Source organism: Sorex fumeus, unplaced genomic scaffold, assembly GCF_029834395.1.
Source record: "Sorex fumeus unplaced genomic scaffold, SorFum_2.1 ptg000033l, whole genome shotgun sequence".
Classification (NCBI taxonomy): domain Eukaryota; kingdom Metazoa; phylum Chordata; class Mammalia; order Eulipotyphla; family Soricidae; genus Sorex; species Sorex fumeus.
Window position 1 is genome coordinate 570,176 of NW_026606090.1, and position 71,002 is coordinate 641,177.

The 71,002-nt window shown below is 49.1% G+C and overlaps 1 protein-coding gene across 1 annotated transcript; it reads left to right on the forward strand.

The window, feature by feature from the left end:
• The first annotated feature begins 2,234 nt into the window (after window positions 1-2,234).
• On the forward strand, window positions 2,235-36,181 carry TRIM36 (tripartite motif containing 36). The gene is made up of 10 exons (XM_056116863.1): window positions 2,235-2,502; window positions 5,356-5,590; window positions 14,851-15,176; window positions 18,483-18,629; window positions 20,561-20,656; window positions 23,672-23,925; window positions 24,420-24,544; window positions 28,676-28,966; window positions 33,254-33,551; window positions 35,778-36,181. The coding sequence occupies exons 1-10, from the start codon at window positions 2,476-2,478 to the stop codon at window positions 36,130-36,132; spliced, it is 2,154 nt and encodes a 717-aa protein (XP_055972838.1). The 5' UTR covers window positions 2,235-2,475; the 3' UTR covers window positions 36,133-36,181.
• Window positions 36,182-71,002: the final 34,821 nt, after the last annotated feature.

Genomic DNA, 71,002 nt, shown 5'->3' on the forward strand with positions numbered 1-71,002 from the left:
GTGTGTGTGTGTGTGTGTGTGTGTGTGTGTGTGTGAGAGAGAGAGAGAGAGAGAGAGAGAGAGAGAGAGAGAGAGAGAGAGAACAGGCTTCCTTGTGTTGTGTTTTGACGGCACTTGAAACAAAACTATTGAAAAAGGAGGAGGTGTTTGGGTACCCCAAAGTGGGGGAGAGAAGGGACGGCACTGTGCAGTTTCAATGGGGTAAAGAACCGTTAAAGAACTAAAGCAGGGACTGGAGTGATAGCACAGCGGGTAGGGCATTTGCCTTGCACGAAGCTGACCTGGGTTCGATTCCTAGCATCCCATATGGTCCCCTGAGCACTGCCAGGAGTAATTCCTGAGTGCAAAGCCAGGAGTAACCCCTGTGCATCACCGGGTGTGACCCAAAAAGAAAAGAAAAATTAAATTAAAGCATTGATTAGGTCTCTCTAATCATTCCCACGTGACCGTCCTTATGGATGCCAGTCTCTGCAGACGAAGGTTTGCTATTCCAGGCCCTCCAAACTAGTGTGATTCAGCAGCCTCAGGTCACACCGGCAAATGCTGGAGGACTTTCTCAGGCACATACAGACACCCCAGTTATATCCCATGCTATGCTCAGTGCTGCCCTGTTGTGCAAATGGAGCCACAGGATAAGGTGGGAAAGTGGTGGGTTGGGTTGAGGAGGCTCCTGTGGGCAGGGGATCAGCCTTGGGGGCAAGAGGGCAGCAGCAGCAAGTGGACTGGACCTTTGAGCAGCAGTCTAGGGGGGAAGGGAGAGGATGTAAACAGGATTCAGGATCCCCAAGGACTTGAAGTGGAGGAGCTGCGGAGGTACTGGGTATCTTTGGTAACTGATAGTTCTGGGAGTAGTGGGCTGGAGAGAGACTGGAGTTAGGAGATCAGGCAGCAGAGGGGTTTAGGAAAGGCGAGAGGGGGGTTTAGAAAAGAGATTTTCATGTCTGCCATCTTCTTTTTTAATGTTCTTGAAACTTGAGCCGCTTCTCCCAGATAGCAAAGAAAAGTATAGACGTGGATACCACTGGGGGTGGGGGGTGGGGGCCGTGCCAGCTTCCCGCATGGCAATGCCCGCCACAGCCTGCGTGCCCATCTGCCTTTGGGGAATGGGATATCGGGGATGGAACCGGGGTTAGCCCCGTGCCAGGCGATAGCCCTTCCCGCTGTCCTCCCTCTCCGGCCCCGCCTTTGGCAGCTCGCTCCTCGCTGTCTGTCCGGAAGGATGGAATTATTTCCAGGCCCGGAAGGCAGCGGCGCGCTCTCACCATCCACCCATCAATCTCAGGCTAATTCGTTTTCCGTTTGCTAGGAAATAAGTCGAGAAAAACTCGTCCGAGCGTGGAGGGGCAAGTTCCCGTGGCGGCGGGTGCGCGCGCTTGGACCTGGGGGGCGCCTGCAGCCAGGATGCGCGGGGGCCCCTAGCCGCTGCGGACCGAGAGGGTTTGCGGGGCGCGCCCTTGCCACCGGGTCCCCGCGCCACTTGGCTGCGGGGCTCCCTGGTGGGTCAAAAGGCAAAAAAAAAAAAAAAAAAAAAGAAAGAAAGAAAAAGATGATGCGGGGTCGGGTGGTGAGGGGGACCAGTCGGGGGCGATGTGAAGTGCTGAATCGCGCCGAAAGGAGGCCGGGCGGGGATGGGGGTGAAAACCCGGCGGGGACTTGAACCCTCTCGGGGGACCCTCCCCAGCTCAGCCCGTCGGTACGCGCTCTGTCACCAGCTCTGCGGGTCTGTTGAGCGCAGAGTTGTGCAGAGCGGGGTGCGCGGGCCCGGGGAGGGCGGCGCCTGGTCGGGAGGAGGGAGGCGGGCTGTGCGCTGGGGCCCCCCCGCAGAGCGAACAAAGCTTGGAGTCGGGTCGCTGGGGGTCGGCGGGGGCTGCGGCACAGCGGACCCACCGCGGGACTCCACCCCGGGCCCGCCCCGGCGCCGCCCGCGCTCACTTCCGCCACGCGCGACTCGCCAGGTCCGAGCCGGGGAGCGCCCCGCTCCGGCTCCGCCCCACCATGGCAAGGCCACGCCCCAAGCACGCCCCCTTAGTGCGCTTTATGCGGTTGTCTGGGCGCCCGCCCCGCCCCTGTTACGCCCCTCCCCGGATAGGCCCCGCCCCTTCCCGCCCCCTTTGTGCGGTAGGCGCGGTTGCCCGGGCGACGGCCCCGCCCCGCGCCGCCGCGCCCAGGTCTCCGCGCGGCGGCCCCGCCCCGCCGCAGTCTGTCGGAGCCGCCGCCGCAGCCGGCCGCGGGGCGGGATTCCCGGGACCGTCGCAGGGAGCAGAGCTCGGCGCGCTCGGTGCGCGATCTCGCCTGCCCCGGCGGTGCTCCTGGCCGCCGCGTCGGTCCGCTCGCTGGCCGGGTTCGGCTCCCCAGCCCGCCGTCCGGCTCCGAACCCAGACTCCACGGCCGCCGCGGGGAGCCGCCCACCCGCCCCTGCCCGGGGCCGCTCGCCGGCCCGACCCCGCCGTGGATGTCACCTGGCAGGCGGCCGTCATGGAGGGGGACGGTTCAGACTCGATGGTGAGTGGCGGCACGGGGGTCCGTCCCTCCGAGGGGCCGCCGGAGGGGCGCGTGCCCTGCGCGCCTGTCCCGCGTGGCGTTGGCGTGCGGGTCCCCAGCTCCCGGAGCGACCCCCTGGCAGGCAGGTGCCCGCCGTGGTCGCTGCGTGGCAGGATGCGCCCTGGGCGTGCGTCTGCTCCCGCCGCTGTCGGGGTTGGACGGCGTCGGAGAAGCAAAGGACCCGCACTTGTCAGTTGCCTGCCAAACCTCTTTTTTCTTTTTCTTTCTTTTTTAATCTCGAAACAGTTTGGGGGAGCCAATTGCTCTCCCCTCCCGAGTGTGAAATGAACACCGCTGTTTCCTCGTGCAATTAGCTCCTATCAATTGTGACTATGGAGCGTGCGCTTTATTTCAAGTGAGACACGAAAGGTTTTTGTTTTTGCACCTGCCGCCTGGGAGGTACACAGGGAATTAAATGTGCCTTTGAATTAATCAGGCGTGATATCCCGGTTGAAATGAGATAGGATGGGGTTTTCTATGATCCTTTTTGATGTGGACTTGTAAGGTGTGGCTGGCAGATTCCCGAGTTAGAAAAAGAAACAGCCAAAAATGTTCCATGCGGTGGGCTTCTATGGAACGTTTGTTGAAAACTGTTAAGAGGCTCTGCTTTGTAAAGGACCCTTGGATGGCGGTGCAGCCAAATTGGCTGTGCTGCTGTGTTTTGTTGGACATCATCAAAGCGCTTTGTGTTACGGTAGGCGAGGTGGGGATAGAGCATGGCAGGCATTTTTAGTGAAAAGAAGTGACTTAATGCATCCAAACATTTCTGTGTGTTTCTAGATTTGAAATGGTTGTCCAAGGCTTATGAGTCCTTTGCAGTTGGATTTTCAGGTTCAAATAGTGCACAGAGTAAGGAGCTTACCTTTCACAAGGCGTGCCGTGGCTCACTGGACCCCCAAGCACCCCATATGGTCCCTCTCTAGCTGCACCAGGAGTGATCCCTGAGTGCAAAGCCAGGGGAAAGCTGAGTGTGGCTGGGTGTGGCTTAGCTCTCCTCACGCACCCACCCCCCTTCCCTCACCAAAAGAAAATGAGATTCATGAAAATTCCAGAGATACTGAATATAGTCTTCACACCTGAAGTTTGGAACACCTGGAGCTTGGAAAGCAAATCTACATGGGGAAAGATGGGAAAACTGGTCCTCCGGGCATCCATGCTTTCTCATTGTGATGAGTCTATGCCTTCTGTGACAGCAGAGGTCTGCAGTGGCTTGGAGGCAGTGCTCTGCAGGCCAGAGCCCCAGCTTTGGGTGTGGAGAGTTAGGGCCCCAGCACCAAACCTAAAGGAGCCCCTTGAGTGCTACTGGGTGTGGCCCCCAAACAAAATGTCTCTTATTAAAAATAATGTCAGGCTTGTAGGCCAGAGAGCTTTTTTTGTTTTTTTTTTTATGGTGCCTGCTAATACCTTGTAGTCGTTCAATATTCATGAAATGCTTTTAGGTTTACGGCTTTTCCATGTGGCATGAAAACCTCCAGCACTTTACCTGCATGAAGACTGCAGCATATGAAAAATGGTCACATTTAATGCTGCAGAACTGTTAATAATTCAGCTTGTGGCCGGAGGTATGAATCGGTGGAAAAGTGCAGGCCCCTGCTTGCCAGAGATGTGGGCTAGATCCCTGCATGGCACGCGATAATTCCGTTTGTGAAGATTTCAGCTGGGCTCCTGTGCTGGGTGTGGCCCCCAAACAAAAGCAGCAACAATGAAAACCAAAAAAAAAAAAAAAACCCAACTAGGTGTTTCCATCAGAGGTACATGCTATCTCAGGTTTCCCTGCTCTCTCATCTGCTATCAGAGTCACTTCTTAGTACATCACAATTAAAGCCTTGTTTTTGGCGTTGCAGTCTTCATTTTATTGAAGTGATTTAGTGTGAGGCTCTCACTAGTAGGTTTCTTTTTTGTTGGGGTGTGGTGGGGGCCTACACCTGGTGGTGCTCAGGGCTTACTCCTGGTTATCTGCTCAGGGATCACGCCTCACTCCTGACTAGGGGAAAGATATGGGACACCAGAGATTAAACCCGAGTCAGCCATGTGCACGGCAATTACTTAACTGTCTGGATTCCTTCCTTCCTTCCTTCCTTCCTTCCTGTAATTTGTATAACTTATGATTGATGGCTTATTATGATTCCCTAGTATTTTATTTATTTATTTTTTGCTTTTTGGGTCATACCCGGTGATGCACAGGAGTTACTCCTGGTTAATGCACTCAGGAGTTACTCCTGGCGGTGCTCAGGGGACCATATGGGATGCTGGAAATCGAACCTAGGTCGGCTGCGTGCAAGGCAAATGCCCTACCCACTGTGCTATTGCTCCAGCCCCTCCCTAGTATTTTATACAAAATTTTTTTCATCTATTTCCTTTTACCTTTGACTTCTGGAGGTTGAGGTGTGGTATAAATAACATAGAATTTGGTTGTGAAAAAGGAACTTCCATTTAAAGATGTGTGTGTGTGTATGTATGTATGTATATATGTATGTATTTTGGTGCTACACCTGGCAGTGCACACGGTTTATTATAACCTGGCCCTGTGCTCGGGTTACTCCTGGTGGGGCCCAGGAGACTACAGTGTGGTGCTGGGGATTGAGCCAGATTGGCTGTGGACCTTGTCCTCTGTCTTCTAAAGATCTTTCTTCCCTTCCTCCTTCCCTCCCTCCCACCCGCTGGGAGGAATCAACCCCAGTTGAGCTGTGTTCCCAGCTTTCCGTATTCTCTGTGGACAGATCGACGTGACTGTTTATACCCAGCACGCTGCCATACTTGCCCACCACGAAACCTTTCACCCTGATTATTTTTTTTTTTTTGTCTCTGTTTTAGGTTACCATGAAGAATATCGAAAGGGAGCTTGTGTGCCCTGCCTGTAAGGAGCTGTTTACCCATCCATTGATTCTCCCTTGTCAACACAGTATCTGTCACAAATGTGTGAAAGAGCTCTTACTGACGTTAGATGATTCCTTCAATGACGTGGGGTCCGACAATTCCAACCAGAGCAGCCCAAGGATCCGGCTGGCTTCTCCCAGCATGGATAAAATGGACAGGATCAACAGACCAGGTGTGTGGTCGGAACTTGGCGGGGTGAGGGTGAGCCCCCATCCACCGTAGGGGGGGGCTTACACAAACGGTCAGTAACAAATGGGGAAGGGAAATCATTTGTGTTACCTTTTATTTTTAGACTTAATTTTTCCAGGTGAAGACATTTAAAACTAGTTAGAGGGGGTCCACCCCCATCTCAGCTTCAGCTGTCACAATAAATACCTCTTGTCTTTTGTTCTGTATTTAAAGTGGATACTGAGCACGGGTTTTGTGCTAAAACCCTTAACTCTCTCTGGTTTCAGTGACCAAAGGTCACTGAAATATGTGGGAGAGTCATGAGCAAATACACATGCAGTTAAAGGAGAAGGCTAGGGCATGGCTGGGCCTCCTCACTGAGCAAGATTTTATCCCACCTGGCAGGTTTATTTTCGCCATTTTACTGTTTTCAGTTCTCACCTGGTGGGGCTTGGAGGACCAGGCAGTGCCTGAGATTGAACTCTGGGCTCCAGCCCTCCGAACCATCTCCCAACTTCTCTTTGGCTGTTTTGAATCTATCATTTAAAATAGCTCTTGTGACTGCTAGCTAAGTTCCGCCCGAGTTCTGTCTTTCTGTCCAGCTCCCGCTGTGCTAAGTTACTCCCTGCTGGAGGGTATGTCTTTCTCATGAACATCTGTCATGGGACTGATGAGCTTCATGTTCATTTGAAGGCCCTTGGGAATTGCAGGCCAGGATGGTCCTGGAGGCCAAGGGGTGGGGGTCTTGGAGAAGGGGCCACACGTGGGCCAGGGGGGCACGTGGAGGAGAGGGCCAGAGAGGTCCTGCGCCTGGCATTCTGCACTTACTGGCCTGCCCCCATGCCTGCCGGTCCGCGGGCAGTGAAGCCCTGGGCTGTCCAGAGGTGCGCCGGCTGCCCCCTGCTCTGAGCACTGGGCTTTAGGGCCGTGGCTCTCTGAAATGGGGCTCGGAGGCTTTAGGGTTAACTGAGCCCCCCAGCTTTGTTCCCTCCTCTTACAGTGAAGGAGTAACTTTTCAATCCTGTTTTCTCTTTAAAAGAACTGTAGAAAGACTCTTTCCCCTTACTTACCTCTTATGTGTTTTTTGTTTGTTTTTATAGGTCACATCCAAGTGGTGCTCAGGACTTACTCCTGGCTCTGCGTTCAGGCATCACTCCTGAGAGGGCTCAAGGGGCATATGGGGGGGGGGGGGGGCTGGGGATTGAACCTGGGTCAGCCATGTGCAAAGCAAGCGGCCTCCCTGCTGTACTGTCTCTCTGGCCCCTTTCTTTGCCTTTCGGAGAATACCGCTGTTCTCCTCTGAGATGGTGCCTGGCATGCATTCATATCCGTGAACTGCATCCGAGAGGTTGAGTCCCTGGGTTGAGGGGGCAGGGAGACTACGTAGAGCACCAGTGTGCACGCTTTGTATGCTGGAGACCTATATTTCATCTGCATCCCTCATGCATCACGATGGCGGTGTCTCCAGGTGTGACCCCAAACCAAAGAAAAATTGTTTTTAATTTATTGAAAAGTAAAAGGAGATTGGTTCTAAAGAGATACTCTTGCTTCACAGAGATTTCTTTCTTTTGGTTTTGGGGTTCACCTGACTTTGCTCAGGGCTTATTCCCCCAGGTGCTTGAGGGGACCTTATGGGGTACCAAGGACTGAATCCAGCTCAGCCGCACGCAAGGCAACCACCTCGCCTGCGGTCCTTTCTCTCTGGCCCCTGAAACTGTGTTTTTTTCCGATGTACTCCCTATTTAGTTGAATCATGTTCTGAGGGAGGAGGGACTTAGAAACTTTTCAGTGACGACCAGGGACTGGAAATAGAGTGTTTAGTTTGGCGCAGGGCAGTGGGGGCCGTTTTGTGGCACAGTCTTCAGCGCCAAGGGTTCCCAAGCACAAGCCGAGGGACTCAGGAGGCAGTTGAACGGAGCACTAGAGAAAACAACATCCAAGGCAGTTTCTTTGGATCAGAATCCTAGCCACAAGATGTTGTTTCAGTTAGGGATCAAATTTAGACGCAACAGGGGCCAAATCAGGTACATTTGTAAAGTTGGCTGGACCCAGGTGTCATGAATACTGATGGGGGAGGGGTGGTCAGAGGGAGAGAGCCTGGAGAAGGATTCATTTAGCTGCCCAACCCCCTGGCCTGGATTTCAGTGACACCCAGCAATGCTCTGATTCACAGCGCACACAGGGCTGGAACTCAGACCTCCCTGCATGCAAGCCTGAGTGCTCACCCTTTGTGCTCGCTCTCAGCCTCATTTACCCATTCCCTCAGCTACGGGGAGGAAACCAGATGACTCCGGGCTGTGCGTTGGAGGCTGTGGAGCCCTGCAGTGACTAAGCACCTGGACCCGGCAGCTGGTAGGAAGGGCTACAGCAGGCAGGCCAGGGGCACGGGGCAGCAGGAGCACTCCATGAATATTTCTCCCCCTTCAAAACCCGATGCTGGTGTTGGTGTGAGAGCTGGAGTAGTGTGAAAAGTTGGCAGTCCTGGTTACTTCAGAGCACCTGGCCAGTTGAGCTAGGCAACACCGCCTACCCGCATCTTAAACAGCGCCAGGCCTTCCCAGATGGCGTCTCCGTGTTTGGCACCTTCATTTTCAGCAACGCATAGATAAGCAGATTACAAATGCTCGTGGGGAGAGCTCTGCTTCGGGGAGCGGGACCCCAGTTCTTCTGACCAGCCCGTATCTTCTCCAGCCCTGAAGGGTGCTCTCCTTTTCTGAGTGCCACTTGTATTAATTCACTCAGTAGATACTTCTGTGATCGCCTGGTGCCGGACATGGCTAAATGCTAAACAATCTCAAATGAACAAGATCCTCATTAGCTTTTTTTTTTTTTTTGAGTGGTCAGGGCTTATTCCTGGCTGGGCACATGGGCATTACTCCTGTCAGGCTAGGGTGTCCTCATGGGCTGCCAGTGATTGAACCCAGGTTGGTCTCATGCAAGGCAAATGCCCTACCTCACTGTATTATCACTCAGAACTTACTATTTTTGTTTTTTAATTATTAATTGAGATTCTGTGGTTTATAGTACTATTCACAATGGCTTCTCATGCAGATAATTCCACACCCATCACCGCTGTGCCCACTTTCCTCCCTCCCAGCACCCCAACTCCCCTCATCAGCTCAATTGTGTGGGTCAATTTCTTCCCGTTATTTTGCCCTTGGCTCTGTGTTACTTACTACCTTGCCGTGTATTTCAGGGCCCTCAGATGAGAGAGCTCATTCTGTTTTTATCTCTTTCTGACTGACTTCCAGACTTCTCCTTTTTCAAAAAAGAAACTGGTTAGACGTATTTGAGAAGGAAGCCAGGCAATTGGTGTGGGAGGAATAAGACTCTAATAATTACTTTGGCCATGGTTTTAGTAGAGGGATTGACTAAGGGCCAGAGAGATAGCTCAGTGGCTAGCACAGCAGGAGGCCCGTGTTTGGTCCCTATACGACATGGTCACCTTCTCCCCTCCTTCCCCCAGCCCCCAGGAGCACCAGGACTGTCCCCAGACTCAGAACTGAGAGTAGCCCCTGAGCGCTGAGGATGTGACTCAAAAACCTCAAAATTAAAAAGTGGGAGGCAGGATTAAGTAGACCTGGACCTTGCAGAGTAGCGCACGCTCTCTTTGTAAAGCGGTTGCTTGCTCGAAACATACCTTGTCTGTATTGAGATATGTTTTCAGTGTCAAGTACACACTTGGAAAAGAGAACCTATTTTTCATACAAATCACATTTTGAAATGATAGCATTTGGGGCAGGCTGGTTCAGGAACCTACAATACCAAAACCGATTTTACTCATTTTTTTTTTCTTTTTGGGTCACACCTGGCAGTGCACAGGGGTTACTCCTGGCTCTGCACTCAGGGATTACTCCTGGCAGTGCTGGGGGACCATGTGGGGTGCTAGGAATTGAACCCGGGTTGGCCGTGTGCAAGGCAAATGCCCTACCCGCTGTGCTATCGATCCAGTCCCTACTCATTTCTTTTTACTTTCTAACAGAGCTGCTGCTGGAAGAGAGCATAGTGACAGATGTGGCCATCACCGCTGTCCCTGTGTTCCTTCAGACAGCATTGCTTTGGTCACTTGATAGATCGTAAAAACTAGACGGATGCCTGGGTTTGGTAGGAAACACGGTCGAGCAGGGAGACCAGCTTCTTTCTCATTCGTATGTTGAAAGATGTGGTCTATTGAAGTCTGCAGACGCACGAAGCACAAGACACTGCAGTGCTGTCTGTCTTTTCCTGAGTTATCAGAAGCGCTTAGTAAAATAGTTTATTAAACGTGATTCAAAAAAATCAATCTGTATAAGAACTCCGTGTCATTCTCCTAAGTGCTGCCCCCACAGTGATGCATTTGGAACTCGAATTGCTTTGCTGAGTGTCTTCGGGCACCGGTGGCTCTGTCAGTGCCCTGTGTACCAGGAAAACCTGGCTCCCCGTCCCCCACCCCAAACTGTTATTTCAATAATTGTATTTTGTGCAGGACACAGTCACACAGTTACTGCTTTCTCTTTTGTTAACAAGCCGTGACTACTTCTCTGTGAAATCCAATTCTAAATCTAGCTTTCTGTTCATTGTTCCCAGCTTCCCAGTGGAGACCTCTGGGGTGGAGAGGTAGAAAATACTTTCTTGCTCATGTGGCTGCAGCAAGGACAGTCTTGTGTCCCCGGGGTTTCACAACATCAGTGGTCAAGTCTTCAAACTGATCTGAGAGAGGGAACACAATTGGCTGAAATGACTTAAAGGTCCCTGGGACTCAGTTCACGAGGAAGTTTTTCCCCTTGAGACTCTGGACAGGAGCACTGCTGATCAGTGCTCCCATTTCTCAGTGGGCCTGGCAAGATATCTCTGAAGAAAAGGCATGCTCCTGTTTATTCAGTATTACGCCCCAAAGCTTCCCATTGGCTTTGTGGAACTAAGCTTCCCTGAACAGCTGCATTTCTTTCTTTTTTTTTTTTGGGGTCACACCCAGCAAAGCACAGAATTACTCCTAGCTCTGCACTCAGAAACTACTACTGGCGGTGCTCAGGGGGCCATATGGGATGCTGGGAATCGAACCTAGGTCGGTTGCACACAGGGCAAATGCCCTACATGCTGTGCTATCACTCCGGCCCCAACAGCTGCGTTTCTGGGAGAGGTTAAATAAGCCAGTACTTTCTAGTGACTTCAAACATTTACTTCAGGTTTTTTTTTTTGGGGGGGGGGGTGCTTGTTTTTGGTGGGGGATGGGGGGTTACAGGGGTGGGAGGAATTGGGGCTTGGTCCACACCCTGGGGTGTTCAGGAGTGACCCTGGATGGTCACTTAGGGGTCCATATGTGGTACCAGAGCTTTGAGGGGCTTTGAAGTGGGGTTGGCAGGATGCCAGGCAACTGCCTTTCCCTCTGTTATCTTCTCCAGCACAGTTTTTTTTTTTAAATATAGCCCCGTCTTGGCTAGTTGCGTGCATATGGCATCTTCACGTTTGAAAATCTTTGGCATCAGAGTTTTACCATTTAGGCTTTGCCCCTTTGTGGCTAAATAATGCGCAGTGCATGTTTATCGGGAGGACTACCTGCCTCCCTACAGTGCTCAGGAGTACCCCGGCCGAGGGGCCCAGGGGCCCGTCTGCAGTGTCAGGGATCCAACCAGACACCTTACCCGCCTGCACTCACTCTTCTGCCCTGGCCCTGGCTTGTCAGGGTTTCTCAAGGCTGTGAGGGATTCTCCATGAGGGAGGGGTCAGTGGATTCCATGTTTCTTTTTCTCCACTTCACCTTCCAAGTAAAATTGGCCACTTTTGGGTGGCTTGCTGTGGACACCTCCCCCTTTGGTAAAATCTTGCCCTGAATCATCATCCCTTTTCTGTATTTCTGACCCTCCACCACAGGCCTGGAATGGAAATGACCACAGTTCCAGGAGTTGTAGAATTCCACCTTTAAAAGTGGAGGTTTTTGTCATTGGAAAGGTCAGAGCAGTTGACTTATGAAAAAGTCAGTGTTTGGCTTCAAGGCTAGTTGAGGATAAAGTTTGGTGTGGCTCTAAATTCTCGCACCAGGGGCTCACTAACTCAAAGGCACAGCTGAGTGGCAGACTGTGGAAGAGAAAGGTGGGGGTTGGCCCTGGCCAGGCCATAGGGACCCAGGCCAGGTGGCTACCAGGAGTGGGGGAATTGGTAGCCAGACCCACTGAGCCAGCTTTGGGTCTAATATAAACTGTCTTTTTTTTTTTTTTTTTTTTGGCGTCACACCCGGTGATGCTCAGGGATTACTCCTGGCTCATGCACTCAGAAATTACTCCTGGCAGTGCTCGGGGAACCATATGGGATGCTGGGACTCGAACCTGGGTCAGCCGTGTGCAAGACAAATGACCTACCTGCTGTGCTATCACTCCAGCCCCATGAACTGACTTGACTTAGAAATCAAGTCAGTATCATAAAGGCCTAATTCTCCTTTATGACCTAAGTGGTGAAGCATAATGAGGAAGGTTGGTTGCCCAGGAATCGCTTACCAGCCCGTTTGAACATTCTTGGGAGTCTGTGTTTCCAGGTTATCATGACTCATGTTCCAGCTGTCTCTGGTGTTAAAGGTGTCTGGGGAAGAGAGTCAGTTCTGCCAGATTAGTCTTCAAATAATTTGCAAAGACGACGCGCCCTCCCCCCCCACCCCCCCACGCTGCCCTTGTCTCCTTTCTCACTGGGTCACGTTCTGGAGCTGTGGTCTTGGTAGAACATCCTAAGACCAGGGCATGTTTGCCCCTACACCAGGCAGGCTGGTGGCCATTTAGCTGTGTATGTCTCTGGAGAATTTTAGCCAAGCTTTTGCCTGGACTTAAATGGTTTGACATTTGGCCGGTGGTTACTATATTAGATAGTCTTGTTATAGGAATGGAAAACATTTGTATTTTTAGTTCCCCTGTCTTGATATTTTTCTCTTTTTAAGCTTGCATCTCAGATTATCCTTAGGTTTGTCTGATTTTCTTTGTTGCCCTGAGCAAATATTGTTTGTTTTTGTGAAAACAGTGGTAGGCACATAGGGACAGATGAAGTAGATTTTAGAAAATCTCAAGAACTTTTAGTCTAATTAGGAAAATAGTGGGGGTTGATTGGTTTAATAGTTTGATTTAAGCGCAGGGTAATATTTTTGTCTGAAATTTTACTTTTTATTAAAAGGGTTACAGAAAAGGGATGCAGCATATTTCTTTCTTTTTTTTTGAGATTTCTGAGTCTACCTGCCAAAGTCTTGGTCTCCTCATGATCCAAAGCATGATTTTGTTGTGATACTTGAATTTTGTTTTAGCCCATTACTGAATTGATCACTGTTGTCAGTTCATAAGACCAGTAACAAGCAATTTTTTTTTTAAATACTGGCTGTTGAGATTAGTTATCTATTTTCAGTTCCATCACCTCGTTCCTGTGTGGAGCATGCGTTGAATATGAATTTCCATTCGTTTGAACTTGACCACTGCACACTCTCACTCTCTGGGAATGGTTTGGTTTGTGTTTTCACTCAAAATTGCCCTTTGCATGTGTTTTCAAAGTAGACGTGCCGCTCACCTCACCGCATGCCCGCTGTGCTGGGAAGTGTCTTGGCCTGTATTGCATGTTTTAAAAAAGTCATTTCAAGAATATATTATATGTAGGCTTTTCCATTTTTTATTTTAATGAAGCCACTTTGTTCTGTAGGCATTTTGAGGTCTGTTTAGAACAATGAAGAATAAAATATCTTCATGTTAGTTGTGTGTTAGTTGCATAAATAGCATTAGTTGCATAAATTTTCCATGACATTTTGCATGCCATTAAGCCACTTTAATGCGTAATGTGGTAATTGTTAATGTACATGTGTGATATAATGCCCTAGATAACCTTTTCAAACTCCTTTTCCATGACGGTAATGTGCCAGGGCAATGTTAATGTAACTGTTTAAAGACCTTCTCTACAGGAGTGGGAAACCAAGTTTAATCATTTCTTTTCCCTGACTAGAAAGCAGTCTGCCAGAAGGCTGTAGGATAAGAAATTTTTGTTTGTTTGTGGAGTTATCCTATGGCCACCAAGACTGCATGCTCAAGAGCAGGTCTGTAAGTTGAGGGCCTGTGATTTTCATCAGGCGTAGCTCCTCTGACCTCTTGTGAACCAGGTGTCAGACAGAGCTGTTCTGCGCTGGCATCTTGATTTGTTATAAATCAAGATAAAACTGGGTGAATGTAGTATCCAAGATTATTCATTGTTATGTATAAAATATACAAATATAACATTATTTGTAATCAAGCTTTGGGGGCAACTTGTGACTTATTGAATTAAGTAATTGTAGTGGTTCTTTTTTTTCTTTTCAGGTCAGAAGAAGATTTTAAATGGTTGGTCCCTCTTAAAGTGATTAGATTCTAGGCCTTTGAATGAGCTTTTTCAACTTTTGTAGATCATACTCAATTAGCTCATGATTTTGCTTACTGAATTTTCCCAGATAAAACAATACTACAGTGGGAAACGGTTTCTGTTACAGTTGTTCTTAACAATTTGCAGTCACATAGTCTTTTGAGAATATGCTAAAAAGCCATGGAAAGGTTTCACCAGAAAATATAGATAAGTGTATAGATGCAAGCTTTGTTTAAATACAATTTCAAGTAGTTTACGAAACTGTTTGCATCTCCCCAGGGCCTCTCCATGGACCTCTGGTTAGGGGGTCCAGTACTTTAATGCATCTTACTCCCCAAGACAGTCAGCCAAGACTACTGTGCTTGTGGAAATGGAAGCCAGAGTTTTAGAGCAAAATATGTAGAAATGATGCCAACAGTTCATTTTACAATTTCAGTCGATTCTAACCCTTGTAGTATTGTCTTATGATTTGTTGTTTGATTTGCCTGACTTCACATGGCTTTTGTATGGAATTTCTGTAGAATAATATAGAACAGTATACTTTGGGGCACTCTGGTGGTGGATCTGGGGAGGACACTTGCACAGATAAACAATATCAATTCAGTGTAAAATATTTTGAAAAAGAAAATGTGGGGTGCGGGGGCCAACGGCTATCTAATAACTCAGGATTGTCTTTAGTCCACCAAAGAAACAGCTTACAAAAAAGAGAAAAATATGTCAAAATACGAATTGATTCAAATGACACCACTAGAGTGTTCATTTTGGGGAGATATTTTTGATTCCACTCTTCCCAAACATACGTACGTACGTACGTACGTACGTATGTCCTTCCTTCCTTCCTTCCTTCCTTCCTTCCTTCCTTCCTTCCTTCCTTCCTTCCTTCCATACATTTCCACGCTGACCTAATTGAGCATGGATTTCCTCACCCTACAGGTTGGAAACGCAATTCCTTGACTCCTAGAACAACTACTTTTCCATGCCCTGGCTGTGAACACGACGTGGATCTCGGAGAACGAGGAATCAATGGTTTGTTTCGGAATTTCACTTTGGAGGCTATTGTTGAGCGTTATAGGCAGGCGGCCAGGGCAGCCACGGCTATTATGTGTGACCTTTGTAAACCTCCGCCCCAGGAGTCCACCAAGAGCTGTATGGACTGTAGCGCCAGCTACTGCAATGAGTGCTTCAAGATCTACCATCCCTGGGGCACCGTGAAAGCCCAACATGAGTATGTGGGACCCACCACCAACTTCAGGCCCAAGGTGAGCGTCGTCTCTGCTAAACCGGCGTTTCCTCTTCGTGTCAGGAAAGGAAGTAGGAGTCTTGCCAGTCGAGAACCTCACGCCAGAGTGGAGCTTTCGAAGCAGTTCCAAGCAATTTCAGAGCCTTCCAAGAAATTCAAACCTGCCCTCATAAGCTCTGGGGCTTGAATGTGCTGCTCAGGCCCCGTCTGAAAGATTTCATGGGGAAACAGTTTTTAATTTTTTTTTTCCCTTTTGAGTTGACCTAAGTTCTTTTAAGCAAACACAGGTAAAGACTAATATTTTTCTTGTGATAGAATATTGGGTAACATCTCAAGGGAATTTCATTTTTTTTTTGTTTTTGTTTTTGGACCACACCCGGAAGTGCTCCGGAATCACTCCTGGCAGTGCTGGGGGGACCATCTGTGCTCAAATCTGGGTGTGCCAGGTGCAAGGCAAACATCAGACCCGCGAACTATCTCTCTGGCCCCAGCATTTTCCTTTTTCATTTCTGTTTGTGTTTGGGCCACACTTGGCAGTGCTCAGGGTTTGCCCCTGCCTCTGCACTCAGGGATCACTCCTGCCAGGGCTAAGGGAACTCTGGGAGTTGTCAGGGATTGAATCCTGGTCGGCTGTATGCAAGGCAAGCTCCCCCCACCTGCTGTCCTGTCAATTCCAGCCGTAGATCATAGATTTTTAAAAGTTTATGGCTTCAACTCGGTGTTTAAAAGTTTTCTTTAAGAACTGGTTAATACTGTTGCTTCATTAAAGAACCCCTTCCCATTCAACGTGTTGAGCTTGGGTTTCATGAGTTAAGAGTTTCAGGGCCGCACATGTGGCCAGAGCACTAGAGCACAGGCCTGGCGTGTGTGAGGCCCTGGGTCCGTCCCTAGCTCCACAGTTTTTTTTTTTTCCCTTATAATTTTATTTATTGAATCACTGTGAGAGCAGTTACAAAGTTTTCGGGTTTAAGTCTCGGTCATACAATGAAACACCTGTCCCTTCACCCGTGCCCATTTTTCACCACCAAAAACCCCAGTATACCACCCCATCCTACACTCTCCCCCTACCTGTGGGGCAGATGATTTCCACATTACTTTCTCTCTACTTTTGATTACATTCAATATTTCAACACCAGACCCACCATTATTATTTGGGATTTTACCCCAACACTCAGATCTGCTGAAAAGGCAACAGCTCCACAGTTTTGAAGTGTGTGAGAAGTTAATGAAACTTTGGGTCAACAATTTCGAGTCTAAATTAGTCTTATTAATAGATATTATGAAAGATTGTTCAGAGAGAACCAAATAAATATGAATAAATATGAATGTGTCGCATTGAAAAAGATGTCTGACAAGACCAACCTGTAACCTGTTGTTATGCAAGGGCCCAATGGCTCCATGGTGAGATACAACAGTCTTCACACTCTTTCTTCTAAGGAAACATTTTTTGATCATTTTTAGCAAATCGACGATCAACGGGAGGGCCTTTACCTTTACCTTTACCTTTTTTAGCAAATTATTTATAGCAAGCTTTATAGCACTGTAGCACTGGCCTCCTGTTTGTTCATTGATTTGCTTAAGCGGACACCAGTAACGTCTCCATTGTGAGACCTGTTGTTACTGTTTTTGGCATATCGAATATGCCACGGGGAGCTTGCCAGGCTCTGCCGTGCGGGCAGGATACTCTGTGTAGCTTGCCGGGCTCTCTGAGAGAGACGGAGGAATTGAACCTGGGTCAGCCCTACCTTCAAGGCAAACGCCCTACCCGCTGTGCTATTGCTCCAGCCATGTAACATAACTTATTCAGGGCCTGCTTTAGGGGCAGGATTGAGGGGTGGTTGGGAAAATTGGAAATAATGGTAGTGGGAAGGTGCAATGGTGGTGGAATTGGTGTTGGAATATTAATTATAGCAAATCATCATAAATAACTTCTTAAAAAATAAAATTAAAAAAAGATGTATTTCTTTCAGCTATCAGGTGTTAATAAAGTGGAATTCTGGAAACCTGTTCCTCATCCTCTAGGAGCTGCTCCTTATCCTATGGCATTACTTGTAGAATGCCATTTGCATTTTGACACTTTGACACGCTGAAGAATTAAAATCTTGCCCATTAGTTTTAGATCTACGCATTGTCACAAGGACTTTATATAGTAGAAATTATTTTTAAAAAAGTTTTTTAAGTGTTCAAGCTCTCAGATCAATAGTTATTGCTGAAACATCTAATTTGTTGGATTCAGGACACCTTTTCAATGTTTTTAACACACTACTTTAAAAGAAGCCTTTCAAAGAAAAAAAATCTGCATTAGGTATTGAATGTACCTGTGATGATAGTTTACCGAATAAATGAAAAGGTGGGAATTAAATCCGAATAAACCTAAGTCAGGTCAGTGTCTCACCATTCATGAGTGAAAGCAAATGCATTTGGAAGCTCCATCATTCATAAGTTCTGGCCTTTCTCAATGACATCCCTCTTTTGGGAACTGTATGAATCATTAAGAAGTGCCTCAGGTGGTGGAGAATGGGCGCTGGTGGAGGATGGGGATCACCGTATGACTGAAATGTAATCACGAATGTTTGTAGGTCTGTAACTGTATGTAATGGTGATTCATTAACAACAACAACAAAAAGTGCTTCAGGGCTGGAGTGATAGCGTTGTGGGGTAGGGCTTTTGCCTTGTACAAGGCCGACTTGGGTTCAATCCCAGGCATCCCCTGTGGTCCCTTGAGCACCGCCAGTAATAATTCCTGATTGCAGAGTCAGAAGTAACCCCTGAGCATTGCTGTATGTGGCCCAAAAACCCAAAAAAGAAAAAAAAAGAAGCACTATCTCGTTCAGATGGTCTAAGGCCTGTCTCACTTGGTAAAACACACTTTAGTCTGACAGGAATAAATTTTCTCCCTCTTCTCACCAAATTTAAGGCAATAGTATCTATATATGTGGTGGATCATTTGAATCCTCAAACTAGAAGAGCAGTACTGATAGAATTTTTCATGTGGTTCGATGTCTTCTTATGCTTTGAGTCATGTAAAAGGCTTTAGTGATTTTCTTTTAAATTTTTAACTTTTGAGGGGTATGAGGTCAAATCCACTGGTGTCCTGGGCTCGGGGTGAGGCAACTCCTGGTTCTGTGCTCTGGAGTAACCTCCAGTAGTGCTTCTGTGGTGGATGCCAAGACCAGCCAGAGGTGTGGCTGGCACCTATGACTCCCCATGGAGTCATAAAGCAAATGTCTGTGTTTGGGGAACCTTCCTGGTGGTGGACTCCCATTGGCTGTCGTGCCAGCTCCGTGGACCTATAGTCACACTTTGATCTTTCTTTCTTCCTTAGATCTTAATGTGCCCTGAGCACGAGACGGAGAGAATTAACATGTACTGTGAGTTGTGCAGGAGGCCCGTGTGTCACCTCTGCAAGCTAGGTGGTAACCACTCCAACCACCGCGTCACCAGCATGAGCAGTGCCTACAAAACCCTCAAGGTAGGGCTTCGAGGTGGTCGGCGCCTTCCTGCCCTATAGCTTCTTAATACACCCTCATTTGCTGAGTGGCCAGAAGGTTGGAACCAAGTTACAATGTCGCTCGCCCCTGAGGGCTTCCCTGCAGGGCATTCTTGTACTGATGAGGAAGGAGGGGTGGAAGGGGTCATGACATACCCCCATGTGGATCCAGGGCCTGCTAACATTAAGGACAGGTTTTTGACAGTTGCTATTTTTAAAATATTCCTGTTGCCTTTGGGTGTCCATCTCATTTTATATTCCACAATGAGAGCAGTCCTTCTATGGACACCCAAGGACAGTAGACACAAGGGCCAGGAAGATTGCTCCATAGTTGGGAGACTGCCTTGTGAGCTGGGGGAGAAGGCAGCTAGAATAGAGACGGGATCACTAAATCAACGACGGTTGGAAGGGATCATTCAGGATGGGAGATGTGTGCCGAAAGTAGATAAAGGACCAAACGTGATAGCCACTCAGTATCTATATTGTAAACGATAATGCCCCAAAGTTGAGAGAGAGTATGGGTGAAATTGTCTGCCATGGAGGCAGGGGGAGGGTTGGAAACTGGCAGTTTCCAACTGGGGACGTTGGTGGTAGAGAATGTGCATGGTGGAGGGATGGGGGTTTGATCATTGCATGATTGAAACTCAAACATGAAAGCTTTGTAACTGTACCTCGCAGTGATTCAAAAATAAATATATAAATAAATAAAAACTTTGAAGCTTAAAAAAATAAAATATGTATCATGTAAACAAAAAAACAAAAAGATATTTGCTGTTGCTTGCCTATGGAATTTGTGTGAGCTTTTTGTTCTAGTGGGACCTTTATCAGCTTAAATGACTTCTGTGCATCAGCCTTACACACTGCCCCTTTATTCATCTGCAAGGTGATTCATGCACCTCTGGGGCCCATGACATCCAGAGCATCGACTTGTCTCTGTCACCCAGTAAAACGGTTTTCCTGCAGTTCACACGCAAGGTGGAAAGAAGACCACGTCAGACATAGAACACAAAGTACAATCCCCAAACACACACACCAAAAGAGCAAAGTACAAAAGCTATGCACATTTGTGCATAGATGCAGAGGAGATGCAGAGCCAGAATTGCAGATATATATCATTACACTTAAGACAAAAATTGACTTGCACTTTTAGTCATCTGCAAGAAAACCAGCTAGTAACATAATGTTTATTTTTTGAATTTTGAACACATCCAGTGGTGCCCCCCCGCCCCCCCCCCCCCCGGCTCAGTGGCACAGGCTTGGGGACCATATATGGTGCTGGATCTAACCAGGCCTTTACCCTTACACTATCTCTTCAGCCCAACAAAATGCTTTTTTTTTCTTTTGGGTTTTGTTTCCTATAATTTTTTCCTATAATTTTTCTATAATATTTTCCTATAAATTTTCCTATAATATTCTGAGGATGAGTTCATTCATAAATTGGCCACTCATTTTAATTTTTGTTTCTGTTTTAAGTTTTTTTGGTGTGTGTGTGGGGAGTGTACTTTGCGTTTTATGTCTACGTGGTCTTCTTTCCACATGGAGCGTGTGGATTGCAGGAAAGCCATTTTACTGGGTCATAGTGGTAAGCACTATGGTTGATGTTCTGCGATGTCATGGGCCCCAGAGGAGCATGAATGTTGTGGTGTCAGAGCACCAATTCAGGGGCTGGAGCGATAGTACGGTGGGTAAGGCATTTGCCTTGCACCTGGATGCAGGTTTGATCCCAATCTCCCTGATGGTCTCCCAAGTCCTGCCAGGAGTGATTCCTGAGCACAGAGCCAGGAATAAGTCCTGAGCACTGCTGGGTGTGTCCCCAAAGCCAAAACAAAACATAAAACCAAACAATACCAATTCAGCCAGGCCTGTGCTAACTTCTCTTTCTGCACGTTTGTGCTTTACTGTGTTCCCAACAGGAGAAACTGTCGAAGGATATTAACTACCTTCTTGGAAAGGAGAGCCAGGTGAAGAGTCAGATTTCTGAGCTGAACTTGTTGATGAAAGAAACAGAGGTGAGTGAGACAGGAGGTTGTGTTTTTTTTTCCCCCACTTACCTGTCTTGATTGTCATTTATTCATCTTTCAAACCCAAAAAGCATGAGATGAGCTAATGAGGTTTATGTTAGAGCTACTTTCCTGGGAAATGAAGGAGCCGCCAGCCCTGCACCTCTGAGACTGACCATCTGGCCTCTGGGTGGCTTGAGGTGATGATTAGTACACAGTGCAGGGAAATCTTGCAACAATGTTGAAAGAACTGGATGCAGAGCATCAATACAGATGCAGTTTCACACACAGACGCCACCAGGAAGTAGGGAAACTAGGACTAGGGAGGTTCAGGGCAGTTGTTGAAACAAGAAGGGGTGAAGTCGCTTTCTGTGATGTGGCTGATGCTTTGATACATGTGTTGGACAAGATTCCTCCGTCTCTACTTTTATGTACCTGTGCTACAGACATCCCGTTAGAGGGTGGGACAAGGTCCTTTCAGAGTTCCAAGTATGAGTGTGCGCGCAGGCACTGCAAGATTGAATCAGGGCTCCTAGACACAGCAATTCACCTGCTGTGCCCCCAACCTTGAGTTCTTGGTTTTTATTTGGGAGCCAAACCCGGTGGTGCTCAGGGCTCACTCCTAGTGGGAGCCATATGTGATGCCGGGGATTGAACCTGGGTCAGCCACGTGCAAGACAAGTGATCTGCCCACTGTGTTATCATTCTAGCCCCAATTTTCAGAGTTTTTGAATGGACTTTGTTATTTATTTATTATTAAATCACCATGAGATAGAGCATTACAAAGCTGTTCAAGATTGGGTTCCAGTCAATGTTCCAACACCCATCCCTTCACTAGTATAATTTCCCAGAACCAGTGTTCCCAGTTTCCCTCCCACCCCTTCAAGTCACCCTCAACCTGCCTCTATGGCAGGCACCTCTCTTCTCACTCTCTCTCTTTCTTGCAATTTTTATACATTTTATTTTCATAAAGTAGTTCACAGTAGTTCATGACAGATAATATTCAAACACTCACCGCACCAGTGAGCATCTTCTCACCACCATAAGAGGGGAGTGTGTGAAGGTTGTTGTATTTAATTCTGGACCCTGTATATAAGAGAATACAAGCAAGTATGTTAAAACCAAACAAATGTGTGCTACTTTAGGTACATCAGTGAGCTAAGAGGTCATGCGGCTGCAAATGCGGCCATGTGTTCCAGGAAATGCTGCATCGCTCTCTTCTGGGAGCTTTATTTTATAGTCTCTGGATCTTGGCCATTGATGAGATTACATGGCACCTGGGGCAGTTTTTGAGTGTGACTGCCAAGCTACTGGAAAAGTGGGGAGCTGGGTGGAGGAGGTCCAGTCTTGATCTGAGCAGGCTTGGAGATCTCAGCCACGGGGCCCTCATACCTGGGTTCCTCTCCCGGTTCCTTCAGGGATGAAGCTTGTCTGAGCATGCGGAGAGTGGCCTTCTTCTCTCTCTCTCTCTCTCTCTCTCTCTCTCTCTCTCTCTCTCTCTCTCTCTCTTATACCTTTGGGCATTATGGTTTGCAATACAGATGCTGAGAAGTTATCATGAATATCCTTTTACCTGCTCTCAATACTCAGTTCTTGTCCAGAGTGACCATTTCCAGCTAGTATTATCATAATGGATCCTCCTCTGTCTTAACTCCCTCCACCCCTCACCCCTCCTTGTTTTTATTCCCAATCATTGATCAGTCCTCCTGGCCCGTTTTCCCTGGCCTTCGTTGTTAGCTAAATGGACTCTGGTACCTTTGACTGTTGAGGTTCGGAGGCAGAGAGGAGGCCATGTGGAGATTTCCTCTTACTCTGTGTTGGTCCTGTGGTCCCCGTCGCCTGTGCGGGTTTGGGGTCTCTTGAAGTACTCTGTTCTTTCAAATTCCAGCTGATATCTGATTTGTTGAACAAGCACTACAGACAGGACCAGTCTCTGAAAAAGTACAGGCAGATCTGTATGTTTGGTGACAATATTCATAGCCTGGAATGACAGTATGGTGGGCATTTTATGTATTTTTTTACTTTTTGGGTCACACCTGGTATTGTACAGGGGTTACTCCTGGCTCTGTACTCAGGAATTACTCCTGGCGGTGCTCAGGGGACCATATGGGATGCTGGGAATTGAACCCGGGTTGACCGCGTACAAGGCAAACGCCCTACCTACTGTGCTATCGCTCCAGCCCCTTTATGTATCTTTTTAAATTATCAAACCTCTGCGGTTTCTCTGGATCCTGGGTTTTAGAAGTAGAACCTGAAGCTAAGTAATTTATATAAGGTTACACAGGAATCCATTACGGTTTACTTAGGTTAATTTGAAGAGAAGACATTTAAATCTCTGTGACTAACTTAAAGGCTAGAATTGTTCAGATTTTGTTTTTACTAGCTTAACTTTTTAAAAGAAATTAGTATAAGGGTGGGAAGTATCAAAATGTCCAGGATAAGAAATAAATTAAGAAATTTATAACCATTTACCTATGTCTCTAATTCAGTCAGTTCATTTTTGCTATTCTTGGTGTACACATGAAGTTTGTTTTCCTTTTTTTTTGGCATGTGTGTTTTTTGGGGGGAGTGCCACACCTGGTAGTGCTCAGGGCTTCCTCCTGGCTCTGCACTCAGGGATCACTCCTGGTGGGGTCCAAGGGACCCCGAGGGGTGCCTGGAATAGAACCTGGGCTGGATCCGTGCAAGGCGAGCGCCCTGTCTGCAGTCCATCCCTTCAGCCTGAAGTTTTTTGGTTCCGTTTTTAGATTGGATAAATTATTTATTGCTGGACTTTAGTGCGAATAAGCTCACAGAAATTAAAGTATTAGAAAATTACCAAGAATGCCTTGATAAAAATTGTTCACTATTCTTTGTGATGTGAGGCCAAGTCATAACTCTGCAAGCTTTTTAACGTCAAAGGTGTTTCTCTTTACAGTATCTGAGCTGGTTCTATCGAATTGCGGTTTTGTGGCTATCTGTACGTGAAAGATAATGTAGAAGTTCAGGGTATCGCTGATGAGGCCATGCTTTGTTTCGTAACAGTGTAATGGAGAGAGAGCTAAAGAAGAAGCCGTTGCACAGTTTGCAAAGCTCCATGGGCTTCTGGAAGAGAGGAAATCATCTGTCTTGAAAGCAATTGATGCGTCTAAGAAACTGAGATTAGACAAATTCCAAACTCAAGTGGAAGAATATCAGGGGCTTCTTGAGAACAGCGGACTGGTGGGCTACGCTCAAGAAGTGCTGGAAGAGACGGATCACTCTTGTTTTGTTCAGACAGCGAAACAACTCCACCACAGGTATTGCGAGCAGGTCCACTTAACACCCTCTGGCCTGGCACCAGACACTGCGCGCGTGTGGTTCATACTGGGGTGTGTGGTCCCATTACTTTCTCACCTTCGTCCCTCCAGCTTCTGTGGGAGTAGCATTTTCTTATATTCCTCAGGGGTTACTCCTGGCGGTGCTCGGGGGACCATATGGGATGCTGGGGATCGAACCCAGATTGGGCGCATGCAAGGCAAATGCCCTGCCCACTGTACTATCACTCCAGCCCCTCATTTGGCTTTTTAGAATCCTTTTGTTGTTGTTGTTATTGTTTTGGGGGGCACACCTGGTAACACTCAGGGCTTACCCCTGACTCTGTGCTCAGAGATCACTCCTGGTAGTACTTGGGGGACCATAGTGGGTGCCGGGGATCGAACCTGGGTTGACTGCCTGCAAGGCAGCCTCCCTCCCCACTGTACTACTGCTCTGGTTCCTAGAATCTCCTTCCTTAAACTGTATTTGTCTGCAGGATACAGAAAGCCACTGAGTCTTTGAAGAGCTTCCGGCCAGCGGCTCAGACTTCATTTGAAGACTATGTTGTTAACATATCCAAGCAAACTGAGCTGCTTGGAGAACTGTCCTTCTTCTCCAGTGGTAAGTCGTCCTTGGGATGTGACCCAGCGCTGTAGGGGGCATTCCCTTCAGGAGAATCTTCCAAAGCATCCTCCTCGGGCGCCCAGAGCTGTGCAGCTGGACCCATCCTCTGTCTCTGCATCACTGGGTGTTTCTCCCTTCCCTCCCTTGGTCAGGGTGCAGGCAGGTCTGGGAGCATCCCCTGGGGTGAGTTTGAGCTTGTGCCCCTCACCAGTGGGGTGTGCAAGACAGTACAACCCCTGGCCGGGGCTTTGGCTCACACTTTGCTGCTCCTGGCTCTGAGCCCCCTCTGGCGAAGGTCAGCGGTGACTCCGGAAACTGCCCTCAGTCTCCGGCTGGACTCTGAGTCAAGGACATTCGACCAACCAAAGCTAAAGCCTGGTGGGGATTACCATCACCTCTTTTCTTTTTGAATCGGCACACACAGCCCCTTAAGGTACAACTGGGGCCAGCCTCTTGTTGGCACGTGCAGGGTCACCCTTGCGAGGAAGTGGTCCTCCTCCTGTTGTTCTAGAAGGCACGCTGAGACTGTTTTTTTTAAAAAAAAATACCCAGGCCAGTTTCCTTATGAGTCAAGTTCCTCCTTCCTCCTAAATGGTCTGTGGGAAGGAGAGGCTAGAGGTGGCTCATTCCAGACCAGCCTGGACAGCGTCAGAGGAGAGGAAGGCAGGGGCGAGGGCTTCTCCCAGCCTTCCACTGATGCTGCTCTCATTTTTCCCCCCCTAAGTTCACATTAAAAATATATGTAGCGGATAGGGCGTTTGCCTTGCACGCAGCCAACATGGTCGACCCGAGTTCGATTCCTCCGCCCCTCTCGGAGAGCCCGGCAAGCTACCGAGAGTATTTGATATGCCAGACACAGTAACAACAAAGTCTCCAATGGAGATGTTACTGGGCCCGCTCGAGCAAATCGATGATCAACGGGAGGGCCTTTACTTACTTACTTACTTACTTACATATCTGTATCTATATAGTTCATCTGTTTGCTCAAGCGGGCACCGGTAACATTTCCATTATGAGACTTGTTGTTACTTTGGCATATCGAATACGCCATGGGGAGCTTGCGAGGCTCTGCCATGTGGACGGGATACTCTTGGTAACTTGCCAGGCTCTCCAAGAGGGGTGGAGGAATTGAACCCGGGTTGGCCACATACAAGGCAAATTCCCTACCCACTGTGCTATGATCTCCTTTTCTCTGTTACTCTGTCACTGCTTGGTTAGGGACTTGCACCCAATAGTACTGGGGATCGAACTGGCATCAGCCATGGGCAAGGTAGCGCCTTGAGCCCTGTACTCTCTCTCCAGCCCTAGTGTGTATTTGGTGTGACTGTCAGGTTTCCTGGTGGCACTGGGCCAGTCAGTGCTTGAATGCACTGTTATAGACTCATACAGGCCTTGCTTACTGTATTAGGAGCAGGGCATAAGGAGGGAGATACTTAGCTGCCATTTTCTGTTCTTCCTGATCTGAAGCAAGTGTGTGTGTGTGTGTGTGTGTGTGTGTGTGTGTGTGCGCGCGTGCATGCATACTCTTCTGTAATCTGTGGAACTTTTTATTTGCACCACACGGCAGTGCATCCCTGTGGAACTCATTCTGTGCAAAGGATTATGATACGCACTAAGGCTTACTTGATATTATAACAGTATCTCCAATAGAAAAAAAAAACGGGTTTCTGGAAATAGAGTTAAATGGTGATGCAGCCACGTAGCGAAATATGCTACCAGGGGAGAAATAATGGCAGGGTCTCAGCAGAATTCTTGCAATAATTATCTTTTGAGTTCCTTAACTTGGAGTTTTTCTGTTTTCTTTCTTAAAAAGGTTAAGTATCTTATTTATAATAAGAAAAACTCATTTACATTGCCTAGCAACTCTGGAAGACAAATGGAAATTAATAGCTTTAATGCTTCATTGGAGCTTGTTTTACTTAGCAAACTTAGAATTAAAAATACTAGGAGCAAGAGAGGGAGAGAGGGCTGGAGTGATAGTATAGCAGGTAGGGCATTTGCCTTGCATACTGCCGACCCGAGTTCAATCCCTGTCATCCCATATGGTCTCCCAGCCACCACCAGGAGTAATTCCTGAATGCAGAGCCAGGAGTAACCCCTGAGCATTGCTGGGTGTGACCCCAAAAGCAAAAAAAAGGGGGAGAGAAGGAAGGAAGGGAGGACAGAGAGAGGGAGGGAGGGAGGGAGCAGAAGGGTGGGAGAGAGAGGGGACAGAGAAGAGAGTACAGGAGACACTTGCCTGGCATGTGACCAACCCAGTTCAGTCCCTGTCACCACACAGGAAGCACCTCTAGGTGTCACTCCTGAGCAGAGCCAGGAACAGCCCTTGAGAACTGTTAGGTTTCACCCCAACCTCCCTACCCCCACCCCGCTTGCCCAAATACTTACTAAAATAAGTTTGTTCATGGCATAAATGATTTCCGAATCCAGAATTTGTTATTCCGTAGATAGATATTGAAAGCATAGGGGCTGGTGAGATAGTGTGGCGAACGGGGCACTTGCCTTTCACACAGCTGACCCGGGTTCAATACCCATTACCTTATATGGCCCCCTGAGCCCTGCCATCAGTGAGCCCTGAGCATAAGCAGGTGTGGCTCAGAACCAAAACCAAAACCAAAACCAAACAAAAAGAAAGGAACTGACATCATATGGCTAACAATTAACCTTGTTTTTAATAATCAGTGATGAGAGGGGGCTGGGGAATGATGATAGGACAGCAGGTAGGCAGCTTACTTGCATGAGGCCAATCCAGATTCGATTCCTGGCACCCCATTTGGTCCCCTGAGCACTGCCAGGAGTGATCGCTAAGTGCAGAGCCAGGAGTAAGCCCTGAGCATGGCAGGGTGTAGCCCCCAAACCAAACGAAACACCCAGCATAGTGACTATAGTGCTGAAAGCCCTGTCTTTGTGTGTGTGTGTTTATATTTTATATTATAAATGCATTTATACTAATTAAAGGTTTCTTTTCTTTTTTTTGCTGGGGGGGTGGGTGGGAATGAGGGGTTTGGGTCACACCTGGTAGTACTCAGGGATGTTTCCTGGCTCTGTGTCAAGACTCACTCTTGCTGTGGCTTTTGGGGGATCCTATGTGGTACCAGGAATCAAACCCAGGTCAGCTGTGTGTAGGCAAACGCCTTGCTGGAGCGATAGCACAGCGGGTAGGGCGTTTGCCTTGCACGCAGCCAACATGGCCGACCCGAGTTCGATTCCTCTGCCCCTCTCGGAGAGCCCGGCAAGCTACCGATGTATTCGATATGCCAGACACAGTAACAACAAAGTCTCCAATGGAGACGTTACTGGGCCTGCTCGAGCAAATCGATGATCAACAGGAGGGCCTTTACTTTACTTTTACTTCTTTCCAGCCCCATCCCCCCACCCTTTTTTTTTTAAAAAAAAAAAAAACCCAGTTGTAGTAAGAACACTAAGAGGTTTAACTTCCTTCTTTTTTTCCTCTTCTGTTTTCAGTGCTGGGGATCTAACAGGACCCCCAGTGGGTGTGGCCCGAGCACCCCTCCCCCATACTCCTGCCCCTCCATGTCCCACTCAAGTGCTTTGGGACTGCAGATCTTGAGAGAGCTGCTTCCTGCTCCGCTGACATTCGATTGCAGTTGATTGATAACCCCACTCCGCGACACCGCCTGACCCGGGCACCCCCTGTTTGAGTTACTGCATCTAAGCGGACTCATGCAATGAGCCTGTGTCTGATTCTCACCATGTACCAGCATAGCCTCCGTGTTCATCTGCATTGTGGCAGATAAAAGGATAGCTTTTTTGTTTTCATTCTTAGACAAGGTTATTATAGAAAATTCCTGGGCACGATGGCCGCTGTCAGGTATTATTAGAACATCATTTTTTTTTTATCGTGAACAGATTGAGGCTCTGAAGTAGTAGTATTTTATTTTATTTACTTATTTTGGCTTTTTGGGTCACACTGACAATGCACAGGGGTTACTCCTGGCTCTGCACTCAGGAATCACTCCTGGCGGTGCTCGGGGGACTATATGGGATGCTGGGAATCGAACCTGGTTGGCTGCGTGCAAGGTAAACCCTACCCACTGTGCTATTGCTCCAACTCCAGGTAGTAATATTTTAACATTGTTTCCTGTTTGTGGATTTTTTCCCCCCTAGGCATAGATGTGCCAGAGATCAATGAGGAGCAGAGCAAAGTGTACAACAATGCTCTGATCAGCTGGGACCACCAGGAGAAGGATAAGGCTGATAACTATGTCCTTGAGTACCGGAAGGTCACCAGAGATGATGAAATGCTATCCTGGAATGAGGTCGAGGTGCTCGGCACCAGCAAGGTCATCTCAGACCTGGAGAACAACTGCCTCTACGCCTTCAGGGTCCGCGCCTACAAGGGCTCCATCTGCAGCCCCAACAGCCGGGAGCTGATCCTTCACACACCCCCCGCGCCAGGTACCGTGAGCGTGGGAGTTGTATTTTATGTTTTGATTTTTTAAAACATTTTAAATTAAAAAACAGCGATTGACAAAATTACTGTTAGCGGGGCCTGAGCAGTAGTACTGCAGGGAGGGCGTTTGCCTTGCACACCCTGGGTTCGAGCCCCAGCATCCCATAGGGTCCTCTGAGTACCTCCAGGAGTAATTCCTGAGCATTGCTGGGTGTGACCCAAACAAAAACCAAACAAAACCAAAACCAAGTTACTGATAGTTGAGATTTAGTCCTACAGTGACTCAAAACCACTCCCACCACCAGTGTCAGCTTCCCTTCAACATGGTCCGGAGTCCCTCCCCATCCGAGCCCCCACTCCACCCTGCCTGGCCCCTTGTTCCAAGTTCCAGTGGTTGCCGCTTAGATCTCATACTCTCAGTGTTGCTGAGTCTGTGTTCTGGATCTCTGGCTACCCCCTCGCCCATATCATTGGTATCACTGAAGCCCTGATGCCTATTGGCCCAGTGCTGCTTGTGCTTTTAACTTGGGGAGTTTCACGGATCACAGTCCTCCCATTGTTCATCGATTTGCTCGAGCGGGCCCAGTAACGTCTCTATCATGAGACTTGTTACTGTGTTTGGCATATCGAATACATCAGGGTAGCTTGCCAGGCTCTGCCGTGAGGGGGAGATACTCTTTGTAGCTTGCCGGGCTCTCCGAGAGGGGAGGAGGAATCGAACTTGTGTCGGCCATGTTGGCTGCATGCAAGGCAAATGCCCTACCCGCTGTGCTATCGCTCCAGTCCTGGGGAGTTTTAAAGCCATAAAATCAGTCATGTTGGGGAAAAGAGGAATTCCGTCCCCCTAGTCTTCCCCTCCCCCCCACCACTCTGGGTTCTTAATGGTTAAATAATCAACAGACATAGTAAGGCAGGAACAAACAAAGGATCTGCCTATGGAAACTACACAGTAAAGAGGATTTCTCTCTTCTCGTTTGGCCAGTGAGGCCCAATGAGGGTTCTGTCCCCTGAGCTGAGGAATCGGGAGGTGGGGTTCAAGGAGAGTGAAGGGGACCCACACGAGGAGGGGGCGATTCATACGCCAAGGTCATAGGTCAGATGTTGTTGTAGCTTCCTCTCTCTCTCCCTTCCTTCCCTTCCTTCCCTCCCTCCCTTCTTTCCTTCCTTCCTCCCTCCCTCCCAACATCCCTTGCCTCCCTCCCTCCCTCCCTCCCTCCCTCCCTTCCTTCCTTTCTTCCTTCCTTTCTTCCTTCCTTTTTTCTTTCATTCAGGGCTTTCTCTTGGCTGTGGGCTCAGGGTGGGGACCCTAGGAAGTACAGGGGATAGAATCCGGGTCAGCTGCAAACACATTATCTCTGGAAACCTACTGCCCCAGCTCCTCATTTTTATTTAACCTTGGAGTTAGTTAAGGGAGTAGTGGAAGTTTCCAGTGACTAACCTCGACTCTGAATGATCCACAGGTGACAGGGGAACCTCGGGTAGGGCCTGTCCTAATCCTGGGAGCGCCATCTACAGCAGAGGCCCTGATGTCCGTAACGAATGCAGAGTCTCTGAGAGAGTCCAGCAGTGTTCATGCTGGGCCACAGATCCAAGCAGGCTTTCCTGCCCCTTGGGGGCTGAGAGCAGGATCCCGTTCTTTTCACGGGGGATATTGGAGAATAAAAAGGACAGGAAGACTTCCCAGCACCTTAATATGGGATCAGAACAACATGCCCATTTCTTGGTCCCTTTCCCATAGTGTCACGCTACACGCAGACATCAGACCAGTTCCTAGGAAGTCTCTCCCACAGGTTCTGGGGCAAGATTCCCAGTTCTCATTTGTATGATGACACGGACTCACTGCTGAGCTCATCATAGTGGCTCGGGCACCTTTTCTTTCTTTCTTTTTTTTTTTTTTTTGGGCACACCCAGCGATGCTTAGGGGTTACTCCTGGCGCTGCACTCAGGAATCACTCCTGGCAGTGTTAGGGGGACCATATGGGATGCTGGGAATTAAACCCAGGTCGGCTATGTGCAAGGCAAACGCCCTACCCACTGTGCTCTTGTTCCAGCCCCTCAGGCACTTTTTCTGACTCGGCCAGGGATGTCAGGGTTGCTTCCTGCCTGCCCAGTGCTTCTACTGCCCAAGCCGAGGCTTGGCCAGGGCCCTGGGCGCTGCCCACGCCAGAGTCTTGGGGACAAGAGCACGCGGTCCCTGAATGTGCAGTGAGCTCTGTGAGCTGTGGGGCCCTCCCCGCTCTCAGATCCCTTTCCTCCGTCTGTTTTTAGTGACTTCTGTCCCCGTTTTTTGTACTCTGTCCCTTTCCTTCCCCTTTTGGCCCAAACTGTACTGCCTGCATTTTGTTTCTCCCGCACGCTGTAGCCTGTTGAGCCATGAAAGGAAACACGCCAAGGATTAGCTTCATTATTTTCCTTGACTCTTATTATTAAAATGCAGTGGAGCTCTTCAGGGTGGACGTGTGCATGATGAATATTTGATGATCTTTGCTTCCTCTCCAGTCTCGGGGCTAAAAGTAGAAGAGAAATCTGGAAGTAGCTGCTCTTAGTCCCTGAGAGGAGGAGGAGGGGGGAAGGAATGCGGAGGAGGAGACTTTTGAGATGGCAGGGGGGTTTCAGGACAAAAGGCATGGCCAGGGGCCTGAGACAGCGTGGGGATGCTCACCCCAGCCTTGCATGCAGCCCACCCAGTTCCATCCTAGCACTGCAGGTAATTCCTGCCCCCTGCCAGGAGCCACCCCTGAGCACTGCTGGGTGTACCTGCCCCCCTCCCCCCCGCAAAAAAAGCCAATTTTAAAAAAGGCATTATCAGGAGGAATAAGCAGCCTGTGAGTGGAGTGTGGTCTCACCTGGCTTTTCTGTTGTGCTATGATGTGCTTCGCATGGACTGTGGCATTAGCTTATTCACAGTGTGGTCCAGCTGTGGTCACCAGTGGCCCTCTCAGAACAGCCCCTGGGCCCAGACCATAATTCATGCTCGTTATAGAGTAATAAGAAGAATAATAGTCAGGCCTCTCTTCACCAGAGCCTGTTGGTAGCCCGCTCTGCCTCTCTGACCTTGCCTGAGCTGGCCACCTTGCATCAGTGTCCTTCTATGACTCGGTTTCAAGATTGATCCAGGCGGTAGCATCTAGCAAAGCTTCCTTTGGGCCGACCCCATTTTCTTTATCCATCCCTTGCCCATGAGCTTTTGGGTGTCTCCCTCTGCTTTGGGGGCTGGTAGCCAGTAGAAGTTTCATTCGTGTGTTGTCAGTGTTCCCCCCCAAGCTGGAGTTGAGGAGGTGAAGGTGTAGGTCAGAATCTAGCTGGGTGCTTGGAAAGGATCACAACCAGGTTTTCCTGAACTTAGAACCTTTGAGCCTCTGCTTGTGTATTGATGTGTGTGTGTACATTAATAATATACATATATTATACTACATACTTTTCTTACGTCAGCCATTTTTGGTCAGTCTTTAGAATTACCCTTTCCTGAATTTGGAACACATTTAAGAAACGGTATTTTTTATGAAAGTGTACAAACTCCACTTTTAGAAGAAAAGGGACAGATCCAATTCTGTAAAATATTTAAGATAGATTTTCCAATAGTGGCTTTAAGGAACTACATGAGTAAGTTTTATCTCTTTAGTTATTTTTTTTGGGGGGGGCCATACCCAGTGCTGCTCAGGGCTGACTCCTGGCTCTGTGCGCTCTCGCTCTCTCTCTCTCTCTCTCTCTCTCTGTTTCTCTTAATTTATTGAATCATCATGAGACACCAAGTTACAAACTTGTTCGTTATGGAGTTTCCATGGTACAATATCGGAACATCCATCTCTCCATGAGCATCTACTTTCCTCCACCAATATCAGGGATCACTCTAGGGGGGTTCGAGGGACCATGTGGGATGCTGGGGATCAAACCCAGGTTGGCCATGGACCAGGCAAGCACCCTGACCACTCCGGCCCCTCCGTTTTCTCATTCTCCAAATTCAAACTATAAACTTTCTTCCACTTTGGAGAACTTGGATGGCTTCCGGCAGTTATTTCTTAAGTCGGGGCTTGGGCATCATTTCCGGGCAGCATCATGACCTGACCCTTTGTGTCTCCTTGGTCTTCTTTCTGGGGAGGGCCACACCTGGTGATGCCCAGGAACCCACTCGGGGACCATGTAGGGGGCTGGTAGTGAGGCCTTGGGCGAGGTGAGCACTTGACCTGGACCTGCTGTCCTATGGCGCTGCCCCACCCCGCTTCAGGCCTTTTCATTGGTGAAGCTTGTTCTTGAGTTGTGTTTTCCCCACTAACTCTGAGCTCCGTGTGCAGTGTTCAGCTTCCTGTTGGACGAGAAGTGCGGCTACAGCAGCGAGCACCTGCTCCTGAGCCTGAAGCGGGACCGTGTGGACAGCCGTGCCGGCTTCAACCTGCTGCTGTCGGCTGAGCGCATCCAGGCGGGTGCCTACACCAGCCTGGACTACATCGTGGGCGATGTGGGCATTGCCAAGGGGAAGCACTTCTGGGCCTTCCGCGTGGAGCCCTACTCGTACCTGGTCAAGGCAGGCGTGGCCTCAGCTGAGAAGCTGCAGGAGTGGTTCCGCTCTCCATCTGACTCAGGCAGCCCCAGGTATGGCCCCCGCCACCTTGGACCTGGTCATTTGCATTTGGGGTTTTCTTTTTTTCTTCTTTTTTTTTTTTTTTTTTTTTTTTGCTTTTTGGGTTACGCTCGGCAATGCTCAGGGGTTCCTCCTGGCTCATACACTCAGGAATTACTCCTGGCGGTGCTCGGGGGACCATATGGGATGCTGGGAATCAAACCTGGGTTGGCCACGTGCAAGGCAAATGCCCTACCTGCTGTGCTACCACTCCAGCCCTGGGTTTTTCTTGTATTCAGACGCAATGTCCAGCTCAGGCCTAGAGTAGGGGCCTGGCACGTGCTCAGGCCTGAGCTTGATCCCCAGCATCACCCCATCCCGCTCCACCCTCCCCCAGGGCTGCCTAAGGGCTCCTGAGCCCCAAGCCCCTCAGTGCTGGGCCGAGCAGGGCTGCAGTGGCCTCCAGCCCGCTCCGACAGCAGTGACCCTTCAGTGAGTGGCCTGGTTCAGCCCAGTGGGCCCCACCACTGGCAGGGACACTCAGGCGGAGGGTTTGTGGCTGAGATGGGGAGTCGGGAAGGAGAGAGGGAGCTATCCACTGAGGAAGTGGGGTCTGCCTTAGGGCACCCAATGGTTGGGATGCCGCCTCGCAGTTGCACACAGGGAAAATCTGTCTCATCAGCTTCCTGAGCCATGTGGTCAGGCTAGGGAGAGAGCACAGGGCCTTGCGCTCTGGCCTGGCGCAGAACCAGAAGCAAGACCTACACACACCCACTGGGACCCAGCCATCCCCAACCACCACCCCGAAATTCAGATTTTCAAGTCTGATAGGGAAAATTTTGTGCCTAAAGATGAGAAATCAAAGGAACTTTGCATTAAGACTCTCCGTAAGCTGCTGCTGTTTTAGGATTGAGGGACGGAAACCGTCACCATCTTCCATCACGCAGAAATCTTGGAGAAGGAAGTACTGCTTCTTGTTCCTTATAGGAGGTTGAAATCTGCTTTTCCTCTTGCTGTGTTGTAGTTCCCGTTTATTTTACTTAACCAGTGAAGTGATCCTCAGATTACAGTCCATAGAAGTGAGCCTCAGATTATAGTCCATAGATGTCTTTTTTTAAAAAATATTTTATTTATTTATTTATTTGCTTTTTGGGTCACACTTGGCAATGCTCAGGGGTCAGTCCTGGCTCATGCACTCAGGAATTACTTCTGGCGGTGCTCGGGGAACCATAAGGGGTGCTGGGAATCAAACCCGGGCCAGCTGCATGCAAGGCAAACGCCCTACCCACTGTGCTATTGCTCCAGCCCCTAACGCCATATTTTTTTAATTGCAAGGTGATTTATAATTCTCTCACTTGTTTATATATTGAGGTAAATACCTGGATTACGTTTTATGTCATGATATTTGGGGACGAGTCTGTGCTATCATTCAAACTGGCAACATGCTGCTGTCCTTTTTCTTTCTTTTTTTTTGGCTTTTTGGGTCACACGCGGCAATGCTCAGGGGTAACTCCTGGTTCTGCACTCATGAATCCAGGTCATTCCTGGAAGTGCTCGGGGGACCATACGGGATGCTGGGGATGGAACCCAGGTCAGCCGTGTGCAAGGCAAATGCCCTGCCTGCTGTACTATTGTTCTGGCCCCTGTCCTTAATGGTTTTTGATTGTTTACCTTTTAATCCATTCATTTTTGATTGATTAGGTTTTAAACAAATCACAGGGTTCAAACCAAGGGCTCATAATGAAGGCTGGTGCTCTACTTCTTTTTTTTTTTTTCTTTTTGGATCACACCCAGTGATGGTCAGGGTTTATTCCTGGCTCTGCACTCAGGAATTACTCCTGGAGGTGCTGGGGGACCATATGAGTTGCCAGGGACTGAACCTGGATCGCCCATGTGCAAGGCAAACACCTTACCCACTGTACTATTGCTCCAGCTCTGGTGCTCTACTTCTGAGCCACATCCCCAACCCCTTTTGTAGAATCATTTTTGTTGTTGTTGTTGTTGTTGTTAAATAGTTTTTAATTGAGAGAAATTTACTTAGATATAAGGGGAGAGGATGGGGTTGCATGTCCAAGGGGCTCAGAGGCCTGGGAAAGTGGGCCAGCCTGGTAGGAAGTCTTTTTGGTATAGAAGTCACGGTCACCTTTGGTGCCCGGTGTGGCCACTTGGAAGGCCTGGGTGGAGGGGCTGTGCTGACGGCGGGGTGCGACCCTCCCCGGGTGCCGGGAGTCGGCTCAGAGCCTCCCCTTGTGTTTCAGGTATGAGCAAGACAGCGGCCACGACAGCGGCAGCGAAGAGACCTGCTTTGACTCGGCCCAGCCCTTCACGCTGGTCACTCTGGGCATGAGGAAGTTTTTCGTGCCCAAGTCGTCCCCCTCGGCGAGCGGGTCCGAGGCCCGCGTGCTGCCCATGCCCAGCAGCATCGGGGTGTGCCTGGACTGCGACCAGGGCCAGGTGAGCTTCTACGACATGGAGCACATGCGCTGCCTGTACGAGCGGCCCGTGGACTGCTCCCACACAATGTTCCCCGCCTTCGCGCTCATGGGCAGCGGCGCCGTCCAGCTCGAGGAGCCCATCACGGCCAAGTACCTCGACTACCCAGACGACATGTAGGCTAAGCATCGGATGGGACTTAGGATAAGGAGAGACGGGAAGGAGTGAAGTACGGCCACAGTGTTATCCACCTTTGCATCGGTGATTACATATCGTCTAAGGGGTCTGCCCCCATGCCTGGCTGTCGTGTGTCTTTCTTCTCGAGAGGGCCCCAGTGGGAGCCGCGGCCGGAAGGGTCAGCGCTGATGGTTTAAACGGTGCCACTCCGCCCCTTCTCTGAGCACCAGGAAATCCAGCTTGTTTCTGTCAGTGAGTGACGCTGACTTGATGCCCCCTTTTGGGGTGGGGGGATGGATTCATTGCGTGTCTTCTTTCAAGTTTGCTTCTTGGTTTTTATGTCACCTGTATGTCCTAAGAAGATGGGTTCTGAATGCCTTATGGGTAGAAATGCGTAGTCATCACTGTGTCTTGTGTTTGCTTTGACTAGGAAGATAAGAACATAGGTAAGTTAAAAAAATAGGCATGGTAGCATATTTAAATGGGAAATTAGGTATTTTGAGATGTATAAATTAAGTGATGCCTGCAAAATGAATACTGCTTTTTTTTTTCAAGACCAGAAATTATCTCTCTTATGGGGGGTTGGGACCACAGCTATGGGTACTCAGGAATTACTCCTGGTGGTGCTTGGGGGGACCATATGGGATGCTGGGGATCGAACCCGGGGGAGGGGCACATGCAAGACAAATGCCCTACCCGTTATACTATCGCTCCAGCCCCCAGGAATTGTTTTCTTAAGGAGACTGGAAGAATTCTCTTGGCTGGTGCCCGCACCTGCCCGTCATAGACATGATTTTTTGCAAGGAACCAGTTCTCAGCTTACCACAGGAAGCTTCAACAGTTTTTTTTCTTTTTCAGAAAGATTTGTCTTGAGATATTTTTTATAAATATTAATGAAAATACAGTTATCTGTCCTATTTTGTTTGGACCACACCCAACTGTGCTCAGGGATCACTCCTGGCAGGGCTCGGGGGGACCATATGTGGTGCCTGGGATTGACCGGGTCAGCTGTGTGCGAAGCAAGTGCCCGGTCCTCGATAGTGTCTATCTGGCCCCATATTTATTCTTTTATCTACTCTCTCATGGTTTTCAGCTGGGGCACAAATATTATAGTTGTTTATGTTTACATGCTTAATCAACGGTTTATGGCCCAGTTTTAGTGTCATTAACTAGATTATACCATATTCAGGGACTCCTGGGGCAGTGGGTGGGCCTTCCCTCTGGGTTTTTTTTTTTTGGTAGTTTTTAATATATAAGCAAATACAAAGGAAATTGCTCGATCATCGATTTGCTCGAGCGGGCCCAGTAACATCTCCATTGGAGACTTTGTTGTTACTGTGTCTGGCATATCGAATACGTCACGGGGAGCTTGCCAGGCTCTGCCGTGCGGGCGAGATACTCTTGGTAGCTTGCCGGGCTCTCCGAGAGGGGCAGAGGAATCGAACTCGGGTCGGCCATGTTGGCTGCGTGCAAGGCAAACGCCCTACCGCTGTGCTAATTATCTAGGAATAATAATAAAGATCCCAATAATTGTGTGTTCTCCCCAAAAAGTTAAAAAATTTTTTAATTCGAAGAAGTATATTTTTTCTAAATTTTACATTCTCTCTCTTGTTTTTGTTTTTTTTTTTTGCGTTTTGGGTCACACCTGGCGATGCACAGGGGTTACTCCTGACTCATGCACTCACAAATTACTCCTAGCGGTGCTTCAGGGGACCATTAAATTTTACATTTGTTTGGAAAAATATTCATTCTGAGCTTTTTTTGGGGGGAGGGGCTCACACCTGGCAGTGCTTAGAGATTACTCCTGGCTCTGTGCTCAGGACTCACTCCTGGTGCTGCTTTCGGACACATGGGATGTCGGGGATCAAACCCAGGTCGGCTGTGTGCAAGGTAAGTGCCCTACCCACTGTACTATTTCTCTGGCCCCAAGATGGTTTTTATTTAAACTCCTTCCCCTCCAATTTTTTTTTAACCTATAGAGTGTTCCTAAACTAGACCATTATGCACTTAGCACGAATTCAACTTATTATTTTGGAAAATTGTGGACGTGCTTTAATAGACTCACCAAATGTGTAGATATGGTTTTGTTTTGTTTTTGGGTAAGGTTATATGTTTTAGTGGGAGTATGTAATTTAGGCTGGTAAAAACTAATAAGATTTTCTGCCCCAACCCAAGTTAAAAATGTCATGGAAGATTTCTCAGCTCAGTAGCCAGTAAGTACCTTTGCACCTATGAAAAGCACTTTATGGCATGGGCTGAACTAGACAAACAGGCTCTTCCAGGGGTCAGTGTGCAATAAAGCTGCTAACTTTATGTGTGTGGTCAGGTTTGATGGTCTTGATCCCGCGTAAGCACAGGTCATGTAGACATTTTAAATACAAAGCTTTAAAGGAATAATAAAGCCGTTCAAAACATTGTATAGTTGTGTATATTATTTTACTGTATTTATTCTCATTTTGAATAAAGATTAAAAGTCAGTTGAATGTAATTGTTGAAATTTGCATTCCAGGAATCCTTGGCTTGAGTATATGGACAGTTATTTATAAAAAGATGTTTAGCTATGTTCACTTAGAGCTAAAGTTTGTTTGTTTGGCTGACAGTGATGCTCAGGGCTTATTCCTGGCTCTGCTCTCAGAATTACTCCTGGTGGTACTTGGGAGACCATATGGGATGTGAGAGATCGAACCTGGGCCAGCCGTGTGCAGGGCAAACACCCTCCCCACCGTACTATTGCTCTGTCTTCTAAAGTTTTGTATGAAGTTATTTTGGGCATCAGTGGCAGTTCCCGCGGAAGTGATCATTAGAAAACTAACATACAGCTACCTTCAACCCCTCAGTCTCTGGACCCAGAGCAGATGGGATTGTGTGTCAGTGAGTGAGCCCTTCTTCCTGTTTCTACCCCTGGGTTCTGAGCTCTGCTAGTTGCGTGAGTTGGGGAGCAATATGATTGTCACCAGAATCTGATGGATCCTAATTCCAGCCCTAGACTCAGGGCCCCGTGGGCTGATGGTGTGACCTGGTTCCTGTGTTCATTTGCAAGCCATGGGCTCAGAGGTGTGTCCTGCCTGGGTTTGCTGGTCAGCTCCGAGCACAGCCTGTGTGCGTGTGTGCGTGCGTGTGTGTGTGCGTGCGTGTGTATGTGCATGACACTTTACCGTGTTGCTTCAGAGAAGACAGAACTCGTGTGCGAGGCAACGGCTTTCCTGTTATTCCTGCCAAGGAGGTGACTCCAATGACCGAAATGCTCGCAGAGGGAGCCCCAGTTGGTGCCCGCTGAGCTGGGGGAGCCCATAGGGCTGATGGGCGGGGCCTGGACGGATTCCACAGCTGGTGGCCAGAGTGATGGGTCAGGGAAACTCAGGCTGGGTGGCTGGTGGGGGCTGGGGTCACACACAGGACTACTGCTGTCTGGTGCAGTCAGCTGGGAGCCAGGCGGGGCACACCCAACACCAGAAGTCAGTTTAAGTTCTTTAATACTTTTTCCTTTATTCTCATGCATGTTTCCTGACAATGAAGGAGTGCTTGTTCTGACATTTAGGGGACACAAGGGAAGGAAATTCAGAAATCTCGTACAGGTTGAACTTTTTATGTGTCTTGTGAGCAGACTCGAAGTTTAGGGGGCTTAAGATTTCTAACATTTACTTTTTCCCTATTTGGATTTCATCACCCTGAGATGATCCCTTCATCTTCTTATAAATGCTTGTGGGTCAGAAATGAATAGTTAGAAGTGACTGTCTTAGCTCGTCTGTCCTAACAAGTTGAACATGTCAGTATTTGCATTTCTTCCTGGGTCATACCTAATGGGCTTTAGAATGAGCAGGTGAGAAGGAACTCAAAAACAGGCAGAAATCTTAAATGAGTGGGTTAGTTAATGGAGGCTCACGTCTAAAGGTGGGGAGATAGGAACAGAGAAGACCCCTGATATTGCACATTGGATGATACGCAGCTAAGTGACAATTTGTGTTTTGCTGTTGGCTGCGGGGAACCTCTTAGCATTTCGTGCTCGTTGCACAGAACATTGTGTGGAGCTGATGCTAGTGGTTGGATAGATTTGATGAAGGTGGAATTAGACCACAGGCCTTGAAAAGTGGTGCGCTTTCTGACATGTTGTTAATCCAGAGTTTCATACATGCTGTCTGTAGAGTAAGTCATTGGTGCGTGCCCTTCAGGGTCAGTGAGTATGGGGACAGAACATCGCCAGCGGACAGTGTGGTAAGTGCACTGGGCACTTATTACTTCACTCACCCAGCGGGCTCTGATAACACCTCACCCCACAAGGGAGCTTTGTAAAGGGATGTATTCATCACTTATCAGTGGCTGGTTATGTGGAATGCCCAAAGGGAAAGAGACAGCTATGAGGAGAGACAAATGCTCGTCAACCAGTTTTCTGGAACTTAGAGATAATGTAATGCAGGTGTGTGTGTGTGTGTGTGTGTGTGTGTGTGTGTGTGTGTGTGCGTGCGCGTGCGCGCGCTTATATAACAAGGGACAAAACTTCCAAATGTGTGTTTGTGAGTGTGTGTGTGTGTGTGTGTGTATTTATAACAAAGGATAAGACTTCCAAACACCAGCAGACACCAAGGTGGGTTGAATGGCCCCTGGGTGAAAAACAACAATCTCCACACTCTTTCCTCTAAGGTTACTTTTTTGTAGCATTTTCAGTGTTTTTTTCAGAACAATACAAAATATATTATTTGGGTTTTGTTTTGGGACAGGGATTGGGGTTCAGGATGGAAACATCTGAAATGTGGTGGTGGGAAGGTGTCGTGATGGTGGGATTGGTGTTTGAGTATTAAATGTAATGAAATATTGTGAACTACTTTATAAAATAAAAAAAAAGTTTAGTCTTGATAGGGTCATTATGAAGCTTATGGAAAAGTCAGTGTTTACCACATAGGACTCTCACTTTCTGGGGGGGACTGGAGGGGAGTTATTTTTCCACCCCGAAGGGCTCCCCCGCTTCCCAGCCTCCTGGGCAGGAGAGAGCCAGGCTTCCCACCACCCACAGCCTGGAGCCAGATGTTAGAGGGGCCTTGGGAATGCCAGGACCTGGTCTTCACTCAGATTCTTCAGCAAGTTTCTCAGTTTTCACAGCACAAGGCAGGGCCCCCAGTTAGCCGGGTGAGAGGGGACTCAGCTTGCCCACCCCTCCCTGTGGCCATCCTCGCCACTTCTGTGTCCCTGCTGTGTCCCACGTGCCACATGGACAAACAGGTCTCGGTTCCCAGGAGAAAGTGGGGTATACTCCTATTGATGTATTGTTATAATGATTAGCAGCTTTTAATATATATTTGATTCAAGTATTAGTACCACAGAGAAATTTTTAAGGAAAGCCACTTAAAAATTGTTGAATTTGGCTGCATCAACACCCTTGTTTGGTATCTGGATTGAAAGTTTTTAATTACCAGTGTGTTAGGTCATTTTCTATTTTTCCACATGCATGCATGTGTGAATATTAAACATTATTATGAACGAAAAGTCATATTGAAAAGAAAATGTAATGTATCCTTTACTAAATAACTGCATAGTGCACAAGGGAACTTTCATGTTTTATGTGGCCAGAGAGATAATGCATCAGGTAAAGCACCTGTCTTGCACATGACCACCCAGTTCTATCCAAGGCACCACATATCATTTCCTGAACGCTGCCAAGAATGATTCCTGGACACAGAACCAGGAATAAGGTCTGAAAGCCACAGGCTGTGGCCACCCAAAATAAAAGAAAACATTAAAACCAAAATGACTTGAGTTCATGACCAGTCTCCTCTCGGGCTCCTGGGTGCTGCCAAGGGTCTTGTGAAACCCAGAGCCTCTGGTTCTGGGGACCTGCGTGTCTCACATGGTAACAGGAAGAGGGGCTGACTGAGAATTCTGTCAAAATGCGGGTCTTTGATTTAGTGGGGGGGCTGCGGGTTCCAGCGGGTGTTTGTAATCAGCCGCAGGTGCAGCCAATGCTTCTGATTGGGTCCACGCACAAAGGGGCTGGTGAGTTGGTGGGAGGAGGTGTGCACGGACAGAGTTTGCCGTGGAGCACTCGCTGACTCCTCTGACGGGGTGACTGTTGTTGGAGATGGTGTTCGTGAGGCTGACAGGTAAGACCTAATTGATCTTTCAATGAATTCCCGGCTTCTCTGGCTACAGTAACGACACCGGGACCATCTTCCCACGCAGACTTCCTGGTTTAGGAGCCGTGATCACCATGTGGAAAACCAGTCTCCACACCTAATTTCCAAAAACGGGGGGTGGAATTTGAGCCTTCGATCTGGATGATACAAAATTAATTCATTGCAAAGTAGGCCCGAGGGTGCTTCCACAGGACTGGGTGTTTGAAAGTGTGCTCGGGGCTGTCTTCTGGGAGCCTGCTAATTGCGTGGTGTAAATCTCGTCAGAATTCTCACCATAATCCATTTCATCCTCATCATAGAGTTGGGGTGGGTCCTTTTAAGAGGCGAGGAACCAGAGCAATCCCATGGAGTAAATGAAATAATCTGCTGGGCTCTCAAAGGGTTTGGTGGTTGATCCTTTCTGTGGCATCAATGAAAGCATTTAGGAACTTGACCAGCTGGAATGATAATGGGAGGGTGGAGGTGGCAGGGAAGGCTTCCACACTCTTCGTTCTTACAAAACACATTTTTGTTTTGTATTTGTACCACACCCCGACGTGCTCAGGGGTTACTCCTGGCGATGCTCAAGGGACCATACGGGGATGCCAGGGATGGACTCCTGGTTGGTTGCATGCAAGGCAAAAGCCCTTCTCGCTGTCTTATCTCCCCAGCTCCATAATTAAGGAGTTTTCACTGTCACTGTCCTCACACGTTGTTCATTGATTTACTCGATTGGGCCCAGTAATGTCTCCATTTTGAGACTTGTTATTACTGTGTTTGGCATATCGAATACGTCACGGGGAGCTTGCCAGGCCCTGCCATGCGGGCGAGATACTCTCGGTAGCTTGCCGGGCTCTCCGAGAGGGGCGGAAGAATCGAACTTGGGTCGGCCATGTTGACTGCGTGCAAGGCAAACGCCCTACCGCTGTGCTATCGCTCCAGCCCAAGGAGTTTTAATAACTATAAATTCATTTGAATGCATTTCACTGTTGGAGAGCTTGTTTCCAATCCAGCTCGTGTAAATTGGGCTGGGAAGAATGTCCTTGCTCCTGGGCCTCCTGAGATGCCTCAGTTGGCTCTTGTTTCCTCTTGTCCTTGGAGCATGGAGGAAGAAGGGGGTCCACCACCAACCCAACCAAACCACACCTTTGAGCACCTGTCCACTAGGGGGCAGGCTGCTGCAGCTTCCATTTCAGAAGTAACCCCCCCCCCCCCCCCCAGCCCCCAACCGCTCAGAGCATGTTTCCCAGGTCCCATACTTACTCAGGTGCTTGGTGAGTTGGGAGTGTGAACCATCCCATGTTGTGGATTGTCTTTAGTAAGATTCAGCTCTTAGGTTTTTCTGCCCATTTTTTGATACATTCGAGTGGTGAAAAGTTACGTTCAGGGACAATATTCATGGTTTAAATGATTTTAAACGGACCTCCAGAACCAGCCACCACCATGCTGAGACCACTCTCCTCGCACATGAAGGTACCAGCAGAGGAACAAAGGCACGCGGGTCTTGGAACTGAGATCTCCCAGCCTACTCGGATCGGGGCTGAGCATCCTCCACCCAGATCCTCCAAATTCCAGTAGGCGGGGGTCACACCCACCAACTGGCCCCCTGGTGCCGTGTAATCCCATCAACGGCCAAGACTCAGAGACTATAAAACCCAGCTCCCGGAATAGACATCTCATTCTTACTTTGGACAACTTGGCAGGCTACCGAATGTAATCTGCCCACACGGCAGAGTCTGGCAAACTCCCCGTGGCGTACCCAATATGCCAAATACCAGTAACAATGATGGGTCTCATTCTCCTAACTCTGAAAGAGCCTTGAATATGGCACTTTTTAAAAAATCTCAGGGGCTAGGACGAAGGATGAGACGTTACTGGGGCCTGCTCAAAGCAATCGACGAATAACAGGATAGTCGTGAAATGATTTTGGGGGAGGGTTTGGGGGGTTACACCCAGCGGCGCTTAGTACTTACTTCTAGCTCTGCACTCAGGGACCACTCCTGGAAGGCTTGGAGGACCATCTGGGATGCAGGGGGTCAATCTCAGGTTTGCCACATTGAGACAAGCATCCTCCCTGCTGTGCTATATTGCTCAGGTCTCTTGATCTTAAAATGGAATGAGGCATTTCCAGCACGGAGATATTAGGACACGGCAGGGACACAGTGTCTGCAAAGGGACGAGCAAGTCTTGGAAGTGGTTTGTCTAGGAACCTACTAGAATTGTGCACATTGACAAGCCCACCTCTCCTATCTGCCCCTAGCCGTCATCTGTTAAGTCTGCCCCTTTACCTTTCACCTTTACCTTCTACCCTATTCCCATTGCTTCAGAACAGTAATGTAAGGAGAGTCTCATTTGAGATCTATTCAGTTATTTCCCAGATTCCCTCGAAACTCAGTTTAATTCAAGTATCAGTTTTAATTCAAGAGCTGTAAAAACTGCTTTCCAGAATCCTTCTCTGGAATTGCCTCTAAGACCAATTTAAACCTGTCCACCATGCTTTTACGTGTAGTTTGGGAGCTAAAAAGAAAATTTCTACTTTAAAAGGTTTTTTAAAAAAGTGTCTTAGGGGAGGTGTATTGAGCATTGATGTTGGTTTTGTGACTCAGCACCTCGTTTATGTACAGTTTGATTTAGGGGCCATAGACTTGAGACAATGAAAAGAAATTACAGCAGAGCATGGCCCAGAATATTTTGTTGAATGAGATAAGCAAAATGTTGGATGATTTAAAAATCACTCACACAAGGTCTTAAATTTCCCCTAGGGATGAACTGACCTAAAATTAATGTATGGACTTTAACATCCTAATATTATGGTAGGACCTAATTTGACCTTTCTCCCTTCCCCACCCCTCCCTTTTGGTCATTTTTCTAAGGAAATCTCCAATTTCCCCAACTAATCCCCGTGGGTAAGGGCAGTAGAGAGCACCGGAAGATGGACATGACTTAATTTAGAGCTGCCACATCTTCAGAGTGTCTTGGGGTTTGGGGGCCCACAGCAGCTGTTTGAACAACAGCAGAGATGCCCGTTCCTCGCCGTTCACAAGCTTTATGTCTATGTTTGTGTAGTACCCAAAGAAGTCCTCATCTGTTTTATTTGGGGGTATGGGGAGGGGGTGGAACCCAGTGCCTTGCAGTATTGCCTTGACCCCCAACCATCACTTACAACTTTCCTGGGAAAGCACCATGTTTGGGGGTGGTCCTGGAAGATTTAGGAGTGTGCCCCACTTTCTCCTGGGATCCAAGACCTGTTTGTCCATGTAGCGGGTAGGACACAGCAGGGCAGCAGAAGGGGTGAGGATGGCCACAGGGAGGGGTGGGCAAGCTGAGTCCTCTCTCACCGGACTAACTGGGGGCCCTGCCTTGTGCTGTGAAAATTGGGAAACTTGCTGAAGAATCTGAGGTCCTGGCATTCCCAAGGCCCCTCTAACATCTGACTCCAGGCTGTGGGAGGCAGGAAGACTGGCTCTCTCCACCCCCAGGAGGCTGGAAAGCTGGGGAGCCCTTTGGGGCAGAAAAAAATAATGCCCCCTCCCACCCCTACTCCCAAAGAGCGAGAGTCCTGTGTTATAAACCCTGACTTTTTCATAAGCTTCATAATGACCCTATCAAGACTAAACCTTTTTTAATTTTTTTATTTTATAAAGTAGTTCACAATATTTCATTACATTTAATATGTAAACACCAATCCCACCATAATGGTACCTTCCCACCACCACATTTTGGTTGTTTCCATCCGGAACCCCAATCCCTGCCCCCAAACAGAACCGAAACAGTATATTTTGTATTTTGTATTGTTTGTTCTGAAAACAATCACTGAAAATGTTACAAAAAAGTATCCTTAGAGGAAAGAGTGTGGAGATTGTTGTATTTCACCCAGGGGCCATTAAGCCCTTCTCTAAGAGATCACTTACATGTTGTTAAAGGCTGAGCCTTGTGTGCTTTTTATATTTAAATCTGTAAAAAAAAAAAAAAACACTGTATATTTCCCTCTAAGATTGGTTGCCTGCTGCTTTGAACCCTATCAAATGTAGTACAGTACTCTCTGAGTTTTGGGTAGGGTATGTGGTTGGAAGTATCCCGCAGCTGTAAATGGCCGCAAGGTCAAGACTGAACTTTCTTGACGGACACCCTGATATGTGAAGGGATGGGCTGGGGACTGGCTTTTCTGCAGCACCACCAGCTGCCCTCAAAACCAAAGGAGATGGAGCAGCAGCAGAGTAGGAGGTCTTCTGCCTTGCATGTGGCACTGGGAGCCCTGGCGCCCCACAGGGTCCCCGAAACCCACCAGGAGTGATTCCTGAATCCAGAACCAGGAGTAGGCCCTGAGCACCGCTAATGTGTCCTCTCCCCAGTAACAATGACAACAAACTAAAGGCTGCCAAGAGAACAGTCCCCCCGCCCTCGCTGCAAGGGGTGGAGGTGTGGGAAGGCTAAGCTACTTGCAGTTCTTCCCTGGAAGCTTCCAGAATGAAGCCCTTTGCTCCTTCCAGGGTTCGGGGAAGGGGGGGGGGTCAAGGCCAATACACTGGGGAGAAACCTCAGCGCACTGTCCCTTTGGAATAGGGTCTCAGGTGGAGTAGAATGAACTCTTGGGCGTGGGAGGGATGGTTTTCAAGGAAAACTTGGGGGCTGGAGTGGCAGTGTAGTTAAAACAGCGCTTGCCTTGCATGTGGGCGAACCTGTCCCCAGCACGGAGCTAGGAGTAGCCTCTGAGCATGGGGATGGATTAAACTACCTCCCCACCCCGCAAAAAAAATAAAGACGAGAGTTATCTTTGGGGGTGACGGAGACCTCAAACTCCGAGCACTGTCTTTGCATTCAGGAAACCCAAGTCCATCCTCAGCTCTGGGTCCCCTGAGCACCACCAGGCGCTCCCGCACCCCATCCTTCCAACACCCCGCAAACACACACACACACACACACACACACACACACACACACACAACCTGTTTGTGTGGAGAAAGGGCAGGAGAGCGGGGATTTCTGTTCCTGCCCCAGCCAGGGAGAAAATCCAACCAGGACTTGTAGGAGGCGTTCAAAAGCTGTTGGAGAGCAAGCGTTTCCTGCTCCCAAGTGAACTCTGCATGGCCGTTTAGTTTTCTTTAAAGAAAACTACTTTTTGGGGTTTCCCCTTTACATCAGACAAATCGAGGATCAGAGGGACGCAGCAGCAATCCAGCGGCGAGGTGGTACCCACTGGGCAGAGAATTCTAGTGACGATACTGCCCCCTAGTGCTCATGTGCAGCGTTGCCAGGGGTTAACCCAGCCCCGCCAAACGCCCAAGGTTGTATTGATGGAGATTTATTGTTGGCCGCTCCAGAGACTGAATCGCCAACGAGTGTAGGAGAAACTGGCCACTAACTGTCACTAGCCTCCTGGGCTGGATGGAAACCAAGCGTGAGAGCATTGCCAGGGGGAATTGCTTGATTATGAGGCAGGGACAACCCCTTTGGAAGTTGCAGATTTCCAGGTTTTCCCTCCCGCTTGCAGCCTGCCATGGCTGAACTGTATGGATCTTCCCACTGGGATCTGGTTCCTGCTGCCCTTTGTGGAAGCCCATCTTACTCCTCTCCTGTGCTTTGTGTTAAAAAAAAACACTGGGGTTGATTTCTGAAGACAATAGCAGGCAATCAGAAGCAATGATTCCCACCCGCCTCCCCCATCCTTTTGTTGATGTCACTGTTGTTGCTATGACCCGGGATGGCACATCAGCCTGGCTATGGGTGTGGCATCTGTTCAGTCTTGGCAGATTCATGCATCCGGTCGCGATGTTCATGGAACTGCACTGGAGCCCTTTGGAGCTGCAGAGCTCGCATGGGTGCTTGGCTGGGGATGATGATCGGTGTTGGTGCTCCAGGGCTCCTACTTCCTGGTCGTGGTGCTCACATGTTTCCAGTGATGCTGATTACTGGGGGGTGAACGCCTTTCTGGGGAGCATATACATCTGGTGTGGTGTGACGGGAAATTGCTTGCAGACAGCAGACACCCTCTGCTGGCATGCATGCCTGCATGTGGGACACTGGGGATTTGAACTCTAGACCACCCGCTTGTGAGGCAGATGCTCTGGGACCTGTATATTCCTCGGAGCAAACAAGTCAGGCAAAAAGGCTTTGCTAGGTTTTAATATCAGAGAGAGGAAGCGTGTTAAAATGAGCCTCTCTGATGCTGACTTGTCTGGGTCAGGATAAAAGAAAATCACATCATAATTTATTTATTTTTTAAAATTTTTATTATTTTTTGAGTGAGGGGTGGGGCAAACCCAGTAGTGCTCAGGGATCACTCTGACAGAGCACATTTTCTCTCCAAGGTGATCGCTTTATCTGATCCAAGCCAGTCCTTGCACCTAGCACATTCTCTCACACTGATGCAGGCAGGTAGATAGGGAAGGCCCCTGCCCAGGCGATGGCAGTAAATTTCCTGGAAAGTAATAGCTCTGAAGTTGCCAAGGCCAACCTTTCAGAAAACAGGAACTAAGGCCTGATGAGACCTTCACCTGGCACCAGCAATGGACCAGGAGAAGCTCCTGCAGAAACAAAAGGCCAGGAAAGGAATTTCAAAGAAGACCATCAGCACTCCCAAACCCCTGGTAACCGCCTTAGCAATGGACTTTGACCTTGGTAGAAGCCCCACTGGGGGCAGGTTGGAGAAACCCTATAAAGGCCGCTGCCTGAGCCCATGTGCTGCTTACCCCCATGTGGCCGAGCCCAAGTGTCACCCGCATCTCCCCTCTTGAGATGTGTACTTTCACGCTTTCATGTCTAATGCTAGAATGTGTGGAGGGACTCTCTCTGCCCTTGGAAAAGTTCTGGTTCTCTCTTGAGCTCGTTACTCTCCACTTTCTCCCACTTTCTCTCCCTCCTTCCCTTCAAAGGCTCCAAATAAAAACTGTGTAACTTCACCATTTGTCTACTCCTGAAATTCCTTTCTTTGAGTCGAGACAAGAATCTATAAGTCTGGGTCCTGGGTGACAGAGGCGGAGGGGGAGAAAGTGACTGCCTTCCTCCTCCCCACTTCACATGAGCCACCTGTGGGGCCCACCAACATCAACACCAAGAGTTTGGCTGGGTAATGTGTCCTTGGTGAGACGTTCATTTCACTGAGTTTGTTCACGATGTCCCACCACTGTCTCAGGGCCCAGAGGCTTCATCTGACAAACCTGTTGTGAGTCTTTGGGATGCTCCATTATAAGCTATTTTCTTCTTGCTGCTTTCAGTATTCCATCTCTATCTGTGGTTTTCATCATTCTGATTAGGATGTATCTTGGGGTATTCTTATTTAGCTTTCTTTTAGCTGCTACCCCCCTGGCCTCCTGGATCTGGGTGCATGCACTCTCCACTGTGGGAACTTCTTAGTGATGGTAGCTTTGTTGATAGCTTTGATGGTTGCTTCCTCATCAGGGTTTTCTTCCTGCCCCTCTGGTACTCCAGTGATTCTTAGTTAGTTTCTCTTGGCATCATTCCGATTTTCTCTTGTCATTGTTGGTTTATTTTAAGGGTCCTTTTCCTCTTCTGCTGTAGTCTGGAGATTCTCTGTGCCTCGTCTTGGAGCTCACTGATCCTGTCCTCAGCAGCGGTTACTCTGCTAGTGAGGCCTTTCAGTGAGTTTTTCACTTCACCTACTGTGTTTTTCAGATCTGTCATTTCTGCTTGCATTTTTGTTTGCATTTTCCTCAATTCTGCTCTTGTATCCTTCTGTATTTTATTGGCGATGTGCTCCATGGTTTCTTTGAGCTCCTTATGCATCCTTAACAGTTTCATTCTAAATTCCTTCTCTGAGAGGCGATAGAACTCATTATTACTTGTCGGGGCTAGAGTGATAGCACAGCGGTAGGGCGTTTGCCTTGCACGCAGCTAACATGGCCGACCCGAGTTCGATTCCTCCGCCCCTCTCGGAGAGCCCGGCAAGCTACCGAGAGTATCTCGCCCGCGCGGCAGAACCTGGCAAGCTCCCCGTGACGTATTCGATATGCCAGACACAGTAACAACAAAGTCTTCAATGGAGACGTTACTGGGCCCGCTCGAGCAAATCAATGATCAACGGGAGGACCTTTACCTTTTACCTTATTACTTGTCGGATCATCTGTGTTAGCTTCTTCACTCACTAAACCTGGTGGGTTTCTGCGTTGTTTTACCATTGTGACCTTTGCCATTTTGGGTTGTTACCTGGGAAACGGACACAGCACCAATGTCCTTCTGTGTGTTGCCCTGAAGTCCTAACGGCCGGTTCCCCTCATACGGCTCGTGTTCTCTCCCAGGCGGCCCAGATAGGGCCATTCTCTCACCTCACATCAAATAGGAGCTCAACATATACTTGTTTCCTGGAGATGCAGAGGGTGGAGGGTCCTGCTTGGTGTGGGTAGGCCTGTTGCCCAGGGTACTACAGGGATCGAACTCGGAACCTCACGTCTGCAAGGGAGGCATAGCCCATTACCAGGCCTTTGAAGTTTAAGAATGGGAAGAAACCTCTGGTGATGAAGAACAGACACAGAGGCCCTTCACTTGGCTTTCAGGAGAGGCTGACGTGCACAGTAGCTGGAGGTGAGCACTGCTCGGGCAAGCAGGCAGGCGCGGTGGGAGGTCTGAGATGGTCTCTCTGCATCCTGCCTCCTCAGGGCATGCTCGCCTGCCTCTCGCCAGTAGGTGGCGCGCCAGGCTTGGGGAAAAAGTAGCCAACCCGGAGCGGGGGTTTCCCCAGCTGGGAGGTGAAGTGAGACATTTGGGAATCTCTAAAGAATCACAGGGTTCCGAGGAGACCAGACAAAGGGTCAAGACAGCAGCAGAAGTTGCTCTTTAAAACTGTTGGTGTCTGTCTTACCGCCCCTCCAATCCCCGCCCCAACAGAGCCCTAGTATTTAGCTCATGACTTGGGGGGTCAGCATTACACACGGCAAAACTGCATCCCAAATGGTTCCCAGGTAGGCCAGGAGTGCGCCCTGAGTGCAGAGGCAGGAGTAAGCCACGAGCATCACTGGGTGTCGTCCCCCAACCCCGAAAAGGAGTAAAAGAGGTGTGTTTGGAAGCACTCTGCACAAGCACCTCTGCTTTGGGCTGGGGGGGCGCTGACTCTGGCCGAGGGATGGCCTATCTCAGCGCAGTGCTGAGACCTGAAAGTGATGCCGGAATCCTGCAAAGGAGACGCACCTAAACCCCCTGCTCCCCACTCCCGCCCCTATTCAGTAAAGGAGCCCGTGCAGGGAGGCGGACAGGGGGCAGCTCGACTAGGCCTGCCTGGACAGGAAAGATGTGAGGGCACAGCGGCATGTCCCTGGAGCCTGCCTGGCAACCTGGCAAACTTGCTAGGTGGAGGCTTGGAGCGGGGGCATCCAGTGACCGGTCGGGGTTCGAGCTTGGGTTTGGGGTCAGAGGCGCTGCCAGGGGGCTTCCCGCGCCAGCGGCATCCAGGACACTGGAACTTTCAACCTTCAGATCATGCCTATCGGAGAGTGTTCCCCTGCACCCTCCCCCCACCCCGCCCCCAGCATCACAGCGAGGGGTCCTTCTGGGATGAAGGATGGAATCTCTGGGTGCAAAGGGAAGCGCATATGGGCGAACAGTGGGATGCTGAAAGCGCAGCCGGACAGGCTGCAGAGGCCCTGTCAATTCCTGTCTGTTTCCGCATCCCCCAGCAGCGCCTTTGCATTTGCCAGGGCAGACACATACACACACAGCCGTGTTTAGAGGGAAGTAGGGGTGCTTGCAACCAGGATGCTCCCAAACAGACTTATTTATTTATTTATTATTTTTGAGGGGTTGGGGGCCACACACAGTGATGCCCAGGGCCTACTTCTGCCTCTGTGTTTAGGAATCACTCCTGGCCTGCTTGGGGACCACATGGGATGTGGAGGTTGGCCTTGCAATGCTGTACTATCTCTGGGTCCCAAAACAGACTTTTCTTTTTTGGCCATACCCACCTGTATATTCAGGGACTCCCCCAGGCTCTGTGAAGTGCCGGGAACTGGACTGGCGCTGGCTGCATGCAAGGCATGTGCCTAATGGTTTAGCTCTCTTGCTCCCAGATACTCTGCAGTTCAAATCAGGATGCCACCCGCAGGGCAGACCCACAAAAAGGGTCAGTGCCTTCTCTCGCCTCACACCCCATTCCCCTCAATTGGGGGGGATAGTGTCACTCCATTGGTCCTGCCCTCCTTCCTAAGCTATGGGTAGGGTAGGGCAGCTCAGTGGCTGGAGCTACCCAACCCTCTTTTGCACGAGGCATGTTGCAGATTCCAGCCAGTTCTGCGATCGTCGATTTGAGATATGAGCATCCTGGACTTTTTGTTTGGCCACTGTCCTAGTGTTCTCAACAGCTATAACTGCTGGGGGCTTAGGGGACTGTGTCATTCTGGGTATTAAACCCAGTGCCTCCTGTGCCCCCCACAGTCTCAGAAGGCAAAGGATGAACTCCCCTCCTTGGGTTCCCCAGCCTTGTTCCTGGTCATTTCTAAGGGCGCTGTTCCTGCTCCTCCCCTTCTCTCCTTTGTCCTTCCTTGCAAATTGCCTGTATGATCATTTTTATTTTTCTATTAGGAAGAAAAAGCATAATTAGCCCAAATTACCAAAGACTAAAGCAGGACCTGAATAATGAGGGAATCACTGCTTGCTGGGAAGAAGATACTCTCGGTGTAATAACTTTATTAAATGAGACAATAGGCAGGGCGACTGTTACTGTGACCCTCCTAGATAGACCCCACCCTGCCCAAGGTTCTAAGCCTGAATAGCATCGTGTCTTGCCGGACAAGACCATGGCCAGAGGCTTGGCTTCATTTTCCTCTGGAGTGAGCTGACGCTTCAGCCAGCCTGTGGGGAGACCATGTGGCCCCTGATCTCTTTCACTGATATCCAGGCTCTGTCCCTGCCAGGCCAGGTCCCCACAGATGGAGCTGGAGAAATCTCAGGGTGTGGTGGTGATGCTTCACATACGAGCACAGTTCTCTCTGCAGAGACATCGGAGGGCAATTGCCATTTTGCAATAAATGTTCTTAGCCTTTGGCTCTCCTCCACCCTCTGTCGAGCCCCCCTCACCCCCAGCCGGCCCTGCAGTGAGGAAAACAAAGCGTCTCCTGGGAATGGCCCCTCTGTCTGCCTCAGCCCTCCTGGTACGCCTGTTGGAGTTTCCGTTCGGTAATATTTGAGAAGAAAAATATTGCTCCAAGAAAACCTCTGGGAAGCAGCTCAGTGGTATTTGTTTGGGTTTCAAGTGTTCTCCACCTGATACTATTTGAGAAGAAGAATGTTTTTCCCCTGGAAACCTCTTGGGAAACAGCTTAGTGCTATTTGGCTTTGGGTTTGTAAGTTCCCCCTTATTTACGTGAACACCTAGTTAACTTTGAAAAATTCTCTACTGAGATTTAAAGAGGGCTTATATGCATACTTAGCTCTATCTTTTTAATCTGTATATTGCTAGCCATTTGTCTGCTGTTCTTCCATTCATCTGTTTGTCAACCCATCCAGCTGTCTGCCCATCTGTCCACCCTTCCATCCAACCACCAACTGCCCATCCATCCATATATTCATCCATCTATCCAACAACACATCCATTCACTTATTCTCCTCCCTCCATCCATCCATCCATCCATCCATCCATCCATCCATCCATCCATCCTTTCATCCATCCATTCATCCATCCAACAAGCCATCCATCTGTCCATCCATCCATCCATCCATCCATCCATCCATCCATCCATCCATCTCCAACAACCAAAAATAAGAGGTGTGTGTGTGTGTGAGTGTGTGTGAGTGTGTGTGTGTGTGTGTGTGTGTGTGTGTGATAAAGGCAGTCCTGAGTCCTGAGTTCTGAACAGTCATGAAATTCCTCTTTGTGGCATTAAGATGGCTCTTCCCTCCAGCTCTATCTGCCTGTGTCATTTTCTTCTTGGGGTTCTAGGGAAGGCAGGAAGTTGGTTGCTCACACTGTCTGTAGCGTGACTGTTTTCCCTGAACTGGCCATTTTTTTTTCTCCTCAGGACTGTCCTCCAGCATGGACTCTGGGTGGGATATGGCAGGGCTGGGGAGGAAAATGTGGAAGGAAAAAGAAGGGAGAAAGGAGGATGTTATTGTAAACCAGTAAGTAAATCAAATGGGGGTGGAGGGTTGGGCCACCCTCTGTGGCACTCAGGAGTAACCTGGTGAGGCTGGCATTGAGGAGAGGTCTGTAGCATGCCAGGCGCATGCCTTGACCCCCGTGCTCTTTCTCCAGCCCTGAGGCTTGTAGTTTTCTTCTGTGGAGCCTGTTACTTCACTCTCTGAGCCAACTGGGCTTGTCCAAAATAGAAGTTGAAGCATTTTGATTGACTGTGACCATGGGAGAGCTGCAGAAGAATTATATATATATATATATATATATATATTTTTTTTTTAACCAAATGAACTCTCTCAGAGAGCCTGGCAAGCTACCAAGAGTATCCTGCCCGCATGGCAGAGTCTGGCAAGCTACCTGTGACATATTCGATATGCCAAAAACAGTAACAATAATGGGCCTCATTCCCCTGACCCTGAAAGAGCCCCAAATATGGCAATGTTGGGAAGGACGAGTAAGGAGAGGCTGCTAAAATCTCAGGCTCTTTGTGTTCCTGGAGCCAGTAGATGCCATTGGGCTACACTAGCACACAACAGGGATGAATAGAGATGTTACTGGTGCCCACTCAAGCAAATCGATGAACAGCGGGACGACAGTGATACAGTGATACAGTGAACCAAATGAACCAGTTTTGGGGGATGCATGTTATCCGGGTTCTAGAGGGAGGCATTTGTCAGATGGTGTTTGGGGGTCTCCCTCTTCAGTTCTGCTCCGGGCCAGAGAGATCTGATGGAGGTCTGACTCCCTCTGTGGGACCAGATCCCTGTGTTCTGGTTTCTGTTGCTATTTTTCCTCCAAGGTTTGTTCCTCATGGTGCCCTGGTTGTGTCCAGAGTCCACTAACTATGAGGGAGCGGTCACCTGGCTACTGTCCTTCTGGCACCAGATACTCAGATGGGCTTTAGAAAGACGATCAAATGGGTCTTTTCACCCTCTTCTTCTCCCAGAGGAGCAGCTGGTCTGTGGAGGGGCCTTGCCAGGCAAAGGGAGCTTTCTTTTTTTTTTTCCCCAACCATGTCCATTTTTATTTATTTATTTTTAAAATTTTATTGAATCACCGTGAGATAGTTACAAGCTTTCATGTTTGGGTTATAATCACACAATGATCAAAAACCCATCCCTACACCAGTGCATGTTCCCTACTATCAATATCTCCAGTATACCCCCCCTTTCCCACCCTCCCCCTGCCTCCATGGCAGACAACATTCCCCATACTCTCTCTCTACTTTTGGGCATTATGGTTTGCAATACAGACACTGAGAGGTTATTATGTTTGGTCCTTTATCTACTTTCTGCACACATCTCCCATCCCGACCGGTTCCTCAAGCTATCATTTTTTAAGGGATCCCTTCTCTATTCCAGTTGCCTTCTCTCCAGAGAGAATTTTCAACTGAGAAGTGGAAAAGAGGGTTGGGGTGACGGTCCGGCAGGTAGGGCGCTTGCCTTATGTGTGGCTCACCTGGATTTGATCCCTGGAACCACATCTGGTCCCCCACACCCTGCCAGAAATGATTCCTGAGCACAGAGGTAGGAGGAAACCCTGAGGATTGTTCGGTTCACAAGGACTGCTGCAGTCTGAAGCACTAGAACCTTCCCGAGACCTTGTGCATTCAGATGCCGCACCAGACTTGACCCACAAGGCCTTTTGGGGGCAGTGGCCAGAGGTAGGCCAGAGAGCTGCAGTTAACTGAGAACATCCGGCTGGGCTCTCTGGAAGCCAAGTGGACTGTCCTGGGCGTGATGTCCGAGTTGGACCCACCTGCCAGAGCATGGCTGTACTGGACCCCCCTGGGTATTGTGGAGGCCTTCGTGGAGATCCGCCCACATTTGGCTCTCTACCTCAGGTGAGGTGGTCCTCAGAGGGTCTGTCCAGAGTGGTGCCAAGCTGCTGACTGGGAACATGCCCATCACCTCAGTGTGCCCCCCCCCGCCCCTGCTTTTTGTTTGGTTTTGAGGTCACAACCAATGTTGCTCCTGGTGCTGCTCTTAGGGATCCCTCATGGCAGGAGCGTGTCCTGCTGTCCTCATCTTTGTGCTTTTTGTAACAACTGAGTCACCAACTGGAAGACATCCAGGTCAAGAGGAATGTCTGGGGCCAAGGCAGTGGTGCAGTGGGAGGGACCCCAGGGGGTCCCCTGAACCCTGCCAGGAGTGATTCCTGTGTGCAGAGCCAGGAGTAAGTCCTGAGTGATGTCGATGGGCCCCACGGGTGACTTATGTGAAGCGGGGAGGAGAAAGACAGTCACTTTCTCCCCACCCGCCTCTGCCACTCGAGACCCAGGGTTGCTGGGTTCTTGTCTCGCCTCACAGAAAGGAATTTCAGGAGTAGACAAGCAGTGAAGTAAATAGATTTTATTTGGAAGATTTTTAGGTATGGAGGGAGGGAGAGGGAGGGAGAGAGTAAAGTTAGACACGAAAGCATGAAAGTACACATCTCAAGAGGGGAGATGCGGGCGACACACGTGCTCGGGAACCGCATGTGCTCGGCCACATGGGCGCAAGCAGCACATGGGCGCAGGCAGCATATGCCCGCGCTTCCTTTGTTCAAGGTGGCCTTTATAGGGTTTCTCCAACTAGCCCCCACGTGGGGCTTCTTCCCAGGTAAATGTCCCGTTGCTAAGGAGGTTGCCAGGGAGGATGGGAGTGGTGATGGTCTTCTTTGAAATTCCTTTCCTGGCCTTTTGTTCCTAGAGGAGCTTCTTTGGGTCTGTTGCTGGAACCAGGTGAGGGTCTTATCAAGCTTAGTTCCTGTTTTGCTATTTTCTGCAGGGCTGGCCTCGGGAGGGGGCCTTCCCTGTCTACCTGCCTACATCATGAGCACTGCAGGTGTGCCCCTCCTTCCAAAAAAAAAAATCCCCAAACAAGAATGTCTGTATTTTAGAGAATTCTGGGGTGAAGTATTCAAATATCAGAGGCTAAAGAATTGATAATGTGGAATGTAGGTGACAAAGAGCTCTTTATCAAGGACCCATCCCTGGGACTGGAGCAAAGCACAACAGGGAGGGTGCTTGCCTTGCATGTGACTGACCTGGGTTCAATTCTAGGCATCCCGTATGGTCATCTGAGCCCCCGCCAGGGGTGACTCCTGAGCACAGAGTCAGGAGAAAGCCCTGAGCATGGGGTGTGCCCCAAATAAAACAAAACAAAGGCCTATCTCTGAACACTTAAAAATTGCCTTCAACTAAAAAACTACATAAAAAAAAAAAGAAAACCCTTAATGGATTAATTGCTTTTGAAGGTAGAAAACATAAACATTAGAAACTGTCTCTCTTCAATATCAAATCATCTGGATGAAAAGCAAAACAAATCAACAGGCTGAGCATTTCCAGTTTCAGGAAAGATGATGATACTTTTTATTTTGGCAATTATCTTTGGTGTTTGATCAACTTCTGAACTCACTGATCTCCAGGGAATGCTGAGAGCAGTGCTGTTTGCTGTCAGCTGGGACTGACTTGGTTTTTATTTTGTCATTTGCTAAGGGCAAGGAGAAGAGAAAGGGCAAAATAGGAAATAGGAAGTGGATGCACTTATCAGTAGAATGACTTTGAATTTTCAAACAAAACAGAATGGCATAAGTAAGGCCCCTGGAAAATGATGTAAACTCTTGGATGAGTTGATACAGACCCCCCCTCAGCTTTTCTTTTGGGGTGTCCTGCACCTGTGTCACTGGGACCCCGATTACAGTGCCTCATTGTTCCATTTCAGCTTGAACTCATGACCTCACACCTTACAAGGCTGGATCACACCATAGAGTTATCCCCAAGCTGAGAAAGCCATTTATTATTTTTTAGGGAGGGCATAGATGGTTCTTGGGGGCTACTCCTGGTACTAAGTCACCCTTGGTGAACCATGTGGTGGTGGGGATTGAACTGGTGTCAGCTGCATGCAAGACTTTGCAGGTCCCTGGGTTTAAATTGCACCCATCCGTAAGACTTGAGGGAGATGCCAGAGACAAAGTGACTGTAAGGTCATATCATGAAGGAGCAAGTCGAGGCAGGCTGGGGCTGTATCACTTCTTTCCTGTTTGGTGGGGGGTTCATCTCAGTGTGCAGAAACTTATGCCCCAAAATCAGCTGGGGGCAAAACTCTTGCTTGGAACTAAGCATTTGGTGGGGCATTCAGTGCAGTGCCTACAATTTAGCTCAGAGAGGAAATAATAGTATGAAAAAATGATTGCAAGAAGGTGCTAGGTCTAAAAAAATTCAGATAGCAAAAAGCAAATGATGGTGCCCAACAGAGAGTAAGTATTGAATAAATCTGTGCTAAGTGAATGTCGGAAGGAAGGAAGGAAGGAAGGAAGGAAGGAAGGAAGGAAGGAAGGATGGAAGGCCTCCTGAGCTAGCTTGACCATCCTGGGTTAGGTCCACGGGAAGAAAGAGCTCACCACAGAGGCAGATGGAAGAAGTAAGACCTGGCTGATGAGAGAATTTAATTCCATCTCTCATCTCTGACTTTCTAGCATACAACAGAAAAATCCAGGTCATTTCCATAAACTCTTGGATTAAGAGCCAATGTATTGCATGGAAGTAGGTTTTATTTATTTATTTTTAATAGAGGTAAGCTTTATTTCCAGTTATTTAACTAAGTGTTTTTTTTTGGGGGGGGGGAACGTTTGAGCCACAGCTGGCAATACTCAGGGGTTACTCCTGGCTCTGCACTCAGGAATCACTCCTGGAAGTTCTCAGGGGACCAGATGGGATGGCAGGGATCGAACCTAGGTCAGCCACGTGCAAGGCAAATGCTCTATCAACTGTACTATCACTCTGCCACCTATTTATTTATTTTTTAAGATGGTGATGCTGAAACAGACGCATCTGACTTAGTGGAAGTCATATGTCAGATGCATAACAAGCATATTTGCAAGGGAGTAAAAGAAAATGTTTGAACTGGGAGCGTACTGGCAAGAAATGGGCTGATGACGAAGCTGAGTAGTAAGGTTGCCCAGGCCAAGTGGTCAGGGCCCTGGTGGACACTCAGGAAGCGGGGACTTTGTGCAGCTACTGGCTAGTTTGATCTCCTCACGGCCCTAGGAATGAATGCATGTGCTCTCAGCATCATTGTTCTGTTTAACAGACTGGGGTGGAGAGTGTCTGACACGCAGGCCATAGAAGCCTGGTAAAATCCTGTAATCTGGCCCAGGTGCCGAAGGGACAGGCACGGAGACTTCCTTTTGGCTGCCTGCCAACCATCTGTCTGTCTTCTATGGCCCGGGGATGATGTTATAAATACCCAAATGGCCCTTGGCAGGAAAAAAGTTCCCTGATGAAATCAAGCCCACAAAATTGAAATTACTTGCCCACAGACATATAAAAGTGGAAACAGGGCTTGCTAAAAATAATAATAATTATTGTTATTATTACATTGCTGGAAATCAAACAACCCAGGGCTTCACACGTGCAGGCCATGTGCTCCAGCACTGTGCTACTTCCCATCTGGGGCAGGAAGCAGGACTCAACCCCAGGTGGCTGGTTTCAGGCCATTACCACACCCTCCTGAGCTGGGAGAACTGGAATCTCCCATTTGCCTGTCACCAGGTGGAGGGGAGGAAGCCCATTGTCAGTGACTTGCTGAGAGGAGTCACCTACTTTCCGGGGGAACCCAGTCTCTGAAAACACTAGCAGCTCTTCAGCCAGCTTACTTATCATTGCTGAACTTTTATTTGCATTCCAATGACAGCTTCTCCCCGGGCACATTTATTAGCATGCTCAGTGCCAGGGAACAAGCCTTTCGTTTCTGCTGTGCTGGTGGTTTTATTCAAAATCATCTGGCTTTCGCAAATAATTGCCAAGTGGCTCATTTTCATTTTGGCCTGTTCTGCTCAAAAAGATCATTTTCCCATTGTCTTTTTTTTTTTTTTTTTGCTTTTTGGGTCACACCCCACACCGGGCGATGCACGGGTTACTCCTAGCTCATGCACTCAGGAATTACTCCTGGAGGTGCTCTGGGTTCCATATGGGATGCTGGGAATCGAACCTGGGACGGCTGCATGCAAGGCAAACACGCTACCCACTGTGCTATTGCTCCAACCCTTCCCGTTGTATTTCATTGTTATGTTTCTCAGCTCTGAACCACTCGTCATTGGAGCTACGCAGTGTCTCTGGGGTCACTAGGACATGGCCAGGGTGGGGTAGGCTGCTGCTGTGCATGACGGCTGTGTCTGCTCTCAATAGGACCAATTCACGGACATGGCCCGAGCTGACCAGGAGAGCCTGTGAAGGGCAGGTGGACAGGACCAGATGACCCTCTGCCTGGGACAGTGTGGGAGTAGGGGAGGCTTTCTCCCCGCCTCTTTGTTTCTTAAAAACAAAAAACAAAAAAACACATTTACAACCATTTTCATTTGTCTGACGGGGTCAGGGTCAGTCTGGGCCCTGAGTAGCACTGGTGTCATGGCCTGGATCACCTTGGCACAGGCACAGTTCCAACACTTACAGCCACTGGCTCACCCAGGGTCACTGTGACACACCCACAGTGCTGGGACTTTAAGCTCCTGGCCTCACACGAGCCCTGGGGGCTTCCCAAACCACTGAGCCATCTTTGAGGCCCTTTGCAGGGTGATTATCAGTATTTGAACTTGTCATGTTAAGCCACCAAGGCATCTAAGGGCCAGTTCTTCTTTTTAAAATTGAATCAGCGTGAGTGCTAGGGGAAAAGGGAGCTCAGATAGAGAAGGGAGCACCAAATAAAGGGTGTTGGGAGGATCCTCCCAGGATGGGAGAAGCATACTGAAAGTAGACTATAGACCGAACATGATTGCCACTCAGTGCCTCTTTTGCAAACCACAGCACCCAAAAGGAGAGAGAGAACAAAAGGGAATGCCCTGCCACAGGGGTGGAGTTGGATGGGGGGGTGGGGGGGGGTTGGGAAGGATGCTGGGAGCATTGGAGGTGGAATGGGCTGGTGGTTTTATTCAAAATCATCTGGCTTTCGCAAATAATTGCTAAGTGGCTCATTTTCATTTTGGCCTGTTCTGCTCGAAAAGATCATTTTCCCATTGTCTTTTTTTTTTTTTTTTGCTTTTTGGGTCACACCCCACACCGGGGAATGGGCATTGGTGGAGGAATGGGTACTCAATCATTGTATAATTGAAACCCAAGCACAAAAATTTGTAAGTTTATAACTGTACCTCATGGTGTCTCACTAATAAAGGCCCTCCCGTTGATCGTCGATTTGCTCGAGCAGGCCCAGTAACGTCTCCACTGGAGACTTGTTGTTACTGTGTCTGGCATATCGAATACTCTCGGTAGCTTGCCGGGCTCTCCGAGAGGGGCGGAGGAATCGAACTCGGGTCGGCCATGTTGGCCGCTTGTAAGGCGAACGCCCTACTGCTGTGCTATCGCTCACTAATAAAAAAAAATGAAATTGAATCAACATGAGAAAGATACATAGTTACAAAGCTGTTCATGATTGGGTTTCAGTTATACAGTATTCCAATGTCCATCTCTCCACCAGTGTACATTTCCCAACACCAATGACCCCATTTTCCTTCCTACCACTCCCCACCTGTTCCACTCTCCTCCTCCTCCCCCCGCCCTCAGGCTGTCTGTCTCTATGGCAGTCACTTTCCTTCTTTCTCGCTCTCTCTCCTTTTGGATTGTGGTTTGCAATACAGATACTGAGAGATTATCATGATTGTTCTTTTACCTATTTTCAGCATGCAGTCTTACCCAGAGGCATCATTTCCAACCCTCTTTGTCATAGTGGTCCCTTCTCTATCACAACTGCCTTCTCCACCAGCATTTAAGGCAGGTTTCCAGGCTTCTAACCATTGATCAATCCACCTGGCCCTTGTTTCTACTGTCCTTGGGTATTAGTCTCATAGGTAAAGGTAAAGGCCCTCCCGTTGATCGTCGATTTGCTCGAGCGGGCCCAGTAACGTCTCCATTGGAGACTTTGTTGTTACTGTGTCTGGCATATCGAATACTCTCTAATTACTTTTATTTTATTTATTTTTTTTTACAATATCCCACAAAGGAGTGCATCATTCTGTCTGTCCCTCTCCTTCTGACTCATTTCACTCAGCATGATACTCTCCATGTCTATTCATTTATAAACAAATTTCATGACTCCATTTCTTTCCTGGTAGCTGCATAGTATTCTACTGTGTAGATATAGTATAGTTTCTTTAACCAGTTGTCTGTTCTCGGGCACTCAGGTAATTTCCAGATTCTGGCTATTGTGAAGAGTGCTGCAATGTACATAGGAGTGCAGATGGCATTTCTGCTGTGTGTTTTTGGGCCCTGGGGTGTTTTCCCATAAGTAGTATTGCCAAGGGCTGGAGCGATAGCACAGCAGTAGGGCGTTTGCCTTGCACGCAGCCAACATGGCCGACCCAAGTTCGATTCCTCCGCCCCTCTCGGAGAGCCCGGCAAGCTACCGAGAGTATCTCGTCCACACGGCAGAGCCTGGCAAGCTCCCCATGACGTATTCGATATGCCAAACACAGTAACAACAAAGTCTCCAATGGAGACGTTACTGGGCCTGCTCGAGCAAATCGATGATCAACGGGAGGGCCTTTTAGTATTGCTAAGTCATATGGATGCTCATGATCAAAATACAAAGACAGCGCACAGATTGGGAAAAATTATTTACCCAATACCCATCTAATCAGTACATCACGGGTAGCTTGCCAGGCTCTGCCGTGTGGGCGAGATACTCTCAGTAGCTTGCCGGGCTCTCCGAGAGGGGCGGAGGAATCGAACTCAGGTCGGCCATGTTGGCTGCATGCAAGGCAAACGCCTTACTGCTGTGCTAACGCTCCGTGACGTGACGTACTGATATGCCAAACACAGTAACAACAAAGTCTCCAATGGAGACGTTACTGGGCCCGCTCGAGCAAATCGATGAACAACGGGAGGACTGTGACCCATCTAATAAGGGGTTGATATTAAAGTTATATAAGGCACTGGTAGAATTCTACAATGAAAAAAATCTAACTGAATCAAAAAATGGGGAGAAGAAATGAACAGAAACTTCCTCAAAGAAGAAATAAAATGGCCAAAAAATATGAAAAATGCTCGACATCACTAATTATTGGGGAGATGCAGATCAAAACAACAGTGAGATATTATCTCACACCACAGAGACTGGCACACATCCAAAAGAACAAGAGCAATTGGTGCTGGTACGGATGTGGGGAGAAAGGGATTCTTCCTTCATTGCTGGTGGGAATGCCGACTGGCCCTGCCCAGCCTCTTAAGGGCTGGTTCTTACTGGGAACAACCAACAGCCAATCTGTCTTGATCCTCTCTGTGTCTCTGTGTGCTCGTGTGTGGCAGCACCGGGATTGGGACTCTGGGACCTCAGTTAAGTGTGTCAGGTCTTCACACCATCTTCCAGTCCCTTCTTCCTTTTCTAACTCTCTGTTCTGTCCCAATCAAGTGTGACATGTGCCTAGTGCTGATTTATACCCCCCACCCAGGATGTAACAGCTTCTACCCTGGCCCCCAAGAGAGCTGGAACATTTTTAAAAAAAATTGAATCACTGTGAGATGCAGTTACAGAGCTTTCATATTTGAGCTTCAGTTATACAATACAATCGAACACCCATCCCTCAACCAGTGCACATTCTCCACCACCAATGTCCCCAGTATCCTCCCTGCCCCACCATCCCAACCATCCCCCTGCCTCTATGGCAGACAATTTCCCCCATACTCTCCTCTCTCTACTTTTGGGCATTATGGTTTGCAATACAGATACTGAGAGGCTATCATGTTTGATCCTTTATCTACTATCAAGAGCTGGAGTTTTGCTCTGCCCCATGGACCCAGGGACCCTTGGCCTAGACCTGCCCCTTCTTTCCCCCCAGGTCTGGGGTCCTCCCTGCCCCGAATTCCATCAGCAGGTACACGGGAAGACCCTCTGGGTACTGGAGCTTAGGGACCTTCTTGGAGGGGCTTAAGTGGAGACAGAGGATCCCTTTGTTTGGGGGCCTGGCACCCAACACCATGTTTCAGTGTGTGGTGGGTGACATTGAGCAAACGGTTTGACCTTTCGGAGCCTCAGTTTCTTCCTCAGGATCTGGGGGAAGGTGGAAAGGAAATCCGGGCTATGAGAATTTAATACAGCTAAAGCCATCAAACATGCTAAATATTGCCTGGCGGACAGGGGGTCATTGGGCTGCTCTGTCTCTGGAGACAAATGGACATTGTGCAGCCTCAGTCTGGCCAGGCAGGGCTGCTGTGACCCGCCCCCCCCTTTTATTTCTAATTTTATTTGAACTCTTGACCCACTGAATTTGCTCTGACATCTTTCTTTCAGCTGCTGCTGTTGTGTTATTATGTTCCCCCCACCCCCGTCTCCTGTGTTTTATATTTTTTAATTGAAGTGATGTCGGAGGATATAACTGCATCTGTTTTGGATGATTTCATGTGTCCTCAAAAGGTGGTGAAATTTGAATCCAGTGTTCTAACTGCACCCCTTACCCACAGCATGTTCCCCCACCCCTGTTTTGCTTTGCTTTGATCTCTTTTCCCATGAGGAGTCCAAGAAAATCCTGTTTCATCCTAAGTGGATTTCCTGGACCCCTGGGTGCCTCTCCAGCCAGAGGATCTGGACTGGGGCTGCCTGAACGCCCCCCATTCCCCCACCTTTCATGTGGTGCTATGTTCATTTTCTCTGGGTAGGATTAGGGGTGGGGAAGGTGACACAGGACCCCCAAACCCCTTCCTTGGGTATTCTGAATAATTGACAGAGTGGGTGGGAGAGGGTCCATGTGGGCAAGTCTATGGACCATCCCTATAGAACCTTCTTGAACATAGCAACTTGAATTTCCTGGACAATCTGTGCTGGGGCTTTGGAGTGCCCTGTTGTGGGGTCAGTGTAAGGTCTGGGTATGGGGCGACCGAAGTATGGGTCGTCCCACCTCTGATCCCTTCCCAGAGAGTGAGCTGGAGACAGTCGAAGGAATAATTGGAGTTTTTCTCCCTTTGTGAGTTTCTTCTTCTTTTGGGCCACACCTGGCAGTACTCCTGTCTCTGAACTCAGGAATCACTCATGGCAGTGCTCCAGGGACCATATGGGATGCTGGGGATTGAACCCGGGTGGGCCACATGCAAGGCAAGTGCCTTCCCCACTGTACTATTGCTCCAGCCTGAGTTTCTTATTTGAATACTTTAAAAAAAAAAAAGGAGCAACTTCAGTACAAAACAAAAAGTCAGTCTGTCAGTCTGTCCTCCCATTGTTCATTGATTTGCTTGAGCAGGGCCAGTAACGTCTCCATTGTGAGACTTGTTACTGTGTTTGGCATATTGAATATGTCATGGGTAGCTTGCCAGGCTTTGCTGTGTGGGTGAGATACTCTCGGTAGGTTGCCAGGCTTTCCTCTCAGGGTGAAGGAATCAAACGCGGGTCCGCCCGGCTGGCCGCATGCAAGGCAAACGCCCTTCCGCTGTGCTATTGCTCCAGCCCAAACAAAACGTAAGGTGGTTATAAACCCAATGTGAATCTCAACCACTTTTTGGGGGGATTTGGAAAAAAGTGCCACCATTTTATTTTTATGTCTTCTGAACTACTGTGTATTTTGGGGGAGGGGACTGGGGACCAGGGGCCACAACTCAGTGTCTATTCACATGACCCACGTAGTCTGCAATGGAGCGACACACCTCTCTGTCGCCTGAATTTCACTTTAGCAAAGTCAGCCAAGGTGGTTAGGGTTAGTATCTTTATGGAGCACGTATTTCCTTTCCCCTCTCCAGGTAGGCATAGTTATTCGTTTATTTATTTTTGGCTTTTTGGGTCATACTCGGTGATGCTCAGGGGCTACTCCTTGCTCTGCACTCAGGAGTTACTCCTGGCAGTGCTCGGGGGGATGCTGGAGGTTGAACCCAGGCAAACGCCCTATTCACTGTACCGTCACTCCGACCCCAGACATATTACTTGTGGGTTAGAAGGGGAGGATGGTCGCTTTGATCTTGGTCTATAGCCAGCGGGGTTCTAGCTGAGGAAGGGGCCCAGGTGAACAGGACAGTCTGGCTTCCATGAGGGGTTTTGTCGCTTCTATCCCTGGTGTACGAGGGTCCCGGTACCGGCAACACAGACAGAGGAGTGCACCCTCTGTGGTGAGACAGCTCTGCTCTCAGGACCCGAGCCTCAAGGTTGCTTCTCTCCCTCTCTTAGCTCTGCCTGCTCCTTCTTGAACTTCTTCACTTCTGCCCACAGCAGTCATTGTCTGCATGGAGTCCTTCACATTCAGTCAGGGGATCGTTGGCAAAGCCGTGTTAAAGAGAAAATAAAAAAGCATTCCTGAGGCTGGAGTGATAGCACAGCAGGGAGGGTATTTGCCTTGCATGCGACTGACCCAGGTTCGATTCCCAGCATCCCGTATGGTCCCCCGAGCACTGCCAGGAGTAATTCCTGAGTGCATGAGCCAGGAGTAACCCCTGTGCATTGGCGGGTGTGACCCAAAAAGCAAAAAAAAAAAAAATCCTTCCAAAAACTCACAACAGTGACAAAGATAAAAAGAACGAAAGAAAGAAGCTAGAGCTCAGTGTTTTCTGGAAACATGGTATTCAGACCCAGGTTTACCAGCAGCAAGAGAGACTTTGGGGAGCGTGTGTTAGGTTTTCTGGGAAAGGAGGGGCACGAGTCACAGCTTCTCCTCAGGGACCCAAATCTCCATTGCTGGAAATCAGGGCACACAACCGCCTGTCATGAAAAATTCTCTATCTTCCCTGCTTCCCACCCGCATGATTTCCAGCACAGAGTGAATTTATCTATAGCCAGATTCAGTCACAGCCACCCCAGGAAGTGAGTGCGATGGAAGGAGGGGTCAGCAGAGATAACATGGTTTCCGGGGCAGATGAGGTGGCATAGGGTGGGAGGGTGGCAGAGGCAGGGCCAGGCGCCTGGTGGTTTGGGCCCCATGTGTCCTCAGGCCATCTCCTCTTCAGTGACATTCCCATGCTGCCCACCTGACTTCATGTCCTCATCCTGTTAACGTTCTTGTCCTTCCTCTTCTGTGTACTCCTCTCTGCCCCAGGCCCTTTGCACATGATTCTCCTTCCTCTGAAGACTCTTCTTGCAGCTTGCCCCCCTTCCTTGCAGTCCCATCCACCAGGTTGCCTATTAAATACTCTCCTTCTACTCTCCTCTTTGCTTCTGGTGTCCAGCATGTCTGAAAATTTCATGTTTATTTCTTTTGCCATTAATGTTTATCTTTCTGACCATGCAGATGAAGACTGTCCATTTCACTGCCTACCTGGGGGCTGGGGGTGGGGAGGAGCAGAGTGTTGGGTGCCCAGAAAAAAAACAACAACATGCCCAGAGCATCTTCTGAGATGGTGAAAAGAAAGAAGAGTTTCTGTGTGGCTGTGCTTCTTTGGAGGCGCCCTCCCGTCAGGTTAGGGACCCCTCCTAGGTGCTCATGAGAATTGGGCCAGCCTTTAGGGGAGAGAGAGAGAGAGAGAGAGAGAGAGAGAGAGAGAGAGAGAGAGAGAGAGAGAGAGACACACATTCCAGATGCCTGCTGGGAGGCACTCCTGATGGGACCTTTAAGTCATCTTGTCTCCATGTGGGGCACCTGAGCAGACGATGAGAACCAGTGTCCTCACTAAGAGGCAAAGCAGAGCTGGAGCAGGTTGTGGGACCTGTGTCTCCTGCGGGCGGGAAGGGCAGTGGAGCGGGTGGTGGTGGTCAGTGTGAGCTTGGTTCCAGGAGGAGAAAGTGAACTTGTGGGGGTGGGGAGTTTCCCGTCTAGGCACAGACATACATGCAGGCTGGGAGAGCATGCAGCTGACGCCCTCCTCCTTCTCTCCCTGCCCTTCGTGTCCCCCTCCTCTGTTCCTGCGCTCCCCGCCCACCTCCCCCCAACATTGTCCTAGCAGGGCTGGAACAGCGAGACAAACCAGATGCTCCACGTCCTCCCGGAACTCACCATCTCCCTGGGGAGAGGAGCATGAATCAGATAATCACCCTAGTAACTGAATTTGCATGAGCGAGGGAGACTGAAGCATTGAAGCATTTGGACTGAATTCCCAGAGTCCCAGGGATGGGGTGGGAGGGTGTGAGTGCAGGAAGAGGAGTTGGTGGTGGTGGTGGGTGGGGATGTCCTGGAGAGGGCTCCAGGGAATGGCACTTGGAACTTGGGTGTGGGTAGCGGGGCTGAGACAGTGAGGGTCACGTCTAGAGCCACTGAGACCGTCACGCCAGCAAGACTTGGTTGTGGCTTTCAGATGAGTCAAAGAAGCAGAAATTAAGGAGATTCCTTAGATTTCAGCATGAGCAATGGCTCGGGCAGACGTGACACTGGCAAGGATCAGTGGTCAAGGAAAAGGACGGGTAGGGGATGGTCATGAGGCAGGTGTAGGGTGTGGAGTCTGAGGTGCCGTGCCCAGGACTTGCGGGGAGGCTGCAGAGGAAGTGGGAAGTTTCCCGGGGCTGAGTGTCTTGGCTAAGTCATATCATCATCGATGGAAAGTTCCAGCCAAGAGCTCAGCGCCCTGGCTTCTGTTCCGGTGCTCACTTCCTTACCAAGTCTTTCATGGAAACGAGTCTGAAGGGTCAAGGAGGGTGCACACTGCCCCTGTACCCTGGGCTCTCGGGTCAAACACATTTTGTAAAGACCACGTCGATTACGATTTGCTTATTTTGATCTGATTTATTGCTCTGCCGAACGACAGAGTTGTGATTTCTACTTAGCAATGCCTTTAAAAATGCCAGGCAGGTACTTGGGGTCTCTTTCTGGGGGTGATGCGACTGTGTGTGTGTGTGAGGGTATGTGTGTGTGCATGTGTGTGCATGTGTATGTGTGCGTGTGTATGTGTGTGCATGTGTTTGTGTATGTGTATGTGTGCGTATGTGTGTGTGCATGTGTGTATGTTTGCGTGCGTATGTGTATGTGGTATGAGTGTGTATGCATGTGTGTGTATGCAAGTGTGTGTATGCAAGTGTGTGTATGTGTATTTGTGTGTGTGTGTGTGGTCTCCAGAGCAGTGTGGTGGCCAGTTCCTGAGGAGACTGGGAGAGCACATGCTGAGTGGACGGGAGAGGAGGGAGCAGTGACCAATTCCCTGTTGTGTCTCCTGCTGGGAGGTGCCACTTGTTGCTGCTTTTGAGCATGGAAGTACAGCCTTGAGCCGAGACCGGGGCCGTGGGTCTCATCACACATCTCCCTCAGGTCCTACAGACCCTGAGACCTGGAGGCGCGGTCACAGGAAGTAGCAGAGGGCCCCCTCAAAGGCGCATCTACAGTAGCAGCCCCTGTTAGACTACCCACTGCAAGAATGAGGTCATGCTGGGCCTGAGAGCAGATTCGTGAGGCTGGAGACCAAGTGGTCATCACTCCCCATGGCTCACCTGGGGAATGTGTTTCCTTGCCTGTGTGTGTCTGGGGGTAGGGTGGGGGCGTGTTTAGGAGCCAGAGTGCTCAGAGGGAACATGCTTCCAGCAGAGAAAGGTGGCCTCATAGTCAACCATGGCTTCTGGCTGTCTCTTAGCTTCTCAAGCTACTTGTGGTGCCCAGTTAGTGTGAGGCAAGGAAAGAAGTCCCGACCCAGCCAGATCACTTGTCTCTGAATACCAATGTGTGGCAGTGACTTGGAGCTGAGTGTGGCCCTGGAATCTGCCCTCTTGATGTGAGCTGCCCCTCCCAGGACACCTCTCCCAGACCCTGGTTTAGCCACGTGTCTGCTGGTGGGTCTGGGTATCTGGCTCAGATCTGACTTTCCCATTCCTGTGCATGGGTTGAGCCTTTCGTGTGGCTGCTGGACACTCAGCTCGGCCTCTCCGCACCTCCCCTGGCGTCGCTCCCAAGAGCACCCGCACAGCTTCCCAGGGAGGCAGGCGAAGCAGGATGGCTCAGTGACATGTCAGATAAATCGCCGAAAATAGGAGCTGGCATTTAGAGGAGAGATCTGTGCTGCAGATAGTGTCTTGGACGCCATCCATTCACAGACAATTGGGAAGCCAGGCTCGGGGGAGAAGCTCCGGGAGACTAAGATGGGATCAAGAGATGGTGAGGAGAGTTCGCAGGTCTGTGAAGGGAACTGACATTTGGTACGCAGGCCGGGCAAGATGGAAGCTTGTACCCCTGAGTTCTTGAAGTTTTTTTGAGGGGTGGGTGGGGGGTGACTCTCCCACAGGTGCTCAGAAGACCCAGGTGATTCTGGGCCACCTGGCAGTTCAGTGAGACAGTGGGAGGATGTGATGGTTCCCCAGGGACCTATAATGCTGGGGATTACCCGGGCCACCCTGTGTGCCTGGGGACCCTGTGGTGTTTGGGATACAGCTGTGGTTGGGCGCATGCAAAATCATGTGCCTTCACTCCTGTACTGTCTCTCTGGCCTGAGTTCTTGGAGTTTTAATAGCTGTGTTGAGGGCCGGAGCAGTAGTACAGCAGTAGTACAGCATGTGGCCAACCTCACCTCATATGATCCCCTGAGTACACCTGGGAATGATCCCTGAGTGCAGAGCCAGGAGTAAGCGCTGAGCAGCACCAGGTGTGACTCCAAAACCAAACCAAAGTTGTGTTGAAATGCTGAGATCACCAAGATAATGAGGAGGAGACTGAAGAAGATCTGAGTCTGTGTTACTGGGGGCCAAAAGACGCCAGGAATGTACCAGAGGCGGGCGGCGATAGATCAGAGGTCCTGACAGAGAGGGGAAGCTACCAGTTCCCTCAGTTATTGGGGTTCCGGGGACCTTTTCTCGGGAGGTACTGTTAGCACGAAAGCAGATTTTTTCTATGCCGGTGGGTT

Excerpts from the sequence above, each read along its gene's own strand:
- TRIM36 (XM_056116863.1), top strand. The coding sequence starts at position 2,476 with ATGGAGGGGGACGGTTCAGACTCGATG. Across the intron at positions 15,177-18,482 it reads CCACCAACTTCAGGCCCAAG|ATCTTAATGTGCCCTGAGCA; the intron begins GTGAGCGTCGTC and ends TTTCTTCCTTAG. Across the intron at positions 18,630-20,560 it reads GTGCCTACAAAACCCTCAAG|GAGAAACTGTCGAAGGATAT; the intron begins GTAGGGCTTCGA and ends TGTTCCCAACAG.